Source organism: Siphateles boraxobius, unplaced genomic scaffold, assembly GCF_051911475.1.
Source record: "Siphateles boraxobius isolate OS27281-9 unplaced genomic scaffold, OSU_SipBor_1 68, whole genome shotgun sequence".
Classification (NCBI taxonomy): Eukaryota; Metazoa; Chordata; class Actinopteri; order Cypriniformes; family Leuciscidae; genus Siphateles; species Siphateles boraxobius.
In genome coordinates, this window is record NW_027509195.1 from 8250439 (window position 1) to 8311386 (window position 60948).

General features: G+C 37.0%; 3 protein-coding genes across 4 annotated transcripts; 1 reads left to right on the plus strand and 2 right to left on the minus strand.

The window, feature by feature from the left end:
• Positions 1 to 11327: 11327 nt before the first annotated feature.
• Positions 11328 to 18588, minus strand: asb14b (ankyrin repeat and SOCS box containing 14b). 2 transcript variants are annotated; one of them, XM_077214406.1, is made up of 10 exons: positions 18529 to 18588; positions 17838 to 18020; positions 17703 to 17755; positions 17475 to 17606; positions 17238 to 17396; positions 16154 to 16207; positions 15750 to 15927; positions 15126 to 15669; positions 14163 to 14316; positions 11328 to 13784 (listed from the first exon to the last, which is right to left on the minus strand). In XM_077214406.1, the coding sequence occupies exons 2-10, from the start codon at positions 17954 to 17956 to the stop codon at positions 13612 to 13614; spliced, it is 1566 nt and encodes a 521-aa protein (XP_077070521.1). In that variant the 5' UTR covers positions 17957 to 18020; positions 18529 to 18588; the 3' UTR covers positions 11328 to 13611. The 2 variants fall into 2 exon arrangements, with proteins under 2 accessions (XP_077070521.1, XP_077070520.1); XM_077214405.1 differs by having other exon boundaries at positions 16154 to 16399.
• Positions 18589 to 19325: 737 nt separating this feature from the next.
• Positions 19326 to 49104, minus strand: dnah12 (dynein, axonemal, heavy chain 12). The gene is made up of 74 exons (XM_077214404.1): positions 48946 to 49104; positions 48634 to 48835; positions 47720 to 47804; positions 47591 to 47617; positions 47300 to 47489; positions 46906 to 46972; positions 46625 to 46783; positions 46101 to 46296; positions 45771 to 45959; positions 45504 to 45657; positions 45299 to 45390; positions 44633 to 44811; positions 44321 to 44456; positions 44097 to 44222; positions 43868 to 44002; positions 43396 to 43589; positions 43017 to 43254; positions 42714 to 42899; positions 42421 to 42621; positions 41776 to 41970; positions 41547 to 41668; positions 40553 to 40835; positions 40339 to 40458; positions 40098 to 40254; positions 39742 to 39914; positions 39371 to 39523; positions 38904 to 39143; positions 38569 to 38814; positions 38358 to 38477; positions 38158 to 38267; positions 37892 to 38075; positions 37660 to 37800; positions 37455 to 37538; positions 37137 to 37325; positions 36900 to 37019; positions 36632 to 36820; positions 36400 to 36551; positions 36006 to 36144; positions 35737 to 35903; positions 35353 to 35608; positions 34833 to 35132; positions 34477 to 34655; positions 34179 to 34371; positions 33671 to 33832; positions 33364 to 33558; positions 33117 to 33250; positions 32784 to 32946; positions 32548 to 32628; positions 32179 to 32355; positions 30938 to 31069; positions 30764 to 30853; positions 30540 to 30680; positions 28935 to 29176; positions 28692 to 28839; positions 28452 to 28597; positions 28123 to 28337; positions 27809 to 28001; positions 27403 to 27595; positions 27135 to 27307; positions 26914 to 27054; positions 26621 to 26779; positions 26366 to 26510; positions 26081 to 26231; positions 25327 to 25580; positions 25059 to 25199; positions 24827 to 24964; positions 22658 to 22891; positions 22377 to 22565; positions 22190 to 22293; positions 21883 to 22087; positions 20349 to 20486; positions 20167 to 20258; positions 20023 to 20090; positions 19326 to 19922 (listed from the first exon to the last, which is right to left on the minus strand). The coding sequence occupies exons 2-74, from the start codon at positions 48825 to 48827 to the stop codon at positions 19729 to 19731; spliced, it is 11898 nt and encodes a 3965-aa protein (XP_077070519.1). The 5' UTR covers positions 48828 to 48835; positions 48946 to 49104; the 3' UTR covers positions 19326 to 19728.
• Positions 49105 to 51778: 2674 nt separating this feature from the next.
• On the plus strand, positions 51779 to 60279 carry atp6ap1lb (ATPase H+ transporting accessory protein 1 like b). The gene is made up of 7 exons (XM_077214407.1): positions 51779 to 51969; positions 54442 to 54482; positions 55766 to 55851; positions 56115 to 56356; positions 57095 to 57145; positions 57268 to 57511; positions 58796 to 60279. Exons 1-7 carry the CDS (start codon positions 51869 to 51871, stop codon positions 59030 to 59032), a joined length of 1002 nt encoding a protein of 333 aa, XP_077070522.1. The 5' UTR covers positions 51779 to 51868; the 3' UTR covers positions 59033 to 60279.
• Positions 60280 to 60948: the final 669 nt, after the last annotated feature.

A 60948-nucleotide genomic window follows, 5' to 3' on the forward strand; every position in this document is an offset into this window, starting at 1 on the left:
AGGAGTATAGCCAAATTCGTACTAAAATATTTTTGATTTATTCAAAAATTCTCCAACTGCTTTTAAAGGGGTCATCGGATGCAAAATACACTTTTATATGGTATTTGCAAATAAATGTGTCTTTGCAGTGTGTGGACACAATCACCATGCAATTAAAAAAATCCATTCACTTTTTTTTAATCCTCGAAAAAAGCCAAAAAGTTGTTGCTCATTATCATTTAAAGAGACATGCACCGAAATGGGTCACTGTGAACAGAGCTTTTTTTGAAGAGGTAAAAAGGGTGTTTTACACAACCATTGAGAAATTTTAACCAAAGTATGTTACAAACTTCACATGAAGACCCAAAAGAATCATACCAACTTGTGGAAAATGGGCATCCGATGACCCCTGTAAAGGTGACCGGTTTGGGTCTTGACATACATGCTCAGGGCAAGTTGTTATGACACAATGTTATGTACATTGAGCACTGATGTTCAGTTGGCTTGTTTGGGGTCAAATTTATTTTTATTTTTCAATAAATTTGTATTTTTTAAATATAACTATTTATTTTATTTGGATGAATTTGTCTTTTTATCAGATTTAACAATTGTTATAATTTCCATTTGTGCTGGTCAATTATGAACAATAGGCAAAATTGAACTGCTAGCAAAAATTTAAGCGAATTTGGTTGGGTCGAGGGACCGCTGCTGCAAATATTTGGGTGGCTCCTCCCCTTAATCTCACTCTAAACTTTTGATAAAACTTGAGCCCTGGTTTGAATGAAAAATCTGACGAAATGCAAAGGAAAACTGGAGAAAGAAAACATTGAACTTCGTGATAGATGTAACGATTTGGATGCTTACAAGAGAAGGTGGTATCTGCGTGTCGCTGGTATTCCTGAGAAATCAGGAGAGAACTTGAAGCAGATGATCATCGACCTCTTTAGCCAGGTTTCCCCAAGCATCGCTGCTGATCTGCATCGCGGAATTGACATCGCTCATCGACTGGGGCCTCGTTCTGCTGCGGAAAAATCCTCCCGTCGCATAATTATCCTGTTCTCATCGCGTTCCCAGCGGGACAGTTTTTGATAAGACGCCAAGACATCCAACTTGCACAGGGAGAAGAAGATTAAGGTCTTCGAGGCAGGGGCGGATCTACAGGGGGGCAGGTGCCCCCCCACTCTAGAGCCTTGCCCCCCAGCTGCCCCCCTAACTTTGATGATCCAAAAACTGTACTTTAAAAAACAACTCGCAAGCTTTCTCAAAACATCGCAAGGTCTTTGTCTTTTTATTAATTTAATTAATAAACGAATTAAATTATATAAAACTATTGTCAGTGCACTACAAATAAACTAGTTCTATGCCTTTATTAATAAAACTTATTTAAAAAATACAAGGCTTAAGACATTTATAAAAATGCCTTCTGCATTTTTTTTTGCTTTTCACTCCATTGTACTGAAATCGTACTGAACCGTGATGTATGAACCGAACCGTGACTTCTGTGTACCGTTCCACCCCAATACAAGGATAACCAGAGGTTTTCACATATTGACTTTTGCAGGCAAGAGTAGTTGAAGAAAGTAGCTGGAGCCTAACCATTAAGGCTAAAAGTCCTTGGACACAATTATTGTACTTTTTTTAAAAATATTTTCATTTTGCTTGTTATAATTTTACTTCTTAAAAGATGCACGGTTTTGTTTTGTTTGAACGCTGCACTGGGCTTATTCCTGTTGTGAATTAAAAACCTTTGTAGTGTGTAAGGGCATGATTAAACTAATACTTTGTTTTTGTGTTTGTTTTGTTAAAGCAATTCACATATAGGGATTCCCACCGTCTGCCCCTGCCACCCTGCCAAGACCTCTTGCCACCCCTTTGCCCCCCCATGTAAAATTTTCTAGATCCGCCACTGCTTCGAGGATCTCTTGCAGAAAGACAAGGATGCAAGCACTCTTCTGTGGCTGACAGTAGAGAAGACGAGGAGGGAAGGGAAGAGGCTTTCACGGGCCCTTCGCTGTCATTGAGGGTGAAAGACTGACCGCTAAAGATTCAGCCAACAGGCCTGCTTAGTAACAGTAGTAACGTTTATTCATACACAACCGTTTCTTTCAGTGATTAGCGTGCGATCTGCTTAGGATCCGTGTTACATTTCTTTTTTTTTTTTTTTTTGAAGGGGAATGGGTGCTTAAAGTCAAATATATTGGGGTTTCTTTTTGCCCTAGAAATAGACGTATTAACATCTTCATGGTATTAAGCAGACTAGCCTACTTCATATCATTATCAATAGCTATAGCCTCCCCTTTATAGATAAATATTATTTTATTGAAAGGCTTTGATTAAATATTGGTTTAATTTATTTATATTTTTACTTTGGGCTTTGAAATGGTTACTACTACTTGAAAACAGAAATTTAAGTTTAATCTTTGTTATTTTCTGAACTTAAATATGAACACTTTAGCACCGGGTGGGCATTTTTTTGTGGTTGTTTGCACTTTTTGAGGAAAGTGAGTTGAACAGGTGTACTCTTTTGGTTCATTCAGTTACTTAGTAGTTTTTCTGTCATTATATTGTTCGTTGTTTGCCATTGTCATTCATGGGTGTCGGAAGCAATAAAAATGTGGGTGGGTCATCCTCCAGATTTTTTTTTTACTGGAGTAGATCAGGGGTCGTACTACGGAAGCCCTGAACCGTAACGTAAAAAAAGACTTTATTATTTCGAGAGTAAAGTTGAAATATTTTGAGAATAAATTTGAAAATCCCCTATTAAGGCTACATAAAAAACGCTTTTATCCAAACCGATTTACAAAAAAGGAACATAAAGCACTTCGTCAAATGTCAGTCATAATACAAGTTAGACAATAATAATAAAGGGCTAAGATTATCACAAATAAACACAAGATTTTGACGCAAATCATTCATATTAAATCGTCAACCCTATTCCAACATATTCCACCATTATTGCGGAGAGCGCGCTGCATGACATGGAGTCGCCGGAGCGAACACTTGAATTCTCCTATCAACAACAGTGGAAACAACTTAAAATACTACATAATTTCTGGTCATACAGAAAAGAATAATGCATCATTCGCATCCACTTTTATTTGTGTAAACTCACAATAACAAGAAAACGTTGTGCTTTTGTAAAATAAAATAAAAGAAAACAATCAGGGCGCGCTTTCATGGTCTCTGTGAACTGAAGCGCATCTGATAAATGAACTGAAAAACAACGTATACTAACCTATACACTTATATAAAGCTTGAAATGTCCACTTTTAAATGAACAAATTCGAATCGAAAGCAAATACCGTCTGATTATCCTTATGAAAGGTGCATTTCTCTCTAAAGGCACATCCGGTCTACAGCGGAGATGGAGATATGTTTGCAGTCGACATTGATTTAGAAAACATTAGTTTATTAATAAACAATTAAAATGCCTTGTTACTTTTTCAGACACATTTATTATCATTAGCCTGGTTTTGCGGCCAGATTATGCAAGTGCTTGCACGCGGGATTGGCTATATTCCTACATGCATCCAGTATTTTAGCAGAAATGAATATAAACCTGTGATTAGTCGACTAATTACATAAATAAATGACTACTAGTACTCATCACTAGAAAAATCTTTAGTCTATGGCAATAATCAATAAATTTAGCTTACATTATTTACTTAATTAGTATCCAGCTCTTTATATTAAATTAGTTGACTGTTTTTAAGGCGACAATCCTTCATACACGTGAAGATTGTACTGTAACTTGAAGATTCTTGTATTGTATTGTATCTTGGCCATTATGGAAATGTCAATTTGTCTGTCCCTAGCCTTTACAGAAACATTACACTTGAAAAACACTTTAGGGTTACAATTTCTTTATATTTTAAAATAAAACAATGTTATTTGAACAATTACACCTTCGTGAGCCATCAATGTGGCAATATTTGTTTTTTAAATAATTATATAGAATTCCAAGCTCCACATATGTGCTCGTCCCCACAGTCCCCACCAACGACTTTATCCTCGTAGTGTTTCAACTTTAATCTCGAAATGCTAGAATTTTTATTTTTTTTACGTTGGTGTTCAGGGCTTCCGTACTTCCGTATGTTCCCGAAGCCAAATAGGCTACTTGAGTGAAGTGAAGAGTGAGAGTAAAAATGAAACTGGCGCAAATCCGTCTGTGCATCTCAAATCAGAGCTTGGCAAGAGTAATATCAACTCAAGTAGGCTACTACTACATGTTAGTTCTACGATATGATATCGTATAGGCCTATTATTGTATGTATATTTAAATTATTTTCAGCATTGTACAATATGATAAGATAGGCTGCTCGAATGAATGGAATAAGCACAGCACTGTCACAAATCAAACAGAGCGTCTATTGCCATCTCTGCGCGTCTCCGTCTCAGCAACCAAATCAGCTCTAATAGCCAATAATCAACTAAGATTCAAAAATTAACTAAGTCGCTGGAGAAATCGCCCCAGAAAGGCGGGTTTCTGGAGCAGTTTAGCCAATTGCTGATTTAAGATATAAATGTTTAACATAATCTGTAGCCAATCAGCGAGCTCCAATCAGGTCAGCTATGGGCGATTCTTTTAGCGCCCCAAACTGCGCCCACATCTCTATCTCGATAGCAACCTTTTACAGTCTATGATAGCAACACTATCGGAGCTGTACACTAGAAAGGCCTGGCTAGCTGGATGCGTTCATGCTAATGCCTTATTTTGGTAATTACTTTTTAAAACAACAGTGACAGATCCAGCATGGACAGTTACCGGAGTGAGGGAAGCAGCACCTGTCTGAGAAAGTAAACAGTTTGAGTTAAATTTCAAATGCAAATGGATCGTTTTTGCAATTTGTTCGTTTTTGTGAAAGAATGCCTCAGCCTTGTAATATGGCATTAAATAATTACTGACTTTAGCACGAAGCACTGGTATCATGCAGTTTGTGTTAAAATGTGTTTTGGTGGTTATTAATAATAATTATTATTATTATTTGTATTTATATGTCTTTCCAACTCCCAAGGTCGCTTTACAAAGATATGTAATTTAAAGGCAGTGGTTCTCAAACTGTTGTACGTTACGTACGTGAGGTGATAGGGGGTACCGGAACAAAATGCTGAATTTTGCCGTTCATTTAAGTCGACCTCACCTTAAAATAAGATTTAAACTGAGCATGTTTTTCTATCAGGTAAAATTCTGTAATACATGACATCCTCGTGCAGATTGCTGCCTTGGCAAAGCGTGGAAATAAAGGCTGCAGCTAAAACGCGGAATGGAGTTAAATATATTAGGGCTTTTCTCAAGTGGAATGAATTTGACTGACGGCGCTCTGAAAAGTGAACAGACATATGCGCTGAATTAGAGACGGTAGAAGTGAGTGGGTCCAATATCATTGGTCTTAAAAAGTGGGTGGGTCTTGTCCCACCCATATACAATGGTTCCGACGCCCATGTTGTCATTAATATCTTTTAACGCCAGAGGGCTCAGAGATAGTGTCAAATGGAGAGCTCTTTTTTTTGTTTGCTAAAAAAACACAAGTCAGATTTTTGTTTCCTTCAGGGGTGTCATTCTAGTAAAGATGATTACAAATGGTGGAAATCTCAGTGGGGTAATGATATTTGGAGTGGCACTGAACACTCTGCTGGAGTAAGCATTTTGAGAAATACATTTGTTGGGCATATATTATATTCAGATAGTTTGGGCCACTTTCATTTATTAGTGATTTCACTTAACCAACAAACAATAATTCTGGGAAATATATATGGGTACAATACTTCTCCGGATAATACATTTTTATTTTGACAAGTTAGATGAGAAACTCACACATTGGTCAAATAAATTCCCTAATGCTTTTTTCATACAAGGAGACTTTAATGTATAAATTAATAATTATTTGGATAGATATCCGCCAAAGGGGACTGCGTGTCTTAGCCCTGCACTGTTGGGACTAATAAATAAGTTTGAATTGGTGGACATTTGGAGAGAAAGATACTCTAACAATTATACCCTTTGATTGACCATAAAGCTAACTATATTTTAATAGCCCTTTAACGGCAGATTATGCACCAGGGCCCAGTTTTTCAATTTTTTTTATCTGGATCAAATTGATCCGGATTTGGAAATCCCATGTTTTGCTATCCAGGATCACCTGATCCATTTTATTTTTATGCTAGTTTTTTAAAGGAACATTGGATTGCATCATTGTGATCATTGTGACCAAATTTCAGGATTACCAAATCCTGTTTACCAGAGCCTTAAATGTAACCAACAGTGTAGCCTACTGGCTTAGCAAAGAACAACAGGTCGGCAAAATACCAGTGGCCACAAATAGCCATTGTTTATTTAAATTTTAAGAAACAGAAACACTGTAATAAACAGAAACATTTTTCTTTCCTTATTTTGTTATAATGTTAAATAACAAAACAAAAACAATACTATCCATAGTCAAACATCATTTACAGGACGGATACCAGCTCTTTCCATCTCTGCCTTTAGGAGATGTATCTCCATCTGCACTTTTTTCTGCTGCAGTTGGGTAAGAAAGATTTGTTCTTTACCCAGTTCGATTTGTATTTCTGCTCTTTCGGTTTCCCGTTTCATAAGCAACTTATAGCTGTCACCATCCTGGTTTGTAGCTGAGGAACGTTTGCGTTTTCTTGGAAGGAACGTCTTGGACTTTCTTCATTACATCCACTGGGGATTTATCTTCTTCCTCATTCACTGAAGTCAAGTCCAGGACAAACATTTACTCTGCAGGAGAATTTTGCTCGCATTCTTTTGAAGTCCTAATCTCTGTAATTGTGGCCTCTCCATCTGCTTCTATGCCTTCAATGCCATGCAGAGCCTCTGATTTTTCTCCTCCTATGATGTCAAGGACCATATCAGTGAAATCACCCCTCTTATTTGGCTTGTTACCTGTTTGGGGGTTCTTGGCTTCAGTAAGGTCTTTCGTTGCCTTAGCTCTGAGGTTCTTCCATCGCAACATAACTTGTTTTATGGTCCTCTTTTGGCCCGACCCCATGGCATTGACATGATTGTTTATGTCCTCCCAAATGTTGTGTTTTGCTTTTTTGGTCAGTTCTCCACCCTTTGCAGAGCTGAAACCTCCTACTATCGAGGCAAAATTGTCGCGAACACCCTCCAGCATTGCACAGGTTTCTGCCACAGTGAAATTAGGCCCTTTTGATTCCATGGTTCCAACTCTGTGGTGTCGCTAACACTGATCTTAAAAGCCTTGAGCATGATTGCTTTGGCTTGTGCTCAATTAGGCTTACACCAATCAGCTCATTGCTGGTTAATAGGTGACACCATTTAAACACATCAGCTGTGTCCCAATGTGAAGGCTGCGTCCTTTGAAGGCCGTATTTGAAGGCTGATTGGCCGCATTTGAAGGCCGATTGCGTCACAGCGGCCCAACGAAGGATGTCCCAATTCAAAGGCTGCATCTTCGAAGGCCGCATTTGAAGGCCGATTGCGTCACTGCGGCGCGATGAAGGCTGTCCCAATTCAATTTCGCATCCTTCGAAGGCCGTATTCAAAGGCCGGTTGCGTCATCGCGGCGCGACGAAGGCTACCCTGATTCAAAAGCGACACCAAATGCACCCTTCGTTTCCCCGTGAAAGGAAGGATACATAAATGGATCCTTCTCGGTCTATCCTTCCCGATCCTACCCCATAAGTCATTGCGTGCCGGAGACGACAGCACTTTTATTTAAAAAAATAGCGGATGATTGTTCTTGTCGCCTAGCAAAGGTTACAGCTACCGATGACGAGCGGGAGTAACATTTGAACTGCACTTTTTTATATTCAACTGGGTTTTATATTCCCGTAGTACGGAGCCCAGAAAGTCTCCTGTGGGGGAAAAAAACAATCCGTGGCGACGGTTGTGCAATCCGTCCCCTCAGTTTATAAACTGTACTCATGAATTCTTAAACTGTTCCCTCGGTTTAACAAATCGTGCCCACAATGATTCAACCAGTCCACCTGTTTATGAGGGATGCTTTGCATTGTGTTTAAACTTCATTTTTTTAGATGGATAATTTCTTCAATTTTCTAAAACTCCATTTTTGGGAGGAAAAAACTCAGTATAATAGAATAAGCAAAAAAATACTTCACATATAAAAAAGAAATATAACACAAATACAAGGTTAGGTTTTATTATATAAAAATAAAACATTCATAAATTATTTTGATTAACATATTAGCCTACTGTCTTCAGTGAACTCATTTATAGTTATAATTATAAACACAAATATTAATAATACTAATTATCATTATTATTAGTAGGCCTAGGCTACATTGAGGCTACATATTTTGAGGCTACATATTTAGAAGCTGCTTTTATCAACAACAAAAAGGAACAAAGCAATTCGTCAAATGTCAGTCATAATACAGATTAGACTAATAAAATTAATAATACAGGGCTAAGATTATCATAAATAAACAAGATTTTGAGCATATCCAAGTGTTTGTGTGGAGGCGTGTGGGGCGCGGACACTTGCATTTTTCTATCAACAGTGGAAACAACTTAAAATAGGCTACTCTATCATTTCTGGTCATACAGAAAATAATAATACATCATTCGCAACTACTTTTATTTGTGCAAAAACGAATGGACGCAAAAGTACACGGACCCAACACTAACTTTTTCTACAAATAGCCTAAATTATTTGAAATATTTATAATTATATTAATAATAGGCTATAAGGTCCGTGTAATTTTGCGTCCATTCGTTTTTCTTTTTTTAAACCCGTAATTGAAAAACGAAAAAATGAACTGTTGTTAGGCTATTTTTAAAACGCAAAGTTGAGCACCAAAATTTGAATTTGAATTGTAGCCTACACACCAAATGCTGCGCAAAAAATAAATAAAAAATATTGACGTATTTTCAGATTTTTGTTTCTGACTTTTTCCCCTTTATTAAATATTTGAAATATTCACAAATTGATAGGGAAAAAAATGTCGATATTACTGGTTTTCTAAGGCCGAATTAGAACCTGGAAATTAGATTCGAATTTGTTCGTTTAAAAGTGGACAAAGCTTTGTATAGGTAGGCCATATTTTGTTTCAGTTAATTTTTGAGATGCGCTCCAGTTCACGGAGATCATGAAAGCGCGCCTAATTTTTTATTTTATTTTACAAAAGCACAAAGTTTTCTTGTTATTGTGAGTTTACAACTATAAAATTGTGTATTTTTATTTACACATAAAAAATATTGTGAGTACAGTTTATAAAATGAAGGGGACGGATTGCACAACCGTCGCCACGGATTGTTTTGTTTTTTCCCACAGATGGAGTTTTTTTTCCCTCCATAATACGGGGTTTAAATATACAGTATATTTACCATATTAAGATTCATCATTTATGTTGTCCATTTATGCTACATAATAAAATGAATACACTAGCCTACAAAATCGCATCAAGGTAAGATATAAGTGAACATTTGAACCATATGCCCATGTATGTTTTCTTTTCTTTTCACTACACTATTTACGTAAGTTAACACCCAATACTTGAACAGTTTAAAGTGTAATCTGGCAATTAAGGAAGCAGCTTCTGAATTGGGACTTAGAAAACCTCTGGCCATGATCCGGCTATTAAAGTCGAAAATACATGACTGAAACATCCTCACCATGTCCTCCAGTAAAATATAAACAAAACACTGTTTATTCAATTATATAAAATGGTTTATCAGGATGGCAGCCGTAGGCTACTCTCGCACCTTTGCTTGGCGCCATGAGCGGTAATCGGGAACACCTGGATGCGCAATACGGGAATCATACGAAGGCTACATGCGGAGCGTCCTTCGAAGGCTGGGTAGGCTGGGGCCTTCGAAGGACGCGTCCTTCGGAGGATGCAGCCTTCACATTAGGACACAGCTATCATGTCTTTGCACCCATTTCTCTTAACCTACAGAGGCATCCACATGGCAGGTATCTTTACCGTAGGAGAAGGTACCGTCAAAGGGTGCACGCTGAGCGTGCCAAACCACTTGAGCAATACACATCAGAAGAACTGTATGTACGTTTTCGCTTTGGGAGAGATGACATTAAGAACATTGCAGATCTTGTCAGGCCAACACTCCAACACCAAACCCAAAGGAGTCATGCTTTATCAGTTTATCAATCGCTCTGTGCTTTTACGCATGTGGGACTTTCTACCAAGTAATTGCTGACAATATGGGAGTGAGAAAATCAACCGTGAGTAATGTGGTGAAGGCTGTGTCAGTAGCACTGGGCAGTCTGATGAAATCAATTTGTTTCCTTTCCCAAGGATGGCCAGACAGCTCAGACTAAGCACAATTTTTTTTCAAATGGGGAACATGCTTAGCAGTATTGGTGCTATTGATTGTACTCATGTGCATATTCAAGCACCTTGTGAAAGGGAGTGGGAGTGTGTCAATCGAAAGGGGAGACACAGCATCAACATCCAACTTGTGGGCAACGCCGACCTCATAATAACCAACTGTGTTGTGAAATGGCCAGGGTCTGTTTATGATGCACGTATTCTAAGAGAGAGTGCACTATACAGAGAGCTTCAATCCCACCGACCAAAAGGCATAGTATTGGGAGACAGCCCATATCCACTCCTACCATGGCTAATGACCCCTTTTCCAGTTGCAAACACACCTGAGCAGGCACGCTTCAACTCCTCACATTGCAAAACAAGATGTGCCATTGAGCGCTTAAATGGAGTCCTGAAGAAACGGTTTGCATGTCTTAATTACTTGTGAGTATAACCCAAGGTGGCATGCAACAGAATCCTTGCCTGTATTGTTTTGCATAACATCGCCACTAGGCGTCGTGTCCCTCTTGATGACAATTTTGATGGACTGAGCCTGATGTAGAACCAGAACAGACGCCATGTTCTTACCTAATGAAGGGCACACAAAAACGAAATTTTACCCTTTCAACAATTGAGAAATTATGTGTTGATGGCAAAATTGTAAAAGATCCAAAGGATATAGCCAATTTCAGTGCCAATTTTTATAAAAATCTTTGTTCAAAAGAAATCGACTTTGTTTCTGGATTCAGTTATTGATGTTAAAGCTATCTCTGAAAGTGATAGAATGTGTTGTGATGGAGTTGTTACTTATAAGGGAGTAATAAGCGCAATTAGGAGCTTGAAAAAAAAAATCCCCAAGATGTGATGGACTTACAGCTGAGCTGTACAAATTATTTGCTGATGAACTTTCTCAGTTTTTAACAAATGTTTTTAAAGAGTATTGATAAAGAAGCTTTACCTTCTACGTTAACGCAGGGTATCATCAAACTAATTCCTAAACCAAAGGAAGATTTTACAAATTTGGACAATTGGCGACCCATCACACTCCTTAACAATTATTATAAAAATGTTGCCATAATATTTGCTGAAAGACTTAAAGAATGTTTAGATAGCATTATAGATGAGACTCAGTCTGGATTTATGAGAGACCGACACATAATGAATAACATTAGATTAGTTTTAGATTTATTTGATAATAGCAATTTGGTGGAACATTATAGTTTTTGTCTTTTCCTGGATCTTTTCCTGGATTTTTATAAAGCTTTTGATTCAGTAGAACATTTTTTTAAATTGGTGCAAAAATTTGGTTTCTGTGAATATTTTTGTAAGGTGGTAAGAACTCTTTATAGTAGTGTATATATAGTAATAGTACAATCAAATTAAAATATGGTACTTCTCCTAGAATTTACTTGTCACGTGGTATTAGACAAGGATGTCCAATATCCCTTTATTTGTTTTTACTAGTTTCCCAGATATTTGCTGCTTATGTTTCTAATAGTGGTCTTGGTATCTCTATTGCTGACAAACAGATACTCTTCAATCGCTGATGATACCACACTTTTTTTTGCATGATGCTAACCAAGTTCCACTAGCACTAGAGTATATCCAGCAATTCTGCAAAGCTTCAGGCTTAGTCTTGAACCTTTCGAAATGTGAATGTCCATCAATTCACAGAGTGTAATTTGTCACAAATTTGTAATCTTCAAATTAGAGATCAGGTATCATATTTAGGTATTATTATAACAAAAAATGAACTAGAAAGATGCTCTGTAAATTTTAATCCACTATTTGAGCGTACACAGATAAAACTATATATATGGCTTCAGCGAGATCTGTCATTAAAGGGAAGAATTTTACTAGCCAAAGCTGAGGGCTTGTCAAGGTTAACATGCGCTGCTCTTCCTTTGAGTGTCGATAATTGATACAATGCTCCTCAACTTTGTTTGGAAGAATAAAACTCATTTTGTCAGAAAATCTGTACTTATGAACAACATTTAGAAGGGTGGTTTAAACTTTCTTGAATTACCACTTTAAACAACACCTTTAAAATAAATTGGATAAAGAACTTTATTAATAAGCCTGCATCTATCTGGAATCTGATCCCTAATGTTATTTTTTCTAAACTAGGGGGTTTAAAATTCTTATTAACCTGTAATTATAACATAATGAAAATCCCAATCAAATTATCTCTTGGTCCCTCATCTTTAAACACAATTTTACACCTCACTCTTCTATAATTTGGAATAATAAGGACCTACTGTATAAACATAAATCTCTTTTCTTTGATAGTTGGTTTAAAAATGGAATTCTTTTTTTATATCAACTTTTCAATCAAAATGGTTCAATTTGTAATTATTCAGAGTTCTTGGTAAAGGATGGAATTCCTGTTACTCCAAAAAAGTTTGCAATTGTGGCTGATGCAGTCCAGCAACTGATGCTTTTTAAAGGATTTTCTTTTTCATCTCTTTGTTGCTCAGTGGATCTGTGTAAGACATTTGTAGGTAAACAGTGTCTTCATCTAAATCAAAAAACAATAAGAAAATTCTATTCTTGTTTCAGGAGGAGTCTGTTTCTATGCCATATGTAATTTCTTATTGGAATGGTTTTGTAAGTGACATTCCCTGGAAAAAAAGTTTTGACATTACCTCACAAATACCTGATAACTAACAAAATGCAAAAAATCCCCTTCTAAGTTAATTCATAGGTTTTACCCAGATAAGTGTTTTCTTAAAGATGCATCTCAGTGGAAGAACTTCTGACTGCTGAACAAAGATCACATGATCAATTTCATAAATAGGCTTTTTTGACTATTCACCTAGACATATTGCACAATTATACATTTGTTTCAATAGTAACACTTTAATTTTGATGGTCCCTTTTGAACATTCTGTTGACAATAACATTGCAAAAATGTGTCAACTAACTCAGAGTATTAGAAGACTGTCTGCTGAAAGGGATAGTTCACCCAAAAATGTTGTCATCATTTACTCACCCTCATGTTGTTCCAAACCTGTATGAGTTTCTGTCTTCTGTTGAACACAAAAGAAGAACGTTGGTAACCAGACAGTTGACGACACCCATTGACTTCCATATTTTTTTTTCAACAGAATACGTTAAAGGGACCATCAAAATAAAGTGAATCAGTTTCAAGTTTTAAATTAGCCAAAATCATAAACTTCTGTCTTTTCTAATTTAAATTAAATTTCAAATCACAGATTTTCAATGTGGCCCCACTGTATCTGTATTTGTTTTTAAAACACAAACGAATATTTCACAAAATGTTTAATAAAAAGTGGGGAAAAAACCCATATCCATCAGCTGCTTCTCATGTACAGATTTATCCATCTAGTTTTACTCTTATTCTGTCATAGTTCCTCTACTGTAAACATCATACTCTTTGAAGCGAATATAGTCTTTGAGACTGGCAGGCAGAGGCAGGAAACTGATAAAAACTGGAGCCCTCAGACGCAAACGACCCAAAGAATCCCGAATTTTCAGTCTGCAGAGATGCTTCAGGCTTCGAGCATTTTCTGATGAAAGCAGAAAACATACATAAATATATTTTGGAATATGCTGCATTTCAATCTACATATTCACTTATGACAAATATAACAGCACATTTGAAATCTATAGCCTACATCAGGGGCCAGTTGCATAAACATAGCCATTATATTAAGACTGTCTTAATAACTGTTGCTTAGAGGTAATCAGTTTTATGTTTTGGTATCAAATTAGACCAATCTGTAACTTTAAAAGTTATAAAGACTTACAAGTTAATAATTTAATTTTAAAAACTGTTCATAACCTTTTAAGACTATAGTCTTAGCAGTTTATGCAACCGGCCCTGCTGAGAATTCCATGTTAAAGGTTTTCTGGATCTCAATCTCAAGATGTGACAGGAAACCCACCTTGAATCTTACATATTTCCGGCCACTGTTTTTGCTCAACCAGAACGCTCTTCAGTTTGGAGCAGAGAGTCACGTGATCAACATAATCCAACATGATTCTCACTACTTGAGCTGAGATGTGCTTGAGCCAGTACACTGTGATCACCTCACAGAACTGCACAAAAACAAGTTTAGATTTACCCAAAAATGATCATTTATTCACCCTCTTGTTTTTACAAATATGTATGATTTTCTTTCTGTGTTTTGTTTTTGTTGATGGTGAGTGGGGTATAATTTTGTTTGGGCCCAAACATTCTTCATAATATCTTCTTCTGTGTTTTGCAGAAAACTGAAAGTCATTTGAGGTTGGTAAGATTTTTTAATGTTTTTGAAAAAAGTCTTATGCTCACCAAGGCTACATTTATTTGATAAAAAATATTAATAACAGTAATATTGTGAAATACAGCATTATTACAATTAAAATGTTCTATTGTAATATATTTAAATGTAATTTATTCCTATGATGGTTTAGCTGAATTTTCGGCATCATTACTCCAGTCTTTCATGTCACATGATCCTTCAAAGATCATTCTAATATGCTGATTTGATGCTCAAGAAACATTTATTATTATTATCAATGTTGAAAACGGCTTAAACATTGAGCTGCTTAATATGTTTTATGGAAACTGATATAAAAAAAAATCCAGGATTCTTTGATGCAATAGATACAAGCTATAAACGTGTTTTTACTGAAACTTTTATTAAATTTAATGCATCCTTGCCAAATAAAAGTATTACTTTCTTTAAAAAATTTTAAATAAAAAGATTTACCGATCCCAAACTTTTGAATGGTAGTGTACAGTAGGCTACATGTTTAGAATGACATGAAGGTGAGTAAATGATCATAGAATTATTCATTCAACCACATCAGATCATTTTCCTTGATACAGACACAACTTAAAAATGAGCCGCGACTGGCCTTACCACCACATCTTTGATGACAGAGGTGCTCCAGCCCTCGTAATCCACGGGAACATGTGAGGCCTGTCCATACGGACAGTCAAAGCAGCGCTGCACGTCATAACCGTTATTGAGCAGCATGCGCAGCATCACCTCATCCTTTAGAGCGTACTGAAGGGCGGAAGGGAAGTGGGTGGTGTTGACACGGGAGTAGTAGTTTACGTTGGCACCGTAGCGTAGCAGAGTGTTGATGAGCTCGTAGTTGCCCAGTCTCATGGCTACCTGCAGGCAGTTGACTGGGTCTTGATTGGGCATGGCTCCGGCCTCCAGAAGCAGCCTCGCTGACTGGACGTCACTATTCGTTACAGTGAAGAACAGCGCTGACCTGCGCTCGTCCTCATAGTTCCTGCGCACTCTTGGGTGTAACATGAAGTTAGGGTCAAACCCGGAGCTCAGGAGTAGATCCAGGCACTGAGAGTGACCGCCCGCAGCGGCGGAGTGTAACGGGCTCATGCCGCTCTCTTTGATCACTTCTTTCTTAGTCACAGGGATCAGCTGCTCCAGTGCTCTATGAAAGACACAAACAGATTTTTTCCGTGACTTCTGGTTGGATCAAGGGTAACACTACATCAGCAGTGAGTTACTCACAGTAGATGCCCGCGGTAGGCTACACGGTGGATCGGGAGATGGCCTGTGTTGTTGGGTACGTTGGGATCGGCTCCATACTCCAGCAGCAGTGAGATGATATCAGGGTTTCCTGAAGCCGCAGCATCGAATAAAACTGACACTGAACCTGGAAGATGAGGCTTGGACCACACACTGGCCCCTGAACATGAGTGGGTTATTAAACATTATTAAAAAAGTGATCAATGATAGACAGACAGATAGATAGATAGACTGTTAAGCATTCTATCTATCGATCTAAACTATTTAATATTATATTTTTCATAATTAGTATCTATTTATCGGTTATGAGTAGCAGTAAAAAAAAAAAAAACAATCAAGTCAGATAGGCTACTGAATTTTGAGTCGCAGGCACATTTCAGAATCACCTTTCTGAAGTAGAACCTCCACAACGTTCAAATGTCCAGCTTGAGCCGCAAGTCCTAAAGAAGTGTGTTCACAGACATCAATGGCATTTGGGTCAGCACCAGATTGTAGGAGCAGATATACGAAGTTATCCAAGCCAAGCACGGAAGCCACATGCAGAGCGCTTCTTTGAAGGCTTCCTTTTTGGTCCACAGTGGCATTGTAGCGTAGCAGCAGCAGAGCCAGGTCATACTGGTCATTCTTTACGGCTGGACAAAAGTCAGTTCATGTATTTATTGTCAAATATAGTCTATCGTCTCTTATGCTACGATGTTAAAATTTCATATACTATTTTGTCTAAATAAATTTAAAATAAAACACTATTTTTTTTAAAATCAAAATCAACAATTGTTATCAACCATTCCAAGGCCCCCAATTATCCACAACAATATTCAAAGGATAAATGATCAGGATAAAAAAAAAATAATAATAATTTTTCTCACAATTTTTACCCGATTAAATATTTTAGAGCATGGCATAAAAACGTCCACTGTGTTTTAAAATTTTAATAATGTACATGACTTTTTCAGGTCTATGGATCACACTTTTAAAATTAAATAATCATTTGAATTTAAATAATTGCACTAATCTTGTTTAGATTAAATTTGATTTAGAGAGAGATAGAAAGAGATATTTGATAAAGATTACATTTAACTTATTACTGTTTTTTAAATATTCACTTTAAGTGAGTGTTAGAAGACAGCAAAGGTCATCTAAATGTAAAAATATAGGAAATGTGTATGCACAATTTAAATAATTCAAATTAATAATATATATATTTTTAAACTATTCACTGTTATCTGGTATGGCTTATATATTGTGCAACCCTAGCCTCATCTTGGGTGCTAAACTTTACTTAGTGCTAAAGGAATACACTAGACTGCATGTCACATGTATGTCATTTATCAGTAAAACATGAATTAAAGCAACATGACTTACTCTTTTTTTTTTTTTTTTTTTTTAGACAAAGATTTGTCTAGTGGTTCTAATCCTAAATGTGTGCGTACTAAGTAAACGGTATGCTAAAAATAGCACTGTGTTCCACACCTGCAACCAATGCAGAGTCACCATCCTCGTTTTTGCAGTCAGGGTCACAACCGTTCTGCAGCAGGAATGTGGCATTCTCTCGGAGACCGTGGACAACAGCGAGAAACAACGGAGTCTCCCCTCTTAGAGTACGGCACTGCCCTGACCCCTGAGGAGATGCTGAATGAGGAATTCTCATTAAGAATAATTGAACATGTTTTTTGGGGTGGTTTAGTGAGGTAGATAAATCTCATGGACCTGCATACGTGATCTCCAGAATGCTCCTCTTGTGTTGCACCGCTGCCTCATGCAAAGGGATCCAGCCCCTGCTGTCTGCATTCGACAGAGCCTCCTTACGCTGCACCAGGACCTTCAAAGCATCCTCATTACCTGACATCACACATGGAACGAACGGCATGAAGTCTCCAGAACTTCTACAGCAGAACACTGAAAATGCTCATCAACATTTGTGGATTTAGCTCTTACCAGCTTGTATAGCAGTGAAAAGTTCCTCATGGTCAATGAGGTCTAATGGATTACTGCAGAGGGACATCAAAACAAAATGTTTTATCATAAGACACACACTATTAGTGTATTCAAAAAGGTGGGATTTACCTGTACCTGGTAGCTGAATCCGTATGTTTGCTGTACTCCAATAAACTCTGTTCAATCATGTACTGAGTGGCCTCATCTTCATCCTCATCCCAGTCATCCTCTGCAGCATCATACACCTCCTCCATTTTTCAGTAATTAACTCGAATTTGGCAACCAAAATCACAGGACTTAACAAATGACTACAAATGTCTTTACAATGACAGAAAATAGTTGATCAGTATCTTTTTCGCCATTTCAAATTAAGCACCACAATAAACAGACTGGTCTAATATAGAAAAACATTGTATATTATGTAAAGTATGACTAGCATTCTGTTAGACTATTGAATTCAATGTTTTAAGTAGTTTTTTTTTGCAAGAGACTGTATTGAACATGCATGCGAGCATTGGTTTACAATAGCCAAAGCTGAAAATATCCGCTCTTGAGCTGGCTTAAATTACAAAAGGATGTAACCGGCACTCAAAACTCTCTGGTTGTTGCATTAAACTGTAAAATTCATATTTAGAATGAATATAAAAGGAATAATAAGAGCCTAACATCATAATTAGCTGCTTTTGGAACTTCATTCTTGAAATGACTGTCTAATTACTTTGAGAATGGTTTGTAAACATGCAACACATCCCATGCAATCTATTTCTATAGAGCTTTTCCAGGAGGAATAATCTGTTTACAATTCAAAGGCAAATGTTCATTCTACCTTGAGACAACAGGAAATGTTGAAAACAGTCGTGGCAGTTGTATCTGTACTGTGTTTTTGGTTGCTTTACACTATATATATCCCTGCATGGTTAAAAATACTTGCTCATGGGGCCTGGGCCAACCAACCAACACCTGGCTTTTACCCAGTGCGTGACAGTCGGTCTTGCAATTCTACCCTACCAGACAGCTGACCTTAGAGTTTGTGTTCTCAGCATTGGTGAACATGCAATGGACCACGCTTTCTTTTGTATTCAGCTGTCTATTTGAATTGAGCCTTCACCACACGGCTTGAAATTCACAGTGGGCAGTACAAAACGCTTACTCTCAGAGAAACAGGAAGCTGTGCATTGATTAAATAAAGCAATCCCACCAGAGATGGACATTAACACTGATGTATGAATTATTAAATCACAACAGAAAAAAAAAATTGAAGAATATTCCTTTGTACTTGAAAGCAAGAATATATTCCTAATTTGATCCACCCTATTCCATTCCATCCTAATGTTTAATGTACAGTAATGTAGGCAAGCAAAAATATGCCATTTTAAGCACTAAGCTACAACAATTGCTAACTTCTAAAATAACACTGAAATATGTAAAAAAAAAAACTCTCCGTGTTGAAACTATTTTATTATATGAAACATTATAATATAGAGTGTTTAATGAAGAAATGTTTTGTTTAAAGCATATTTCCCTACTAAATTGTTTCTAAAAAATATAAGCATTTAATATTATATAAAAAATATATAATTATGCATAAATATAATATATCCTAATAAGAAATATTAAAATGTCCGTGTGAAAGTTGCATTTATTTGAAATAGAGTAGATTTGAGCAGCAAAACAAGTTTCTCTTTTAATGCAAGGTGTCCATAATGTTTTTAGTTATAGAAAGTACAGAAGACTACAACAAATATATTAACATTAGCGGACTGAAAGTGTGTTTTAGATCTAATTAAAATTCTATACTGAAAAATATGTTTTACCAGTCTGGATCTCCCGGAATAAAAGATCAATGTAGATATTCTAGATGAACTTGGAAAACACAATGACATGCAAAGAGGACAATCGTATCAAATTATGATGGTGTTTGTAAAAAAATATTTAAAATCAACTGCTGAGATAATATTTTTAATGGACACAGTGGAAAATCATAAAAGCTGTGTGTGGGAACAGTAAATAAAGTTCTAGCTCGGTGTTAATCATCTAGTTGACATAGCAAAGCTACGCCTCTCTTGATCCAGTGCTGAGGACGCTTGCTGGTTGCGAGCATCATGCTGATGACGAAGTTTGTTGAATGGCCAGTGGTGGACAGAGTACCTTTACGCTCACTGGTCTTGTAGAGGGGACACACATAGATGCTGTGGGGGTGTTCCATGCCCCTCTTGTCCGCTAAAGACAGGTTTAGAGAGGTTGCTTAGCTACAAAAGCATGAAATGATATATATATATAGATGTATTAAATAATCATCACATAACATTTATTATCTTACTTGGTTTGATCCAGATGATAGGGACTGCATCAAATAAAACTTTTGGATGCTGTTCGGCCAACACTCCACTGCAAAGAAGAACACATTTCATCAAAATATAGCTAAATATTTCCAGCATCTTCCTGCCATGTAAGCTTCTCTTGCCTTTTTGTATCCCACCGAGCTCCATCCAGGAAAAGGCCATGAATGTAGACTCCATCTTCAGGAGATGAGTCTGAGGTGTCGAATGGCAGAACCTGAAGCAATAAAGAACAAAATGCAGCTCTCAAATATTCTCTTTCTGATGAAAGTACTCTCAACCTAAAGACAGTTGCAGTAGAGGATACCTCATAATTAAAGCCAAGTAGGTCAATGGGGATGGAGTACTTCCTGGCGTAGTTCTGCAAGGCTCCTGTTAGGAAAGCCTGAGTGAAGAAAAACCCAGACAACCAGAATGCATTGGGCTTCTGGGTGTCATACCAGTCCTGGAAAACAATATGACACAGAGAAATATTAACAAAGACAAATAATATTTTTTTAAATTCAATTTACTTGATTTGATCAAAAATACTATACAATTTTGAAATATTATTACGATTGAAAATTTTTTTATATATATATATATATATATATATATACACACACACATATATATATATATATATATATATTGGGGAAAAAATATATATATAACTATATATTTTTAAATGTAATTTATTTCTGTGAGGACAAAGCTGAATTTTCAATATATATATATATATATATATATATATATATATTGATATATATAACTATCAAATAAAACTATAACTATATATTTTTAAATGTAATTTATTTCTGTGAGGACAAAGCTGAATTTTCAACATCATTACTCCAGTCTTCAGTGTCACATGATCCTTCAGAAATTTGCTGCTCAAAAAACATTTATTATCATATTATTATCAATTGTGCTCAATTGAATACCGTTGTGCTGATTAATATTTTTCTCATGATTTTTTTTATTTTGAAATAGAAATCTTTTATCATTACTATTATTTTTGATAAATTGAATGCACCATTGAAGAAGTTATATATATATAAACTGACCACAAACTTTTGAATGGTGAGTAACTTGTTTCTACATTATCAGTTTTAGTGAGAACAGATTCATTATTTGCAATCTTTCATTGGAGTCTAAAAAAAAGAGATCACATTGAAAATCTGAACAAAAAGTTTAAGGGTTTTGTATATTGATAGAAAAATTCTGCGCTATTTCTGTTACTAATCAAACGCTAGCAAATTTAAGAACACTGATTGCTGCTGTTATCAAATTAAAATTTTCACTCAAATTGTTAATTATAACATGCACTGAAAAAATATGTATTAGATGCAAAAAATGCAAAATATTTCCAGTTTTACAGGATGCCTGTAAATTTTACAACTTAAAACCGTATATTTCATTATGTAATTTAATGTTAATTTACCTACTTAAACTCCCAAAATCTGCCTTATAAGCCTAAAATGTATCAATAACCACCACAATAATACAGGTGGCAAAATAGAAAGCCACGTGATGAATCAGAGTTCAAAATAATTATAATTTTTTTTAATTATATGTGATGTGTAACGCAAGGACTTCTGGGAAAGTTTTTTTACTGTTTTTTCCCCCCGTAAATTATATTGCAATTGTTTTTACTAGCAAAAACATTTTACAGTAAAATTAGAAAGAATGTGACGTTAAACCATTTATAGGTAACTTACACTTAAAACCAATTAACATGTTTTTAACATATTTTTTACTGTAGCATTTTTACAGTCTTTTTCTAATTTTACAGTGTAGTTTTCACTAGTTGTCTGATACCTTTGGCCTCTGTGAAGAGTTGTCTGTTCGTGATCACTGACCTGCAGAAATTTGAGTCTGGCTAGGAAGTCGTTGACATAGCTGCCCAATGGCTTGAGACTGGGATAGGAGCATTTGGCCCACTTTTCTGGCACTTTCCCCACCAGCAGACCACCAACTATAGCCTCTAGCTCTGCATCCATCACCACTAGCCCCTTAATGGCCTTTATCAGGTTCTGCAGACTTACACGTATAGTACTGCTCAAACTGAGAGAAGAAAGTACACAGAAATTATAGAATAAACGTCTTCACGTATGTAGAATTGTTTCTACAGATGTTTTTGATCTAGAATGAGCTCTGCGGACTCACTTGTTATACCGCTGCATCTCCTGCACAAGCACCGTATTCATGCTCTCTTCATAACACACAGGGAATTTGGCAAGGGCAGAATCAATATCAAAATTACCCGGAAGCTGCATGACCGAAATCAGAAAGTCAATAAGCAAATAACTTTTTATCCCAATAACAATTTCTAATCTTAAGAATGATGAGTTACTTTGGACAGAATGTCATTAGCAATGTCCAGTAGAGTGGTGTCCCCGCCAGAGCCGCCCCCTCCCTTTGAGCCACCGCCCTGGGTCAGGAGGAGGGAATCAAATAGTAGTTTTGTCTGTTGAAGGTCTTTGGAGATGTCCACATTCTCATGCATGCCAAACACCTCCGGATGCTGGTTAAAAGGGAGGTTCTGTGGAGCATATGCAGTGAGTGTATTATATTATCATTGTTTCATGAGAGTTTGAATTTAGTTAGAAGTCAGCAGCTATCATAAAGTCGTACCTTGATAAACTCCACATAGTCTTCATATATGGACTTTGGAGGTGCATGATAATTGCCACTGGGGGAGAAGGAGTAGCGTGGGTGGTCAATAATGTCTTTGTTGTAGAAGTCAGCGAGGATCGTCATGAGGAGGCGGCGGTCCCAGTCATCTGTTACACGACCTCCGTAGTTACACTCTCCAGTCAGATACGTGATGGCCTCAAAGGGAACCTCCTGGTACTCATTCACAAAGAGCTGAGGCACAAGAAGGTGTATTGGAAAATTTTATATTGGCTGATTAATAATGGAAATTGCATTGAAATACCATATGATCTCTGTATTCCTGAGTACGAGAACAAAGAACCTTGTTTTCTATATTATGTTCACACAGCTGTGAAGGCATGAGTAAAGACAATCAGAAGACGGTTGGGTGTCGCCTCTGTTCTCAAAAGTGAGAAAACCCCTGGGGTTAGGAGATCTAAAGGGTAGTCATAAAGTCCTTTTGTTCCTCTTGTCTAAATAACAATTGACAAGAGATAGCTTTGAAGAGAAACACTATAAGACTGCCACCCAAATTCTCCTCCTTGTCTTCACTCACCCTACAGCTGGAGTGTGTGGGTGACATGGGGTCCTATTCTTGCAAGAACAAATACTTTTGAAAATACAATTCGGATCAGACTGTCTCTTACGTGGTGATGCTGTTTGTTTAGTTATTGTTTTTGCCACAACAAAGGAAATATAAAAAATATACATTTTTCCAATCTTTGTTTAACAGATTTCAACTGTTATAGTTTGTTATATTAAGGTCTCATTAAACCATCTAGGAGACTTTTTCATGCCTTCATTGAAACTTTTCAAATGACTTTTATGTGTAGATTTCAATATTATATTGGTAAATGGATAGAGAAACTACTGTCTCTAAACATATTAGAGACACGGCTACTGTACAGGATTTTAAAGGACAACTCAAAACACATCTGTTTTCAATAGCTTTGAATTTGTGACAATTATATTTTATGTGTTGCCTATGTGATGCTCTTTTCTCTTTTTTTGTTCTGTGACATTGTAAAGCACATTGGTCAACTTGTGTTGTTTTAATAGTGCTATATAAATAAAGTTGCTATTGCTAATTTTTTTTTTGATGGTCCCCTTAAGACATTCTGTTGACTATACGTAATGTTGAACCTACATGTCAACTAACTCTCAACTAGTAGACTGTCTGCTTAATATCTGCTAATACTTTATTTCTATGCTCCCCCAACAAACATTCTACTGACTTTAAGTAACTGTACAAGTACATGTCAACTTCTATTAACCCTAACTTCTATTAACCCTAACCCTAACAGTCTACTAATACTCTAATGAGAGTTAGTTGACGTGTAGGTGCAACATTACTTATAGTCAAAAGAATGTCTAACGGAGACCATTGAAATAAAGTGTAACATTATCTTATTACAAAATATTATTTTTCATTTTTGAACTCTATGATAATATGAACAAGAAGTGAAATAAGCATAAACCATTACGATATTGAGTGAATAGTGACAGTAAAGACATTTATAATGCTATTCCAAATGCTGTTATTCTGTATCATGGTTTCCACAAAAATATTAAGCAGCACAATCATTTTCAATGTTGGTAGAAACATAAAAAATGTTTCTTGTGCATCAAATCATCATATTAGAACGGTTTCTGAAGGACCGTGTCACATTGAAGACTGGGGTAATGATGCTGAAAATTCAGCATTGCCTTCACAGGAATAAATTTCATATTTAAAATAATTTTAAAATGTATTAAAATAGTAGTGACACTTGATCAAATAAATGCAGTCTTATTTGAGGATAACAAACTTCTTTGAAAACATTTTATAAAATATTAATAACCCCAAACTTTTGAACGGTACATAAATTAAATATTATTTTAATAATAATATAATTTCCACAATACCAAACAACTGTGACCCTAATGAAGTTTTTCAAAAGTTAGTACCCTTAATGTCTTGAGTGTTAGAAATATAATAAGAGACATATTATTTAAATGTATTTAGGATGAATAAAATAATTGCTATGAAATTAGACTTTATAAATTAGAGTTTATTAATTAAAAAAATGTCATTTCCACCAGAGTGCTATTAAACCCAATAAATTACGTGGTGGAAATTACACTGTGGTGAGAATTCAAGTGCTTTACCTGCAGCTGTCTGATACTAATGCGCAGATCAGACTCGTTAAATCCATAAGGAATGTTCCATCCCAATGGCCCAAACTTTTTCCTCTCCTGGACAAGAGCATGGAAGAAGCAAACCCCGTACAAGAGCTTCTCCCAGACCTACACAACAGCAGTCAGTAATAAAATACTCTTACTGAATAACCGAAACATGAGGGAGAGTCAACATAAGACCGCAAACAGTTACTGTACTCACTGGCTCTTTGTTAGGACAGGCTGCAAAAAACTCAGGGTCTGAGATGGGGTCAGAAATATACGACTGCAACAGATTTAACCTTAAGCCAGTCGGAGGCTCATTGGTCATCTTCACACCATTCTGCAGTATGGTCACTGGAAACTGACAGAGCAAACATCTTATCAAATATATCATTCCACAGACAGGAAGGTAAAGAACTGATTAGACAATAATTATAGTTCAAAGCAAAGAAAACAATTGTCTACTCAGAAGTGTACAGTATGTGTACCATGGGTGATGGGTAGCTGGTGAGCCAAAGACGGAAGTTTGGATGGCATGAGTCCGGGGAGAGGTCCTCACAGATCTTCTCCAAAGTGGTCATCCAGGACACGGCCAGGTGGCAGTTCTGCAAGCACACCCAGGTACCCTCCTTCATGGCCGAGCGGATCATTGTCACTGCTATGGGACCCTGGCCTTGTCCCAGAGAGATGGATTTAAATTGGGAACCACCCATATTCTGATCATTGGCGAATTTCAGCAGACCTAAGGAAAAGGCAAAACAGTGTTTCATTGTAGTTTTTAACAGGTTTAACACCTTAAAGAAAATGATATTATACACTATTATTAATATTATATTGATATTATAGGGGTTGCCAAGCCCAAGTGACTTTAAAATAACTAATTATGATTTTACTTGTAGACGTAATCAAATCATATCTGCTATTAACACAAAGATGCATTTTCCATCTGAGAAATAATAATTCTGTAAATTGAAGAAAGAGGAATAAGGAGAAGTTCACGGACATCCTGCCTTCCGTCTTTACTATTTACTAATTGTCTGTTACTAATTGTCAGAGAGATGTCTTTGGTCATGTCTAGCTGTTTTTCAATGTCTCTTGCTATGACTGTTGATCCCCCCATGATTTCTACTGAGGGGGGCCACAAACTTGCGGTTGGAAAAGTTGTGTAATGTATTCTTCCCTAAGTGTACTAAATGAGAGAAATGTATTGTCCTATTTAAACTGGAGTGATTAAAAACTTACTAGCCATAGGATCTGCTCCAGGAGAAAGAATGAACACCAGTGGAATGGTGCAGTTGGAGTCACTGTAGCTCTTACTGAGGTCAAACGGAGGTGGTTCAACAAATCTCTTTCCCAGTTTGTCAGTCACAAATTTACTGATCGCCGGCTCAATCTTTGAAGAAAGGTTAAAGTCAAATTAAAATAACTGAAAAAAAATTTCCTGCGAGTGATGTGATACTATACCTTTATTACTTTTTATTGGACTATGATAAAAACATGTCAATTTTATACTCAATGACAACTTACTTTATCAGGCCTGAGGCATCGGTAAATGATCATTTTTTGAAGTTCGTTGAGTTTATCACACCAAGGATTAGGCAAAGCTGTGTTGTAAGGCTCCTTATTGTCATAAATGGTCAGGAAACTCTCAGGACTCTTAGTGAAGCTCTCCCTATATTCAAGCAAAGCAATGTCATATAATCAGCTGCACAAAACTTGATATACATAACATGCAAATGTAACATATTAGTCATTTCAGATGGCATGGCAGAGACTTCATACTTGAGACCCTGAAGGGCAGGAAGATCACTGGCCCGGCAGATCTCATCCCAGCTCTTGTCAGGTAGCCAGTTTGGATCAGGGTTGGAGACGTTGTTCTGAAGGCCAACACCCCCAGTAAGCAGGAAAATAAATTCAGAGTACTCGATTTCCTTCTTAGCCCTTAGAATTGCACAGATTCAATCAACACCATATTATTTTTGGACATAAATTTCATCATGTTACCATGAGATCTGACAGTAACATGACAATGTTGTATTCGGGACTGTATCAAAGCTTGATATGTTTGAACTTACAGCAGTAAGTTAGAACAGAGCAGGAACGAGAAGAGGAGTTTGTCCTTCTCAAAGAGAGAACGGCACACATTGCAGTACAGGTTGTAGGTGAAATGGTCAGTCAGGTATCGGAGTCTCTTCTCTAGATTCTTTGATTTGTTGCTATAGAATACATATGAACAATAAGAATAAATGCAAAGAAAAGTGCTTAACTTGTAAACCTGTGTGCAGTTCTTCCCCACCTGTCATGTATCGAGTTGACATAGAGGTTGACAAACCAGTTGAGAGAGTATTGATACATGGGATCGATGTTGGCCAGGTCTGCGATACTGAAGAAGAGAATGGAGGAGTGCTTAGCGATGGCTCTGTAGCCCTCCCTCGATTCAGCTATTTCAATCTCAGTTTTCTCTGCAATCTGAAAGTTCACAGCAAAGCTCAGAGGTTAAACTAGAAACTATCATGGCATAAGTAAAGGGATTTCTTCTAAACCAGCTCTTTGATGCACTACACCTGCTGTTTCTTAGTAATCTCATTAGACATGATCTTGGCAGCATCCAAGACCTGGATGGCACTCTCATCTTCCAGGATGTTCCCCTCTGAGGACTGCAGAGTCTCCAGGATTTGGTCCTCAATCTCCTTAAGCTGCTTCTTATTGGCTGCAGACTGAAGGATCAGGGCATTTCTTTCCTCCTCTAATTCAGGTCTGAGGGAAAACAGAAGTGAAATATCATAAAGTGAAATTAATTCTGAATCATATTTCTCAGGAAATCAAAGGAATAAAATCAAAAACTACGTTCTGAGTTAAGAAATGATCACATTCTGGCTATATGATTCATTAAATACTGGCTGGTTTTTGTTCCTTTTTTAACAGTTGCATATTTGTGTGTATGGAAGTTTTTTTTTTATTATTAATCACCTCTCTTTGGCTACCACAATGCCAAGCAGCTGGTCTTCAAGGCCTTCTGGTGTAATCATGAAGTTCAGCAGGCACACTTTGGTAGCTAGTTCAGGCATGTAATGAGGGTTCCTCAGCTTTGTAGTGATGTAAAAGAGGAAGTCAGTCGAGTACTCAATCACACTCTCGCCCAATCTGATACAGTCCACACCCCCTACAAAAACAAAGCAGGAACTCACTTTGATTTCCAACCCCTGTTTGAGTGGCAAACTAATCAAGTAATCAAAAACACAACTCTCTCAAATAAATGTTTGTTTTAAGTTTAAGTAAAATACCTTGTTTGAAAACTTGTTTGAGAAGCAGTGGCTCTAAGGAGGGGTCAAGCTCCTCTCCTACATTCTCCAGCAGTAGTGGAGTACCAAATTGGATGCAGTTCTCAAGTGTTCTCATGTAGTCGGCATCGGTTAGCTTAATCACATTCAGGTTATGCTCCTTTTCTGAGTTTTTCACCCATTTGTTGGCCTGGCCCTGTGGATCTATCATTAACGGCCTGACAATAAGAAAAACAGGGTTGTAAAACATGACATTTTGGTTCTGATAACTGATGATTTGTCATAATTTGCGAACCCAAATTTTGAAAGATTTTGGCTTTGTTGAGTCATACCATCTTCTGGAGTTGCTCACTATAACACCATTGTCAATGGAGAAGCTGTCAGTGGGCAGGCCAGCGATATTCCAGGCCCTGATCTTTATTGGATCTCCAAGTGTCTTACTTAGAGAGAAGTCATCAGAGGATGGGATCTTCTTTGACTGAGTAGAACAGGAATTGAATACATTGAATAAATGACACTGAATATTCATTTGCAAACAAGACTGGTTTTTACAGAGAGGAGCAATGCAGTACCTTGCAGAGCTTGGCCCACATTTTAGTAGAGTCATTGCGGAAGCTGGCAGTGAAAGCTCCCAGGTAAGCAATAACACCAGCAGATATCAGCACATCACCTGTCAAGTTATCATATGTGCACTGAAGATCATTGGCTGCTTTCAACCACCTGTGTAGAAATACAGGAACACATACTCAGTTGGCCTGAATATAGGAATTAACTGGCTGTATGGATTTCTAAGATTGGTCATAGTTGATTGAAACCTTGACTTTTCTCCTCCTAAGCCTCCAATAAGCTTTTCAGCTCTCTCCAGTTTGCGAGCGCAGAGGTCAACCTGAAACTCCAGCTGAGCTTTCTCTTCAGTCTTTTCCTCCAAAGTCTTCTGCAGTGAGGCCAGACGATCCTCCACTTCCTTTAGCTCCGCCCTTTTCTGGTTCAGCAGGGCCATAGTGGTGGCAAGGGATTCCTGAGCTACAATCAGGTTAGCTTTCTTAGGTGCCACCACCTGAAAGAGAAAATAATTATGATTTCAATAAGTGGTATAAAATAAAGAAAAAGAGAATGCATACGTATATGCATATACAAAAACAATAGAATATACAATGTTTTACAAAATATACCATATATACTATAACATAGTTCTCCCAAACATTTACTTAAAAAAAACAAAGCATTTGTGTCTTTGGAACACCAATGAAGATATTTTTGATGAAATCTGAGAGTTTTCTGTCCCTTCATAGTCATCTGCTACACAACTGACACTTTTACGCTTCAAAAATGTCATAAAGAGATGGTAAAACTAATCTATATGAATTGAGCAGTATAGACCTTATTCAGAGCAGCGCCATGACAGGTATGAAAGTGAGGCTGTGAGGGATAGACTTGCCGTGTTTCCAATGGCATCCGCTGTAAAAGCTGTATAAAGGTCTTAGATTACTTACAATTTTCCATAGCTTATATTGTCAGGAGTTTTTTGTCAACTGAAATTTCTTGGAAAGATATTTTTCCAGTGTTTCATAAGCAGAACAATCCAAAAACACATTAAATAACTGTACAGACCATTGAAGAGATGCATGTCTGTCCCTCACAGCCTCGCTTTCATTCCCATTAAAAATCAAAGCTGCTGTGAATAAGGTTTATAGTCCAACATTTTCTGAAGAAACACAATCACGTTATATGATGAACAGGTTGAATTTAGGCTTTTATTCACACATAAACACTCATCAACTCACACATCAGTTGTGGTAAGCAGAAGCTCAAGTATGTCCGCTTGACATGCGAGAACCAATGAGGTTCATTCTCATGTTACACAGCTCGTTTGAGCTCCAGCAAGAGGTTTGTTCTCGTGTGTCGAGCAGGTTCGGTTGAGCTTGTGTTTATGTTCTCTGATCAATGTTTATATGTGAATAAAAGCCTGAATTCAATCTGTTCATCATATAAAGTGATCAAGTCTCTTCAGAAAATATGGACTAAACCGCTCAATTCAAAATTATTAGTTTTAGGATCTATTTAAGAATCAAAGCTCTCAGATTTCATCAAAAAGATCTTCATTTGTATTCTTGTGATGAACGACAGTCTGACGGGTTTGGAACGACATAAGGGTGAGTAATTAATGACAGAATTTTCATTTTTAGGTGAATTAACCCTTTAAGTAATGTTTGTGTGTGTATAAATAAATACATTGCAATTTAAAAATTAATATAAAATAATACTAAGAGTAAGCTAGAATAAAAAATGAAAAAAATAAAACACAATACATAATATCTGACGTAAGAAGATATTCTAGAAAATATGTGAAGTAGCTATTTATCTAAAAATTCTTGTAGAGAAGGAAACTACTCTGTGAGATACAGATAGGGTCTGCCTACCTTTGCCATTCTGTCATAAACCTCCATCGCAGTGATCCATCGACAAAGCCCTTCTGCAGCAGATGAGGCCTTGGCAACTTTGGCCGGGTCAAAGTCAGGGTTGGTCATGTACTCACTACGGATTTTAAGCATCACTTGAGCCTATCACAAAACAACATCAATAAAATACATCAGCCACAGTGTTACAAAACAACATACACAACCCTACACTACAAAAAACTTACAGGGATGTTGTCTTTGTCATATTCCTTCAGGTCTTTGAGGAAATTCATGTCCCCAAGCAACTTCTTGCTTGGACCCCAATAGTCAAGAATCTATTAGAACAGATGACATGCTGTTGGTAAACATAAAAACAAAGACAGCTCTCGACATGTGACCTGACTAGACTTGCTTTTGACCTTCTGTCCGGTTCCTGCAGGATCATTGATCTTCTCTGGTTTGATGTCCTTCATTACACACACCGCTGACATCACCAGCTTCACTCCTGATGGAGGGTTCTTCATTGCTTTTACAATGCTCACATCAGCCGGCTGAAATCAAAAATAAGCCCGCATCTTACATAATAATCTATCATTTTATAAACAACAATTCCCAACTTTTAATCATACATGAATTATTACAGGTCTTTACTGATATGTTTTAAACATTCTGAGAAGTGTTTCATCTAAACCCGATCCCAAAGTATGACATTTCTGAAATTCTGCATTCAGCATGGATTACAATTTGAAAATCACTAGGGATGCACCGATACCGATACCAGTATCGGTATCGGCCCGATACCAAGCTCATGTACTTGTACTCGTACTCGTAAAAATACCCCGATACCAAAGACCGATACCTCATGTGACGCGTGACCTCACGTATATATCCTTAGCTTATATTTCTTAATTCTTATGCACACTCTTCCTGCAGTTATAGTGTTGCTAGATTTAATTGTACACTCTAATATTTCACTTTACACTTTCGGCTGTGATTACATTGTTACTCAGTGTTATGTTAAACATTTGTTCTGTGATTTCTTTGGCACTATATGACAAATTTGATTGTCTTGTTGTCTGTGATTTCTTTAGCACTTTGTGACAGGCAGGTAAAAATTACATTCATTATGTCCTTGGTTTTGCCCTTTGGAGGTTATTGGACACTGTGAAATGTGGGCTTTGAAAATTTGTGATAAGCACATAAGAATGATTTGTTTTTTTAAGTTTATTTAAGTTGTTGAAAATAAAGATGCTGATATGTTCATTAGTCTCATTGTGTTGTACTTAGAAAATTGCCACATAAAACGAGAACCCCCCCGGTACAACAGGCATCGGTATCGGTATCGGTGAGTACCAGGAAAAAAATATCGGTACTCGTACTCAATCCTTAAAAAGTGGTATCGGTGCAACCCTAAAAATCACCCACTGACACAACTTTCTTCATTCAAAATGTAACTGACATCAGTGCATACTAACTTGTGTTTGGTATTCATTATTACATTCATTTGCATACGTAACTTGTTACAGGTATTGTCTTCCTTGCATGTATTTAACCTTTTATAACTGCCTTCACACAGCAGAGTGATTCTCCAGGTGTCTGAATATCCCTACTTCTCTACTATATAGTATGTGAAAAGCAGTATGTAAAATACATAGTTGACCTTGAGTGTGTCCAGGGCAGACAGTGCAGCCTCCAGTGCAGGGATGGCCTCAGCCAAGTCACTCTCACACTCATTCTTCAAAGCCTGGGCTTCATTCGCTTTTATAGTAGCCGTTTCTTCATCCACACGGACAAGTTTGCTCTTCGCCTCAACCTCCACTGACTCAACCTCTATCACCTGCAAAAGAGAAACATGTAAGGTACCCTAACATATATAGGCAAATATTTATCAAAATAAAGTCAAAATACCTGAAAAATCACAATAGGAACAACAGAAACACTGTAAATGATACATTTGGCAGTACAAAATGAACAAATGATAATTTGCTTTAAACACAGGTACTGTATGATAGACGTTACTCTTTCTTACTTTCATTATTTTGGTGTTGTCAATCTTAGCCTGCTCAAGTTTAGGCTGCAAGTCCACCAGCTCCTTCTTCATTTCACCCACCTAAACCAGCATATATGCATTAAAATCACTTCTCTGCCTTATTGACCATAATTAAAAAGGCTATGAGGTTTTCCATTTCAGTATTCTATACACCATTGTATGTGATTATACGATTATCTGCAACTTTCTTCTGTACATTATTTCCAACACATTACCTGAGACTCTGCAAAAGCTAATTTGTCCAGTCCATTTGTATATCTGTTTTTAGCACTCATAACAGTATCTCGTTTTTGAGTGAGAAGAATTCTGAAGGCAGCTATGAGCTCCAAGTAGGAAGTAGGAGTCACATAGTTATGGCGACCCAGCTCTGACAAAAACCTGAAAATATATGACACAATTTTACTCTTGCCTGAAAGAATATTTGTCATAACTTTACTGTTCAACATTGCAAAGTGCTTGTGTTCTAAAAGTCACAAGTTAAAGAAATGGTTCACTCATCTTCAGTGATTTTTGGAGGAACTAACTCTATATTAGCTTAAGCATCATACCTGTGAGACAGATCAATAGCAGAAGTATGGAAGGTCTTGCAGATTGGCACGACTTCCTGACGCTCAAGATCACTCAGCTCCAATGTCTCCAAAAACTTATTAGCCACTCGCTCCAAAGCCTCTTCAGGCCATGGCTGGGGAGATCAGAAACGGAACTTTAAATTCACTTTCAGAGAAGGTTTATATTCAAAATGACCATAATTACTAAAATTCTTAACCATCTCTTCCCTGGCCTTACCAACCTTACCTGAAACCAATCTATGGTGCAGCAGTTAATGAGTGAAGGGAACTGTCTGAGGCGGTTGCGGAAGGCATCTCCTATTGGGCTGAAGGCCACTACTATATGTAGGTTCTCTCTGCAGCGAGTCACAAAATAAGCAAACAGAGCCAGAGGGCTGAAATCCACATTTTTATTCCCTGCCTGAGCAATGGGTCGTACAGCCTGTAGGGGACACAGAAAAATAATATATATATAATTTTCTAACAATACAATACAATACACACATGAATAAAGTTTTATAGTTCTTACATTTATTTTGTCGTCGGTATCTTACCTCCATGATTTCTTGCTTCTCATCCACAGCAAAAATATTTGGTACCTCTCCTGTGTTTAAAATGCTGTCCACATCTTCTAAAAAGGCTTCATCCTTTATCTGAGCATCAGTTAGCAGGAACACCATTTTCTGGCCCTTTACTCCAGCATTCTTCATCAGGCGCTAGACAATACAAAATCCATTAGGGGGCACATTTGCCTTCTAATATAATCTTCACATAGCTCTTTTCCATACAACAACAGTTCAAAGTGACCGGGTGCTGTCAAGCTACAGAAATATTGTAATATACACTTGGAAATTGCACATGAGTAGTATTTATTACTTTTATGGTGCTTAAATGGTGTTTTTTGTGCTTTTTTGAAGCTTGACATCCCCTGGTCACAACAAATTGTTGTGGTATGGAAATAGCTGCATTAAGATTCATTAAAAAACTTTTGTGTTCCATGGAAACAATAACAGCATAGAGGTTTGGAATGACATGATGGTGAGTAAATAATGAAAAAAATACCTTCAGATCATCTCTCCATTCATTCATGCCATAGCTTTTGGAGATCTCAGGCTGGAACAAAGTCATATCAGCCATAAAAGTGGCAAGCCTGGTGATGGACTGACGGCCGCTGCCTCCAACTCCAACCAACAGAGCATTTCCACCAGGCTGTTTTAACACACGGCTGATCCTGGACAGGTGCTCTAGAACGTAACTACACAGAACAAGGGAGACAATCAATCAGCACTGTCAGACTTTTGATTGATTCCTCTTATTGGAGATTCACAGTACGTTACATCATGCGCTTTTGAAAAGTTACCGAAATATGACCAAGTTCATGCGGTTCTTGTGGGTTTGGTTGTACTCCTCGAGACAGGCTTCTGCCACCTCACCAAAACGCTCAATGGAGGGAACCTCTGCATACAGCCTCTCACTTTCATCCACGCCAGGGGTCATATAATCACCAAATAGCATGTTTCGCATATTCTCATCACAAAGCTAACGGAAAAAACATACAAAAAACACAGGGTCAAAAGTACCTTCATATTCATCACATACATCAATTACATCAAATATTAAGATAATATATACAAAATTATAGTTACGGTTACGTAATATTCAAGTGAATCATTTACTCAATAAGGAACCCTTGGATGTTTTTGTTTTTTTACGTACAAGTTTGTTACCATCCTTAAGATGCTCAAAGACTGTTTCAAAGTTCTCCTTGAAATGCTGCTTCACAATATTGCTTATGAGTGTGAAGAGCCAGGCTCGGTCCTGGTCGTCCACAAGGCGGTCATAAAAGACGCGGTACACTTCGTGTACAAAAAGCCGGATCATTGTTCGCTTGTCCGCAAGTGAATCCTTCTTCAGTAGCAGGCAGCCCTGCACCACTCTTGAGAAATCTCTTAGGTTGAAAGTGTAATGAGACTTAGCTGGAGTGGGAAGGAGATTTTCTATGGCCTTTTTATAAACCTATTTCACACAGAACACAGAATTAGACCATATAGAATAAAATAAACAAATAATGGAAATACGGATCAGTAAGCTTTTACTTTAAGAAATTAATTATTTTATTAAGCAAGGATGCATTTAATTGATCAAAATTGACAGTTAAGATGTTTACATTGTTACAGGTCAATTTTAATAATTGGGTGAACTAACCCTTTAATTGCCTTTTTACCCCATGACTCACCTCAAGTGTTGCAGTGACTATCTGATTGCCAATCGTGAAGCAGTCAGGTGGGAAATCATTGGTCCGGAGGTAAAAGGTCACAACATTAGAGAAAATGCGCACCATGGTCTCATCGCTAAATGAATTGATGCTGCAGATGTTAAAATGGCGAAGGAAACGAGGAGTCACTGCATTCCTCCCACCACCAGGAGGGCCCATCGCAGAGATCAGTTGTATGTCCATAAGTGTGATTTTTGAGGTGTCCTTGAGATCATACCTACAGCATAAGGACTTTATTATAACAGCAAAGCAAATCACAGAATCAAAAGACAAGGACAGAAGACAATACTGATTTATAGTGTACTGCATATTTATAGTGTAGTAGTGTAGTGTAGTTTAGTTTACCAGTTCCCATGGTCAAAATATTGACGAAGCAGCTCAATTGGAGGTTGTGCACCAAACACCTCTTTTGCTGGCATATTCATGTCATCCACAAAAATTATGCATTTCTTTCCCATGGGAGGTCCATACACTCCCTTTCGCCTTTTGTCTAGTCTGGACATAATAATGTTCTAGAGGATAGAAAGAGAGTTTGTGTCATGGAAAAATACCACTGATAGATTCAGTGGGTTCATTCTAATTTGTTGACATCATGGTAATTGTAAAGTGGTTACCTGGGTCTGACTGGCACTGGTGCGAGCGGAGAAGTTGATGAAGAAGGGAAGGAAAAGGTCTTTGTCGAGATTGTTCATTAATTTTTCTTTCACATAAACAGATTTTCCAGTGCCAGTGGGGCCGACGAGCAAAAGCGGCCTAAGTTCAATGGAAAAATAAGATGAGTTTGGATAAATGGAATAAAACAAAATCTATAGCTTAACTATCAAAACTAAAAAAAGATTAGGTCTAATGCAGAATATATATATATATATATATATATATATATAGCAGACATATCTTAGCCTATATGGGGGGTATTGTGTTGGACAAGGGGTGGTCTTTAAAAGTCAATGTGGTTGAGGAGCACTGGTCTAATGTTTGTCAATAAAGACAATAAAAAATAATACTTACATCCCAAATTGAATGCAGAGATCCATCAGATAAGTGTATCGTACAGTGTCAATTGTGGGGACAATAATATCCTGTACTTTGGTATTCTTGTCCCCTAATGGTACATTTCTGATCGACTCATTCCAGTGTACCCAACGTCCTTTTCCTTTGAACTTAATTTGAAGGGAAAAAGAGTCATTATCTGGAGTAATATGTCTCAAATTCTCATACTACTAAACTCTTATTTACCAACCTCATAACTGTAGTCGTAGACAAGACCTTTATCGTCAAAGGGACATTCCCATCTTGACACAGTAGCAGGTATGGGGTGGTCTTCTGCATTTCCTGAGACAATTTCCCTCAGAAACTGATCAAATCGACTGCGACTGTCTGTATCACAGCACCCACCGACAGACCACACCAGGGCAAAGGCAAAAGCAGCCTGCATATGCCAAAATTCATGTTTACATTCAACTGTGTTCTGAAAAGTTGTATATTGTCCCTTTTAAGGAAATAATTACCTTGATCCAAGTGCGTATATTTTTGTTCCCTGGGTCTTCATTTAAAGGTCCAGTCAGCAACATCTCAAATAGTCGTGTGAGAGACACAACAGTATTACTGTTGCTAGTGGGAATGACCTCCTGGAATATGAAACTTAATGTAACTCAATGAGCTCCTTCTGATTTGTTGACAACATCTAAGATCAAAATAATATAACATGGTTATGCTATATGCAATTCATAACGTGAAGCAATTACCCGGCATTGTTTGCGTAACAAAACAAGTGCAGGAGGAAGTAACCACTCAAAGAGCTGCTGCAGTAGTGTGAAATTGTCTTGTGCCTGAAGTGGTTCAGGAAGATTTCTCATCCATGATAGCACCAGAGGAGACCATCCTAGCTGAGACGGCTCCATGTAGATCATTCCACAGCGGCTCACTGTGGCCGGCTATTTCAGAAATCAGAATTTGTAAGCATGCTGTAGATCATGGATCATGATGCTAAAGTGGCTTTGACTATTCTGTATATCTGGACAGTGCTGATGTTTCATAGTGAATATTGAGACAAGCTGACTTACAGAGGCTTGCGACAAATCCATGGCCTCAAATATCAGACTCATTTGATTGGACATCTGAATAATCTCCCCACTCATGAGGCATAGCTAAAACGAAACAAAATTTCAAAGACAACAGCCACCAGCCTCCTGTCTAATGGCAAATGCTCCAACAACATTGATATAAAGGCATATCTATATTTTTTCTGTATAGATATAATATAATTGCCTTTTTGTTGTCATCCAGCACAGTGTTCATGCTTTCAATCCACAGCGTGTCTATGGGGCCATCAAACACCACCCATTTCCTGTCTGGGGTCTCACTGGAGGCAAATTCTCGAAAGGTGTTTGCCACAATCCCATCAGTCCACTGATAAAACCGAAACGAACAGGTGAAAAAATGCACAAATAAACAAACTGTTATTTCTAGAATCTGTCTGATGTAGAATTCAAACTCTCACCTCATGGGACACAGGATCAAACTGACCAAACAGTTGACCCATCGTAATAGATTTAGGATTGACAGTTTGGTAAAATACTTTTTCTTCATCATTATAGCCCCACTCATTCATCAGGGTCAAAGTATCAGCAAGAACATGAAGTACTTTGGTTTTTCCAGCAAATGGTTCTCCGACAAGCATGAACCTATGGAATATTTTAAGCCAAGAGAATATTTTATTACTTGGTCCAACCTTACCATCGGATAAAAATCCACTTACACACTTACCCATGACGAACTATCATCATCTCATATGTTTGAATCATTTTGTCCAGGAAAGCCTTGACAGGTTGAACATTGTGCTTTTTGCAGCACTTTTGAGCACATTCCAGCAACAACTAGTGCACATGAACAAAGATGTAATTGAAATCTCTTATTTCTCACAAGCAATCTAAATGAGAAGCTAAACAAACAAGCAAAAAACATACCTTATAATCTGCCACAGGCAGAGAAATTCCTGGGAACAGGTCACTGGTGATTCCATTGAAAAGAGGGATATCATGGGAAAGAAACTTAGGCTCATTGACATCTTTGATGGACCGGAGAAGCTATCAACAGAATGAGGATAACGTATCAGATTTCAGACAACTTAGGGTATAAGATACTATGCTAACTATTCTTTCAATTAATTTTACTTACAAGCATATCCTCATTTTCATCTGGAAATTTGAGTTTGAGGTTGCCAGCAGCCACCAGCACTGCTTTAACAGCTCTCATGCCATAGTCATAGTGAAACTGAGAAGATAGCTGCTCAGAGCACAGCCTGTAGGTCATCACAATCTTCACTGAGAGAGGCTTAGCATTGAGGAAGCCATACGAGTATAAGGAGATCTCAGCGATCAGTGCATAGTTGGGCACCATCATTGCCACTGTTCTAAACAAGACCTGAGTAACATGAAAACAGAAAAGTATAGTTAAAGCCACATTGCACTGCCTGATGTTAATGAAACAAGTTACACATAATAAAAAAACACCTTGAGATTATCAGGAAGTTCAGATCGGCCAGCGTATCCAGGGTTCATAGTGATGGCCACAAAACAGTTGGGGTTGAGGTGTAACACTGTGCCCTCAAAGTCAAAATGTTCAAGTTTCATTTCGATGGCCCTCTGAATACACAGGATCTGCTGAGCCACCACCGACAGCACCTCCAACTCAATCCGGTTAAATTCATCGAAGCAAGCCCAGGCACCAGTAGACGCCAATCCCTTGAAGAACTAGGAAAGAATAGTCACTAAGTTTTCATGTTATTCACGGAGCCCATTGAGTAAATTATAGATAAACTGGTGAACATAGCCTAATGAAATTAGAGTGCAAGAGATTTCTGAGTGTAACAGATTTCTGAGTGTATGTTTCTGATGAATAACCAGATAAATTGGTCATGGACGAGTCTTTGATGTATTACAGAACACCAGCTTTATGTTTGAAAAGTAAAAACTGTCACCTTCCCCATGGCTAGGTAGTCAAGGCCATCTGAGCAGTTAAACACCACACATTGAACAGCAAGGGCTTTGGCCAGATCTTTGGTAGTTTCAGTTTTGCCTGTGCCTGCAGGTCCCTCAGGAGCTCCACCCAAATTCAAGTAAAATGCTCCAATCTTTGAAAGAGAACAATAAGCCAGATATCAGAAAAGATAATAATTATGCCTCAAAATATAAAATATAAATATATAAATAGAAAAATAGAAAAATGTAGCTAGCATGATTAGTGTTCATTTGATTATAGTTTAGAAGTTAATAAATTGTCATAGCTGAATATTTTCTGTATCCTCATTGCATAATAAATAGCATAAAATAAATTATCCATTAAATATACCAAAGTTCGGTAGCATCTGTCTGTTAATGGTGTGATGACCAGGCGAGGAGAGTTTCCAAGGTATTCATAAGCATACTTGACATCACAGTTTATAATGCGAACACGAACATTTTCGTTGGCCCAATAGTAACGTAGCTGGGCAAGCCACTGAAAATCTGTCTCACTTGAAACTCCTGAAATGGATATTGAAAGAAACCCACAGTTCAATATATTAACCACATATTCAAATAATTATGTCATATATTAAAGATAACTTTACAAGTTAAATAAAAAATGTATTTTACAAGATTACTGAATTATTGCTTTATAAACTACATAATATCAGCTACCAAGCAGATAAATCTAAACAAAAGAACCTTTCTCTATCATCTCCATGACAACATCCCTTGCGTGCACATCTATGGTCACTAGTGCTCCAAGAGTGGTGCGTGTCTGCTTGGGCAGCTTCCCCCTCACCAGCTCCACAATGTCATTCAGCTGATTCTGCAGCTGCTTATAGTAGTTCTTCAGACCCTATGAAATCATCAACATCTTAGACAAATAGCAAAATAAACAGAGAATTCAATGGTCCACTGATATTCAGAGTGGTTTCCTTACATTAGCTCCACTCCTGATGGCCTCATGTACTTCTAGTGTCCAATACATCTGAGAAGTACAGAGGACCACCTGTCCAGGCCACTCACGTACCCACTGACTCCTTTTAGTTTCTGGATAAGCCTGAACACATTCATCACAGTAACACGGTGCATAAAATGTAATAAGATTAAAGAATTTTAAACGAAAAGTGCAAATAGAAAAACATGAGTTTTACCAGCCTGGAGTGATTGATCACATCCCTGATGCTTCTCAGCATGATGTCTTCCACCTGCAGCAGCCACTTTTCCACAGCTCCTCGTGCTTCAGAGGTAGAGATCCTCTCGATGAGCTCCACACGCTCCCCCTCACTGCTGTACATGGCCTGGATGTCCAGGTTGGGCAGGAAGTCCAGTTTGGCAATGCCCTCAAAGCATTTCTTTAAATGAGGCTGCACTCGCATGGGATCTTTGGTTTCTGAGAGAATCTCCAGCATCTCATCATTTGACAGGAAAAAGAATCTACAGTGTGTGAAAAGGATTATTAATACATACAGAGGTTATATGCCAAGGCAGTTTGATAGTATGATGAGGTGCACTAACTTAAAGGTGAAGTGTGCAGTTTTGATATTGTTACCTAAAACTAAAACTATTTAAATTCTTTTCCTTAACTAAAATAAAGCTCAAATAAAATATAAATATTAGCTGAAAGTTCAATACTAAAATTTCTAAAACTAAAATAATATTGAAAACAAACACAAAATAAATGAAATAGAAATAAATAAACTAGAAATAAAATAAATTAAAGCTAAATACAAATATTTTTTAAAAAAACTAATAAAAATGATAAAAGCAATAAAACAAATGAAAATGAAAATTGAAATGGAAATTATAAAAATGAAAGCTAATTGTAAATAGTAATACATGCTAAAAACACTGCAATTGTGTACTATCACTAAATGGAACTGCAAATATAATGACTATTTCCAAACATGTTTCCTGAACGAAACTCCTGTCTACGATTGGTCCAAAAAAACAATAGCCCCACTCCAAACTCACATAATTGTTTAAGCTAGTGTTGCTGTCCCCGGACTTGTCAGAATGATCAAACAAATAGCACTTATATTTTTCTGCAAAATCTCTTTATGAATGGCTTATTTTGACATTTAAAAAACATAGATACTTTACCTGAGTGGTAAGCATGAAATCAGATTTTTTTAAAATATATATTACCGTGGAAAAAACAATCTTTTCTTTTCAAGGTATGCATTCAGGCCCTTCATAATGTTCTCAAGGAGGTTGTAGGACTCTTGCAGATTTTCAAACAAGCCAGGAAGAGAGGTTGCAGGTAAAACCTGTGCAAATGGGGGGATTATTGGTATTTCAAACATAAAATAAAATCGATTAATGAATTTCCAAACCTCCAATGTTTTTATTATTTATATTTTGTCTGTTTTATCACCTTTGGGTCCTTCACACAGTGTGTCATGACCTCCTTCCAGTGTTTGTTTACAATCTGGAAGAGACGGCCCTCCTCAGGCATCTGCTTCATTATATCCTCTGAGCTGAAGATGGGCTCCAGGTACAACCACTGATGTTGTACCTTCAGCCACTCATCTATAGTGTCTTGGATACGGATCAATCGCTCCTCCCAGACCTGGTTTGAATCAGCAAAAATCTAAATTAGTCTGTCCAAATTAACTCGGTATGCCTTAACAACGATAAAGAAAACAGACCAGAAATTAGCTCATAATATGTTCTTTACTTGAATATCTGTCTGAATATTTCTTATGCACAAACTAAACCAATTGCCAAGAACATATATGCCAAGAATCAATAAAAATCCAATAGTCTTTATATAGACACAAACGTTTTTATAAGTGCATTAAGCTCCAGGTGAGTGGAAAAGTTTTTATCAGATGAATTCCTTCATTCTTTTTTTTTTTTTTATCAATACATATTTATTTCTAAAAGAAATGCATAGGTTTTTGAAGCAGGCTTGTTTAGAAACTGTTATTGGTATTCACATTTGTGATTGTGAATAAAACAAAATACAAAATGACTCTGTGATTTTTATGTGACTACAAAGTGACTTTAACTATCTCACCTTGATTTCTGTCTCGAAAGGCTTGATGAAAGGAGAGCCTCTCATGGTTTGGGTTTTTACTATCTGGTCATCTAGCATGGTTTGAATCTCATCCACAGAGGAGAGAATGGACACGCCACTGTCCCTGTATGGATGATATGTAAATGACACCGTCTCCCAAACCTCCTCCATATTATGCATGGCCCTCTCCAGAGCGAATTCCTGAAAGTGAACAGTTTCAAAAAATATGTGAGGTGTTTTGTCCATATGGCAAATGATCCAAATGATCTGGGGTGGATTCACAGTGTTATTACTTTGCTGGCTCCTGCACTGATGCTTTCAAAAAGTTCCAGATACGGGGTGAGGTTCTGTTTGAGGATTTTGCGCAGACTGCTGCCAGAATCAGGGGTCAAGTCATGGCCCGCAATTTCTGACATTTGCTCCCAGTGCCGAGGTCTGATGCCGGGGTTACACAGGATGGACACCATTGGAATGTACTCCTAAGAATATAAAAAATTCTGTAATTTATCTTCCTAAATGCAATTCCATGAGGGTGAGTAAATTATTGTTCATTTTTGGATGAACCAATCCTTTAATCTGTAGGGTGGAAACATTACCTTGAACTCTTTGACTTGCTCTACAACACTTGAGCAGATGTGAATAGTGGCACTCTCCTTTTTGTCTTCTTCCTCTTTGGGCTTCTTCTTTTTTCCTGCTTTTTTCTCATTTTCTTGCTCAGCCTTCTTTTGTCTCTGCAGGAAGAACTTCAGCATCTTGTATATTTCTCTGATGTACTCCTCAACCTCCAGCTCTATACTCTCACCATTCAAATCCAAAAAAGACCCGTCCATCCATCTACACTCAGATGACAAGAAAAGATAGCATCCTTTAAAACATAAATTAAGTTCTTGGAGAGGAAAAGAAACAGTCTGAAAATAGTGGCAATAAAGTGATTCAATTTATAATTATAAATCAGAGGAACATGAATCCACAAACTTCTTTCTTGTGCGTTGCCATTTCAGAACCAAGTTGAAGAGCTTCTGATAGGGCTCAATAGTTTCCTTGATCACCTCTACCTCTGGGTATAAGGTTTGGTCCCACTTGTAAAGGGCTTCTTCTTTGTTGATAAAATCAATTGATTCCTCAATGTCCTGGATCCTTTTCTGCACTGTTCTCACATCAGAAGCATACTGGAAAGACGAGGAAGTATCGCAATACTATTTTTCAGAAGTCCAATAATCATGACAGGTTAGATGAAAGAAAGGGTTTACCATGACAAGCTCCAAAAAAGAAAACGACAAAGCATCATAAAGTATGGAAAGCAGAAGCATGGAGGTTCTGCCGGACAGATATCCATTTGTGTTCAAGGAATTTGGGATCGAAATGATGTGACTGACAAAATGTTAATTTTGGGTGAACTATTACTTTAACTGGACAAATAAACGGAACATTTCAGTTTGCAATATACCTGTTGAATCATATCGAGTTCAGAGCACTCTGCAAATTCCTCAATCCTGTGGCCTACTTTCTCTAGTTCTAGCAGCAGCTTCTCTCTGCGACCCATAAGTTCCTGCTGACTCTTTTGCTTGCCTTCTTCCATCACCTACAAAAAAACAATTGTGTAAGTCCTTCTAACAGAAAATTTTAAGTTTATATATTTAATATCCATTTAAATCCATCCCTGGAAAATTATTCACCTTGTCACTTTGATCAAAGATGGTGTAAATGTCTTGTGGCCAGAGCACTACTGTGGCATTCAGTTTAAGGTGCTCTGGTTCAAAAATATGTACATTCATCAGATAATTCATCCTGTGCTGTGTTTCCTGGGTAAAAAAAGTATTTAAAATTTTTTAAAATTTTGTAATTGTTATCCAGACATATAAATATTTAAATATATAGTAAATATTTCTGAGGTACCCACCATTATCTTATTGTTGAGCTCCTCTATTTCTTTGGTTTTCACCTCATTAATGTAAGTAATCATTTCTATCATGTCCTCTGTTGTTTCAGGGACTTTCAAAGCCCTGTCCTGAATGGCCTCAAACTCTTTACAAATCCTGAAAAAACCCCAACAAGTCTTCACTAAATTTCAAATATACAGCATATACCACATACCTAAAAATTTCACAGGTTTTGGAAGACATAAAGGTGAATAAATTATGTTAATTTTGTTCAAATGACATGTTCAATTTGAGGTGAACTATTGCAAACATTAGCAAAACACTGATCTTACTGAAGACTGCATTGATGGTGTGAGCTGACAAGCTTTCCCACAATGATTTCGGAAAGGGTTTTCGCTTTCTTTGCAAGACCTTGTTTGAGCTCCTCGCAGTCCAGTCGCACCATGTCAAAATGGATCAAAGAAGGAAGACCAGATATCTCTTGCGACAGTGCCCGAAACAATTCCACTTGCTGACATGCAGCCATTTAAGATTTAAGAATACACAGACATTTACAGTAAAAAGGATTAAACACAAAACAATAAAAAAACCTTAGTATATAATTAAAAATACATTACTGTTCAAAAGTGTGTTGTCAGTAAGATTTTAACTATATATTTCAAATAAATTCATTCAAGTTTCCACAAAAATAATAAGCAGCCAAACTGTTTTTAACATTAATAATAATAATAAATGTTTCTTGAGCAGAAAATCAGCATATTAGAATGATTTCTGAAGGATCATGTGACACTGTAGACTGGAGGAATGGCAGCTGAAAATTCAGCATATCTATTACAGGAATACATGTTTTATATATATATATATTCAAATAGAAAACAGTTATTTTAATAATGATATGATATTTACGATTTTTACTGAATTTATGAGAAAAAAAAAACTTACCGACTAAACTTTTGAACAGTAGTGCACATAATGTATTGAAATGAATTTGAGCAGACCTTAGTGTACTCATCGAAAGAATGCTCTTCTTCAATTAATTTTTCCACTTGAGACTGTGCTGTCCCATTGACTAACCAGTCATAGCTGTCAACTAAATGATAATAAAAGATATAAAACAAATTTTACAAAATTCAACAGAACAGTAGTCATAAAACATCTAAGTGGGTTTAGTGTTAGGTGTTGTTTTGGGTTTTGGTTACTCACCATAGCTCTGGAAGTGTTTGGCAGGTCCATTCAAGTTTATTCTTACAGCATTCCTAAGAGTGGTCTCTGCCCACATCTGAACATGATCTGAGAGCTTAGCATCCACTACAGAAACGTTGCCCTCAGCTAACAATGACCGGATTGTCTGCACTTTCTGTGGGACAGGCAGGGCTTAATATTTAACATGTGCACATAGATCAATCCGATCTTATTATCTACATAGTCAGAATAATTATGTGTAAACCAACTGCACAACAACATATTAACCTGCATACTATTGCTGATCAGGCTTGCCATTTCAAGCACCGCCTGCTCTAGATCATGAAAATTAGGATAAAAATCCATCTTCTCGTCATCAAATATTAAGTCCATCTTGAATTGGGGGAGTTTGCTGATATTGAGAGGATCAAACAAGTTGACAAATGCCACCACACTCCTCTCAACTAGAGCCTTTAGCTAAAAGAAAAACAAAGGGTAAACAAAACAAACTATTCAATTACCCATAGGCACACAAAAACAGCAACAGTTGGGAAATAAATCTCATAGTTACTGCTAGCAGATATGAAACTACATGAAAAACAATACTCAGCAGCTCACCTGATTGGATATAAGGGTTGAGGCACAGTTGTAAAAAGAGTCAAGCTTTTTGGGTTTGACTTTCTGCAGAGTGCCTTTGCTGGTGAGCAGGTGAATGACTTTGGGGTACCAGGCTTTCATGAGTGTGTCCTTGACTCGCTCACACTCCACAGCCACTTTGTTCTTCAGACTCTCACAGTCTACAAGCCCTGTGGACCTTTAAAACCGGTTTTAAGAAACACATTACTCATTCAAATTCAAATTTCAATTCATATGGAGAACTACTTTAATATAGTTTTAATATAAGTGGTGTGGTATAACCCTTTATGATGGTTGCACAACTTCACACATTTTTGAGAATGGCGTAAAAGCTTTTTAATAATGTTTGAAACCAACATGAACATAAAAGATTGCATATTTGTGCAAAATATTCTCCTTTTCATCATCTTGTAAATGTTATTTACCATTGACCCAAGCAACAAATACACAGCATGTAATCAGAAAAAGAGTGATCCCAGATCCCAAACATCATCATCACGCAGTACCTGCAGTCTGAGAGATCAATAAGGAGCAGGTGGGAGAATGTGCTGTAGCAAATATCAAGGACACTCTTCATGGCTGGATGCAATATGTGTAGATTCTTCTGTATCACTTTTCGACTATGCACAAAGCTGTCATGCCATGGACAGGAGAAATCTAGAATCCTGGTGAAGTAAAACCAAGATCATAAGTCGTAAGACACTTTATAAACTGGCCATATTACGATAATTATGTTAAATGTTGCTAGAACATGTATATTTTTCTTTGTAAAAATGAGCACACTTACTCAGCAGATCTGTTGCTTTCTTGAGAAATCGTGTCATTTGACTGTGGATCTTTCAATATAGTGCTTACTAGTAAAAAAAAAAAAAACATTAATAACAAACTAATAAAAACCCAGAATAACCAGTTTCTACATAAAAACTTTAAAAACACACAAAAACAGATCTTAATATAGAATTTATATTATTTTCTGTAAATCTATAGTCATTTGTGAAGTTAGTTTTCAGGAAAATGTCCTTGTTAAATCACAAGAGAAGAATAATCATTTAACATCTTTATGAAAAAGGAGCAGGACCAATGCGATTTTGAATGAACACTTTGACATTATCAAGGCAACAATGTCAATGATAATGTGATGTTTTAATGTGATTATATTCCAAAGCAGATATTTGACTCACCTCTGTGCTTGATCATGACTCTGAGATAGGTCTCACCGACCTCCTTGCATATGTCTTTAAGCAACTCTTCTCTGCCGGGCCCCTGACGGTGCCGATGGGACACACGAGCCAACATGGCATCCATCCACTGTTGTTGAAATGGCGCGACAGGACTTTGCTCAACACACTGTTTCAGGAACAAGTAGTTCATCTACAAGGACAATGGGAGGGAAAAGTATAAAACACAATTAAATGAAAAGATCTCTCATGTAATAAAAGAGGTTAATTATGAGTTCAAATATAATAGCATACATATCGCTTCCTCTCTTCATTGATCATCTAGAAAACAAAATGTAATTATATTATTATTAACAAATACAATGAATATATATGAGACTACTTAAAGTGTGTGAGATGTATGAGCAAGTAAAAGGTTCATACTGTTGAGGGAAGCTCTGGAACAGGAGATGGAGATACCTGTCCTGCTTCCTTGGCCTGCATGTAAGCTTGCATTGCCCTGTCAACTCTACCACAATTATAGATATCACATTACAATATGAAACTATCAAATACCCAATGACAAATATTCAGGTAGTTGACATCGTCATTTCAAGCAGAAACAGCAGTAATATCCGGATTTCTTTTTTAAATCTAAAGCTAAAGTAAATTTTTCTGATTTTTGAGTAATTATTACAAATGCTATTGTGATGACTATACATTAATTAAGATCACTTATTTGAATGTATAGGCCTACATTAAAACTATACAAATTTGTTAAAGTGAACTGCAACAAAAAGCTAAAATGTGATTACAAAAGTGAAACACGTTTAAGCAATACACACTGACTACATTTCAGAAGTTTGGGGTCTGTAAGATTTTATAAATGTTTTAGGAACAGTACTATTGTGAAAATGATAAATTTAAAATAACTGTTTTTTATATGTATATATTTTAATGTAATTTATTCCTGTGATGGCAAGGCTGAATTTTCAGCATCATTACTCTAGTATTCAGTGTCACATGATCCTTCAGAAATATACTGATTTTTTTCTTCACAATTCTTTGATGAATAGAAAAAAAGAAAAGAAAAATATTTTTATTACATAAATCTTTTCTAACGTTATACATCTCTTTACTGTCACTTATGCATCCATGCAGAATAAAATTACTTATTTATAAATAAATAAAAAGACTGACCCCAAACTTTTGACCGGTAACTTAGTGTAGTTATATAAGTTATGTTCAGTTCAACCAACATTTTTATGTTAAATGAAAACGCACAGGTTAATTATGAACAACCTATTAAGAAAGAATAAAACGATTAAATACACCAACAAAGAAAGCTCTTAAGTTACATCATTTTTTGGAGCTGTTGTCGCTGTTCCTTGCTCCTTCTGTGTCGCAGGAGTTTCCTCCTCACGGCCAGCCTGCTCTCTGGAAGGCCTGACTCTCCCTCCTGAACCGGTGGGCTTGGGATAGGGGGCAGAGCATTGTACCTCCTCAAAACATCCTCCGCCCGAGAGCTAAATGCCGATGATGAGGTCGGCATTTCAGCGACTGAAAGAAGGTTTGTCCCGTTTAAACATATATTAATGTGTTTAAAATTCGTTCGTATTGCTAGAAACTGTGAGGGAAACAAATTCCAAACCAAAGGTACGTGTTCATACCTAAATTAATTACAAATCAGTTTTGAAGTGATCACGCATTTTGCCGTTTTTATCGTAGTTTTGACGTCATTCGTATTCCTCTAACGGTATTTTTGAGCTCCTTGCTCCACACTGATACAAGTTTGTTGCACTTGTGGAATTTCCGTCAACAAATAGGTTACCATGGATGCACAATCGGAAGTGCTTTGTTATCACCGCACATAAGGAGCGCATTTGAGGAATGTCAGTGAGATATCTCTTAAAGGGATAGATCATCCAAAAAATAAATAAATAGTGATAATAAACTATTTTGATTTACTCATGATTATGCATTTTTTCTGTGTGCTGCAAAAGTAAATCAGTTTAGGATACACGTAAGCCATTCATTTTTATTGTATGGATAACCGATCCAGTGAAAGTAGCCTAACATTACTACAAATGGTGAATTAGGATGTCAGTCAGTCCCAAACATTCTAACTTCTTCTCTGTTTCACAGAAGAAATGAAGTCATAAAGGATTGGGACAACATAAGGGTGAGTAAACAATGACAATTTAGGTTTTGCCTTCTAAATTTAGGATCCAATGTACTATGTTGAGATGTTTTTATCATATATTTTATATAATTGGTGCCTTTCGTTCCTAGTTATATGTACTATATAGCCTATTAACTATGTAAAGCTTGACAAATTAAATCTTTTGATCTTTTTTTTTAAATGTAATCATAGTAGACAAAATATTTTTTTAAATCCTAAAAAAAAAGTTTGAATATGTTTTATATCATATTTGATGAGGACAAAAACACCTTAATTATTTATATTGCCAAAAATTAAGATGCCATTCTGATAGCTTGCAATGTAAATCAATGAGATATTCATAGCAGACTACATAATAAAATGCATATAACCATCAGTCATCGCCCTAAAACTTCCAATAATACGTCTTACGATTATATTTTCAAATGCTTAGTACTATGATGAAAGCTCTGTAGTTTTTATAGAGGGGCTAAACAGATAATGCAATGCAATGCGTTCCACAAAAGCTTGATGTATCCTATGAGATACATTTTAACATGATTTTCAGGTAAAGTTGCTTCAGTCCAGTAAGTGGTAATCTCAAAATATTATATACAATATAAAATAGGTTTATAAATGTTTATAAACAATATAAAAGTTATTCTTGATTTTTATAAACTAAAAAGACATACGGATCACGATCTGAAGGTGGACGTTTTTACAATTATACTAAAAGGCTTTTTACTTGCTAAAAGGTATGAACTATTAATCAGAGGGAGGGAAAGCATGTAGTAGATTGTGAAAGGTTTTTCAGCAAAGTTTTAATGTTGATAATTTTGAAGCAATTATGATACGGTAGGCTTTATATGGTTAAATCTGTACATTTGCATTTGTTCTTTATTCATGTATTTTTGTGATACCTTAGCAACAAAAAAGCATACTCATTTGCATGTTCTAATGTGGATGTCAAGAATTAGCAAGGATGAAGTTTGGTGCAGAACGAAGTATCCATTCATCACTCTTGAAATACACACCACAAGATGGCAACATTTCCCCACCATCATTACAATTAGGCACATGGTGTGATTAATGTGGAACTGATAGATGCCCTGTAGTTTAATTACCTTCAGAGAGTTAGACTGTCTAGGTGTGAACAGTCTGGGTGTGATTCATTTAGCCAGGAAACCTCATTGCCCTGAAAATGACTCCTCATGTAAAACTATAATAAAGGGGTGACTGAGGACAAGACAGCCTGGGTGGTTTTAGATCAGTTTGCAATAACATTAGGCGTCTTAAACTGCAAACTAAATTTGCCCTCAAATTTGTTTCATACGGCCCCTTAGGGTGTTAGTAGTTTATCCTTAGGTCTGAAAAAAAAACATGTTCTGCAGTCTGAGTGACAAAGGAAGCTATTTGCACATTTCATGATTATACTTCTACCATTTTGAGTAAAAGCAGCACAACACATTGTTAACGTCTGTCTATGCTGCATTTCACTGTATTAAGGCCCGTGAAGGCAACATTAAAATAGGTCTGTCTTACCCAATGAAGATGACTGACAGTTGTCACTCTGCTTATCAATCACACCGTAAGCACATTCGAGACAAGGGGCAAACGACCCACTTGGCTCACTAAAACCACTCTGCTGGCATTCATTTACACAATACAAATCTAGATAACAAGATGTAGACCATAAACAGAGAACTTTTTCTCCAGTTTAGTATTTAATCTCTTGCTTTTTTAAAGCATGTCATACCATGAATGTCAATGGGGTCCAATGTTGTTTTATGGACAAAAACATTTAAAACGTTTCAGAATATCTTCTTTTGTGTTCCACAGAACAAAAAGTAATACAGGTTCAAAACGACATAAGGGTGAGTAAAAAAATGGGGGTGTATTATCCCTTTAAGGTTATTATGCTATGCACAATGGAGGTTGATAAGGTGTAGATGTTTTTACGGCTTGATTGATTTTGGTTATCAAAGCTTTCAGTGTAAATCTAGGTCAGTTGTCATGACATTTAATTCTGCTTTTAAACAATTTCACGCTCTCAACTCATTTTTAGGCGTGCCAGATATCAAGTGCTTATGAAACTAGGCCCCTAGGACTAACGTTGAAACACGTAAACCCCTTTTCTTGAGGTTGGCCGGCAGCTACTGGATGTTTGTATGAGACAGAGGGTGCAGAAGAGAGAAAATGATAGGGGAGGGGCAGTAGAGTGTGTGTGTGTGTGTGTGTGTGTGTGAGAGAGAGAGGGGGGAGAGAAAGGCTGCAAGAATGAAGGCTGTGAGGCGAATGACGCACGATTATCTCCCCCCTGCCCGCTGATTGGCTGCTAGGGCCGCCCGTCAGAGAGCCCAGGTTTAGGGATGTGTGTTCAGAGCAGATTATGAAGCAGACCTCATCTCTGGCAGTCTCGTCAGATTGTCTCAATGGCTAAACACAAGCTTTTCCTGTTTTTTTCCCTGTTACTGTGTGTGTTTATCTCTCTGTCTTTGCCCTTCGATCAAGTGCCTGCGATCCTGGACAGGAGGTAAGAGCTGCGCTTTCAGCTCTAGCGTGGGGAGGGGGAATGGGGCAGTGATGCTGTGCAGCTGATGCACTGTCTTAGTCTTTTACAGTGGGCAAGAGACACCAAGAAAATGCGCTTTATTAGGAGAATGCTAAAAGAGCATTCGTGGAACTCATAAATGAATTTGACGTACGTGGGCTCTAGATTCAGAGTGTGTTGTGGTTTTGCTGCAGTTTTTCTTCTCTGTAAGTACAAGACATTCAAACATGGCTATGACAATGGGACAGCAGGCAGACCCTATCCAGTGTCTGTAGGAGTCAGTTTACAGATGCTACTCCAAGAAACAAAAGAAAGAAGTGAGATTCAGACGGTTCTGGCTATATGAGCATCTTTGAATATACCCAGTCAGTTTATTGTTATTGTACAGTTGCTGAATTCCTTTACTCATATCAAAGCTTGACTAGCATAAATATGTTAATTTAGTTATATTTATTTATTTAGAAATTATTGACTTATCTGATATTAATGTATTTGAGAGTGGGAAAAAATAGAATACTAGTTATGAGTATTCTATTGCTCACCACACAGGATAGAATTAGTTTAAATCTAAATTGAATTGTTCAAATTTTCAAAAAAAAGTTTCACAAAAATGTCTAAAAAAATACACATTTTAAATTTTACAGCCTTTTTTTTTGTAGGTGTATAATCTAATAACTACTTTTTGTATATTTTATATGAGATTTACAAAGTGTCTACTGTATATATTAAGTTTATATAAAAATTTAGTTTATCTATTTGCCTGGATGATTTGTCACATGAGATGACATTTTTAATTTGATCAAAGAGCCAAAATGACATTTAAATAAGTGGTTATTCTTTTGTGTTTATATGATATACGTTACCCCCTAGAATTATTGATGCCTTTATATGCAAATATATGAATATATTATATGATCAAGATTGAATGTCTTTCTTTCTTTATTTCTGTTAACTGCAGCTATGGTAAACAACCTACTAACTTGCCCATCCCTCCCTAGATAGAATCTAAAGTTTAGGATTTATAGGGATAAGAGCAGCATTGCAGGCTGTTAAAACATTTGGGATCTTGTTAGTCCAGAAATGTGTTTTAGGAGTAAAAAGTGTTGAGTGGTTTACAACCCTCCTCAAGTTTCTCAGGGTCAGTGCCCATGCAGACCAAAACAGACAGTCAAGAATGGCAGCAAGTGGAATTAGACCAAAGGCTATAATCTTATTAACATTTAACAGACAGATCTATTTTAAAGCATTATTATGTTTGTAGAGTACTGTGACCGTGTACTGTGCTAATCCGTATGCTAAACCGATAATCTATATATGCAAAAGATGATATTGAGCTCTGAAAGGGCCAGTGAGGTGAAGACATAGTGTGAACGCTGCTTTTCATTACATAAATGCCCAATTCAGCACTTAGGCTACTGTGTCCAGCCATAACCAATGACAGCAGCGCAGTCCTCAGCTGCTGACCTCGGTAAACTGGCATTAGAACAAAGGGAGAGTCACTCCTCGTGCACACACACTCCTCAGCAGGGCCGTGTTGACCATATTTGCTGTGCTTATTGTTCTTAGTTTTTAGCAGAACAACCCAGAAAGAAGAAAAAAAAACTGTACAACTGTACTTCAAGAGCTCTTCACATGTCATTTTTTTGGTTTTCGCACCTGCATTTGATTGGATTATAAGGGCTTTATGAGTCAATGTGCCACATCACTGTTGATTCAACGCTCATATCACGCTTAAGAACTGAATGAATTTAAATGCTCCATGCAGTAATCTGTTTATTTTCCCCACAAGTCTGATGTTTTGCTGTATTCTTTAATCTCTTACATGATCACAAAGCTCTAAGCGCTAAAGTCCAGTGTAGTAAAGGTGGGTGGGGTGGTGTAGTACGTAAGAGATGGACCTAAAGAGAGTGAGCCAGGGTCATCTGATGCTCTCGTTCACAATCGCACACCCTGCTGACTTTGCTGCAGGTGAACAGGCCTGAATCTAGATCCAGCCCTGGATGTCAACACATTCACACAGCAGGAAACCTTCTCCAAGATAGGGCAGCAGATTCTTAATAAGGTTTTAGGAGATCGTCCGCCAAGCTCATTATCTCTGAGATTAGATGTATAAATGGTTCATTTTAGGATAATCCAGCGTGAGGGATTAGGTGACACAAGATAAATATACATGTGCGTATGTACACGCAAGGTGCCATTAAGTAATTTTTAGCCCCCACTTTGTTGATGGACTCAAGGTGCTAAGCACGTGAGAATCATGACATTCGACTAAATGTCTTGTCATCTCCTGAGACACTAATCTGGCCTGAAGATGTCAGACTTGTGGTCATGCATGACTGGTGCATCAAGCTGAGTGGATCTATGGGAAATCTGTCTTAGAGGTTGATAAGTAGGCCACAGCCTGACACAAAGAGATCAACCCACTTTTTGTTTTGCTTTGTTTTTCCACCACAGCTCGGAGGTCCCACCATATCAAGCTGTGAGAATTAGAACAGGTCAGTATCTATTACTTTCGTGGCAGTTATGCTTTTTGCTTCTTTTAAATATAGTAGTCTCATTTTCTGCTGAGTGTGAGTTTTTTGTCATTTTTGTTGTGCATAACAGTGTAAGTCAAACTTGTTTATCTATTTATTTACATTACATTATTGAGCACTGTGTAAACTGCAAGGTCGAATGAAACAGTTTTATGCTACATTTTAATAAACAAGTTAATAAAGCGTCATTTAAATTTTAGACACAATATTTTAAAGTCACCTGGCCTGTAGTCAATAATTGTATCCTTTGAAACTCATCTTGATCACCATGATCACCAAAATGACATTTAAAAAAAATTCCTTGAAAATTTCTTCATGCCTTAAAATAGCTTGAATGTAACTCTACACACTTGCCTCATTTAATATAGGCGGTTCTATGAATATGTAAATTAGCCCCGCCTACACCAACTCACACCAGCTCAGAGAGCCACTCGTTGACAATCACATGTTGACGTGTTTGGTTACAAGTTAGTTTGTGACCTCAGAAACACCAGCGATTTCAAACCGTGTTTTTGAGACTGTCTTTAGATCACTGTGGTTTTAAAGAGAAAATACTCAGCAATGGTGTTAACTTATGGAATGGAATTTGCACATGGTTTGTCTTAAAGCATATTAAAAACACCACATAGAGATATAAACAACTTTAAAATCTTGATTTTCACCAAAGGAGGAGCTCAAGTTAACTATATTTGCTCCACTAGCGAAAATACTTCAAAACGAAGCCACAGCAGTTATGTCTCCGAATAACATACAGCAGTGGAGTTTCATTCCTGAATGAAACAGTGTTTTGAACAAATTGGTTAAGTGAACAATTCAATGACTTACTAACGAAAACCATTTCTGAATAAAACTGTTTTTGAGCAAATCAGTTGCCGGAAAATGATTCAATGAATCGCTTATATCACCACCCACTGGTGTGCCATAGAAATAATCACTGAATAACCCACACTGACAAAGCATTAACTTTTATTTAAAAGTTTGTTAGAAGCTAATGCAAATGGAATATTACCTTTGATTGAAATAAACAATATACTAGTGTTGTTCTATTTCATATTGTGCTGAATGTAAGGTACTATAAGTTTTATCTCTTAGATCTTTTTAAATGTATACTTTCATACCGCAAAAATTTTAACTTTATTTTTTGCATATTCACTTTATGTGCTTAAAAATATAGTGATTCTCTGTGCTGAAAGTACTCACCATGCCATCTCCCCCATTGTCCTATTTCAAAATTTGTGATGCAGCTGGAGAACATGTTGAGAGTCCAAGTGCCTCACACGGGGAGAGCTATTCGCCTGCAGCTGAAAACCCACTCAGAAGAATACTGCAGGTATTGCATTTTCCCTGATAGTCAATGTGACCTTGGCTTCCATAAGCAACATCTCTGCCTTAATTCACCCAGCATCCTACAAGAATAACACAGTGATGGATTTAGAACTAACATATCAGGGAAATATCCAGGAAATATCTGTCATCTGCTATCTTAAGCCTGAGCATTTCCTTTTATAAGAAAACATTTGAGATCAGAGAAGCCCATCAATAATGCACGTTTCATACATCATCGCTTAGTTTGTCGTTATCATTTTCAAACAGCCTTACGGGTGGCATCTGCATGCCCAGCCCAGAACCAAACGGAAGTTACTACAGTCTACCAGCTCGGGACCCTACTCCCCACTGACTGTAGCTTACAACGGCAAGATATGCATCCTCTTCAAAGCTAAGAGACTGGCTATTCGATATAGGAACAACACTTTCCTGGACCTCACAGAGAGGGTGTTTGGACCCAATGCACAAGTAGACACCAAAGACTCTGTTTGTACAAAGGAGAAGGCTACGTAAGTATTCTTGAAAACTCTTCCTGCCACAGATTCAGTCGCATTCTGTAGTATATACAGTGGCCCCAAAAGGTGTTTTTAGACTTTACATTGTATAACCCTAAAATTACAAAATATCAAACCAAGTGGCATTTATTTAAAAGAAAGATAATAAAATAATAGCTTTGGTCTTCAAAATTTAAAAAAGTATTTTAACACTTTTGAGTGAACTGACATCATACATACCACTAAATTCATGTTTGTGGATACTGAATATTTACAGATAATTTAATACATTTTATGTGAGGCTCTGGAGCCACTAAATGTATGTATACATGTACTGATGAAAATTGGGGGTCAATAAGATTTTTTTAAAGAAATTAATAGTTTAATCAGCAAGGATGCTTTAACTTGATCAAAAGTGACAGTAAAGACATTTATAATTTTATAAAAATTTCAATACATGCTGTTCTTTTAAACTAATTATCAAAGAATCCAGAAAGAAATGCATCCCAGTTCCCACAAAAAATATTAAGCAGTATACTGTTCAATGTTAAAATTACATTTTAAAATAGGTTATATAAACATTTAAAACAGTTATTTTAAATTGTAATATTTTACAAAAATGCAGCCTAGGTGAACAAATTATAAATTTAAAAATCGTATAATTATAAAAGAAAATCTTACGGACTCCAAACTTTTGAACGTTAGTTATATATCTGTATATGACAATCTGATGACAATCTTGCATTTTTATAGGCTATCGTTGCATTTGGGCGATTTGGAAGACATCAGGGGACTTGTCATCAGGTAAAAACTCTTTTACTTCTACTACACTCATCTTGACGTATCCTTTTGAAGCTTACACAAAACCTCAAGGGCTGATAATTACATTCAGTTGATAATTACTTCCTCTTGTCTGTTTTCTGAAGGCTTCAGATGTCCAACACATTCTACGAATCAGTAAGCCAGAACTGGTTCACTCTGGACAGTGTTCACATCCACTACAACTGGACTCATGAGGCCACATTCAATGCCACGGAGGTCTATGCCCCCGCCACCTATTCTTACCACTGCCAGCATGTCAGCAGCTTACAGAAATATGACACCCTACTGGTGCCCAGCTCCCACACTGACAGCTCGGCAAACTGGCACATAACTTTTACAGATTTTCAGGTAGCTGCCATTAAAAGTGCTTGAGTGTTTTTAAAAGTTTACTGAAATTACATATTTCTGAGAGTCTCTGAGAGGTTTTTGCTGATATTATTGTATTTGGAAATTACTTTAAATTAATTTATAGAAAATGCTTAACAAAACTGTACATTCTTAAAAATAAAGGTTCTTTATTGGCATATAGACATGTATGGTTCCGTGAAGAACCTTTAACATCCATGGAACCTTTCCATTCTACAAAATGTTTTTAGATTTTTTTAAATGTTCTAAACTAAGAAAAAAATTGTTCTTTTAAGAACTGTCCACTGAAAGGTTCTTTGGGAATCATAAATGGAATCACTGCGAAAACCCCCATTTTGGAACCTTTATTTTTAAGACTGCTTAAGGGGCTGTACACAGCATTGCTATGTGCAGAAGTGCAGAGAAAGTGTGCAGAAAAAACAGCGAGATGTGTTACAAAATTCAAAGTTGTCCAATTTATTTTAAGATGATAAACATGAAACGTAACAAAAATATTCAGCATCGTAACTTTATTTAAAAATACATTTTTGTATTTCTTAACCCTTTATTTACACTGCACACGTCTGCGGCGCATTGCGGCTCTGACACGGCCACCGGAGCTCATCGAGAGCACTCTAGTCAATGCTTGTGTTTTTTTTTTTTTTAGAGTCTATGGTTTATTCCAGCCGCGTTGTGCCGCGTCACGTTTCAGAAGCATCCCAGAAGTGGCTCTCCTCGCTGCTTCGCTAAAGATAGGCGCCTAGTCTATTTTTGACGGACGCCGCGTCCACATGCCAGTGTTCTTCTCCTGCTCAAAGGCACTGTGTGTGAAATATAGATACAAGATAATTGAGGATGTATTTTAAAAGACTAAAACACACAAATCTTTTATCCTTGTCCTTCATAACTGGACTTTTAAGTACATTAACTTTGTCTGTAGGCTACAGCACAACAAAGCAGGACATAGCAATAAACACTTAAGCCCGGACAAAACATAACCATTTAGCAAACTTAACCATTGAAGAACCCCAAAACCAAGAAAAAACATGAAATATCAACCAAAACAACGTCGGACATGCAAATCTTGTGGTCTTGCGCATCCAGTCACTTCTCTTCTGATATGCTCCTTGTGTGAGTTGGCACCGCGTGGAGGACAGAACAAAACCTCGCCGGAGCCGTAATGCGCCGCAGATGTGTGAAGTGTAAATAAGGGGTTAAGTAAATGAATACATTTTTTATAACTTTCTCTGACAGAAAACATTTATTTTATAACTTTTTCTTTTTCAGATCCAGGCCTTTAATGTCCAGTCCAACAAGTTTGCTTCAGCAAGTGACTGTGCGACTTTCTTCACTCCAGCCATCTTGATGGGCCTAATCACATCTCTGATTCTGCTACTTGTGTTGGCTTACGCCCTGCACATGGTCGTCCACCTCAAGCACATTGACCGTTACGAAGAGCACAAGACCACGGTCTACTTTCCCCGCACCCCCGAGGCTGAGCTCCCAGACAAGAACAGCGTGTGAGGAGTGATGGCAGTGCTGTAAAAGCAGCAAAAGACCAGCGTGGAAAGGATTGCTAGTTCTGATTCTGGATGGCTGCATTGTCCTCTTGGTCTTCCTCCTGCCTGGCACTAAATCCTCCCTTTATCACTGTCTTAACCTAACTTCTTACAGTCAGAGGATGAGATTACCTGATTCATCAGGTGTTAAAACCCAGGCTGGAGCCAAAACCTGGACATATCACGGCTTTCCAGGACCAGGACTTGGAAGCCTATGAAATAGGGACAAAAAAAAGTGAGATTGCCTTTTAATAGACCACCACTCTGGTGGGCTTTTCAAAGCACTTCACTGACTGGATACAAGTACTGTGGTTAGAAATATATGAATTGAAAAAGCAGAAGAGACTGTGAAACAAATGACTGTGGCTTGATTTTTTTTTATTTTTTATTTTTTTTTACAGTACAAAAATCACTGTCTCATTCATCTGTAATGGAGTCCGCAGACTGATCTGCCAATTACAAGAACTGTTATTTGACTGCCAAAGTGGTGCAAAACTATTTGTCAGCCTTGATGGGTAACTGACAGTAATAATGTGAATATGGAGCATACAAAACAAACGATAAATGTACAGTGCTTAATACTATTTATGTATTCCAGGACTATACAACATAGATTCAGGAACTCCATAAATATACTCTTTGGCTTTAAATGATCAGCTAGATATTCATATAGATCTAGATTAAACTGCTGATTCAATAATTAACAAACTTCCAGTATTAAGCACCTTCAAATCTATACATTTTAAGTGCTTAAAATGTATAGCAAGAAAAATACCTTTTTTAAGCTTCGGAAACTGATATATTGCACAGAACATTTTTATATGATCTCATAATTGCTAGATCTATATGCCGTCCCTTTTCAGGTGGAATATATTAGGACTAATAGATGAATTTAGCACCCCTTAAGAATTTATAGTACAGAAAGTATAACTATAGTGAGGTAATGCTGAAAGAATGCTGTACAATTATTCATGTAAGTGTTTAATACCCTCAGTATCATAATCAGTATACCGCTATATCTACAATTATAACATCAGTAACTCATTATCACAATAACCTGCAGCATGACAATGACTAGAGATAAACCTCTACCATGGCACGTCTGATTCTGGAGGTGTTCATTTGAATGATGGTCATACACAGTTAAGTGCACAAGAAGTTTTCTGAACATCAGTCAATTCATTCTGAACAATAAACAGATCAAAATAAAAAGTGAGTCATACCTTTACATCTTAATAGTAGAAAAACGTTGCATGCGTTTGTTGTGATGTTCTCCGTGTACTATATGGTAAAGCAGTGGTCGTGACTCGTGGCCATGCAAACTGCTGCTAGGGTCTCAGGGTTGCCAACTCTCACGCATCTGACGTGACACTCACGCATTCAGCCTCAATCTCACGGTCTCACGCTCAACAAAGAAATCTCACGCTAAATTAGACATTCTTCTGTGCTGTATTTTTTTTTCAATCATGTGCACTAATTTCCTAATTAGGCTACTATAAGCAAGTTCAGGCTCTTAACTACTGATTGGACCACTGCATTTTCTCACGCAGAGAAAAATCGCGGACAAAGAGGACACTGACACCGACAGGGGTCTCCAACCGACAGATTTCTACTGAAATTGTAGACTACATACTAGTAGGTAACATGTCCAGTACTCCTTTAAAATCTGGCCATCATTTTTAATGTTGTTAATCTAATGTTTATGTAAACAAAAAGTGCATATTAATGATAATTATATTTGTTATTTGCTGGTTTTCGACATAAAACTTGGTGAATTGTTTTAATTGTGTAGTATTAGTACTTTTTGAACAGGATTCTGTGATAACCTTGATCATTTTGGTCACTATAATCACGAAATGAAATTTCCATGCCATTTCATCT

Bases quoted from the DNA above. Each gene is read 5' to 3' on its own strand.
- asb14b (XM_077214405.1), bottom strand. From the start codon at position 17,956: ATGGAGGAGGTGTATGATGCTGCAGAGGATGACTGGGATGAGGATGAA. The intron at 17,756-17,837 runs GTACAGGTAAAT...GTCCCTCTGCAG, and splicing joins CATACGGATTCAGCTACCAG to TAATCCATTAGACCTCATTG. The intron at 16,400-17,237 runs GTGTGGAACACA...ACTTTTGTCCAG, and splicing joins TGACTCTGCATTGGTTGCAG to CCGTAAAGAATGACCAGTAT.
- dnah12 (XM_077214404.1), bottom strand. From the start codon at position 48,827: ATGCCGACCTCATCATCGGCATTTAGCTCTCGGGCGGAGGATGTTTTG. The intron at 27,596-27,808 runs GTGATTAATAAT...GTTTTCCCTCAG, and splicing joins ATTGTGGTAGCCAAAGAGAG to ACCTGAATTAGAGGAGGAAA. The intron at 26,511-26,620 runs GTATGAAGTCTC...GCTTGAATATAG, and splicing joins CCTGCCCTTCAGGGTCTCAA to GGAGAGCTTCACTAAGAGTC.
- atp6ap1lb (XM_077214407.1), top strand. From the start codon at position 51,869: ATGGCTAAACACAAGCTTTTCCTGTTTTTTTCCCTGTTACTGTGTGTG. The intron at 55,852-56,114 runs GTATTGCATTTT...ATTTTCAAACAG, and splicing joins CACTCAGAAGAATACTGCAG to CCTTACGGGTGGCATCTGCA. The intron at 57,146-57,267 runs GTAAAAACTCTT...TGTTTTCTGAAG, and splicing joins ATCAGGGGACTTGTCATCAG to GCTTCAGATGTCCAACACAT.